At 43.4% G+C, this 72,089-nt stretch overlaps 1 protein-coding gene across 1 annotated transcript; it reads right to left on the reverse strand.

Moving 5' to 3' along the window:
* Positions 1–15,248: 15,248 nt before the first annotated feature.
* On the reverse strand, positions 15,249–42,643 carry LOC146808552 (vomeronasal type-2 receptor 26-like). Its single transcript, XM_085624000.1, has 4 exons — positions 42,566–42,643; positions 34,423–34,597; positions 31,622–31,624; positions 15,249–16,186 (listed from the first exon to the last, which is right to left on the reverse strand). Exons 1-4 carry the CDS (start codon positions 42,641–42,643, stop codon positions 15,249–15,251), a joined length of 1,194 nt encoding a protein of 397 aa, XP_085480126.1.
* Between the last annotated feature and the right edge of the window lie 29,446 nt (positions 42,644–72,089).

The following is a 72,089-nucleotide window of genomic DNA, read 5'->3' on the forward strand; positions in this document are numbered from 1 at the left end:
GGCCAGCTGGTGTGGGTCATGGCCCCCGTGAAACCCTGCGCTCTCCAGGATAAATGGACCGGGCCCTTCAAAGTAGTTGAGCGGAAGAGCCCGGTCACGTACTTGGTAGACGTCCAGTCACCCCGGGACCCCCTCTGGGTCCTCCACGTGAACCGCCTCAAGCCCCACTTTGTGTGGACGGAGCTGAGCCTCCTACTGGCCACTGATGACGGGTCCGAAGAAGAGTCAGATCCTCTCCCTGATCTTCTGTGCACCAAGGAGAAGGACGGCTCCGTAGAGGGAGTGAACCTCTCCCCGTCTCTCACTCCCCAGCACCGCGAGGATTGCCGCCAGCTCCTAGGGCAGTTTCCGGACCTTTTCTGCCTGGTCCCCAAGGTCACCGACTGGTGTCTCCATGATGTGGATACCGGGGACAGCCCGCCAGTGAGACACCGAGCCTACCGAGTCCCTGATCGGGTCCGGTCCTGTATCCAAGCCGAAGTCTCGAAAATGTTGACCCTAGGCGTGATCGAACCCTCAGACAGCCCCTGGGCCAGCCCCGTGGTCCTGGTCCCAAAAGCAGTTGCCCCCGGTGTCGCTCCAGAACTCCGCTTCTGCGTGGACTACCGGGGACTCAATGAAGTCACCCGAGCCGATGCCCACCCCATTCCCCGAGCCGACGAGCTCATTGACCGGCTCGGAGCTGCTCGGTTCCTCAGCACCTTCGATCTCACCTGCGGCTACTGGCAAATTGCGCTCACAGAGGGAGCCAAGGAGCGGTCCGCCTTCTCCACCCCGGATGGGCACTATCGCTTTCGCGTGATGCCCTTCGGGATGAAAAATGCCCCGGCCACCTTCCAGCGACTGGTAAATAGAGTCCTGGCCGGGCTGGAAAAATTCAGCGCTGCATATCTCGACGATATTGCAGTTTTTAGTTCCGAATGGAGTGAGCACCTCCAGCACCTCCGGAGGGTGCTGACCGCCCTACGCCAGGCGGGCCTCACCGTGAAAGCCAGCAAATGCCAGATTGGGCAAGGTTCGGTAACCTACCTGGGGCACCAGGTCGGAAGCAGGCAGGTCGCCCCCCTACAGCCCAAAATCGACGCCATCCTAGCCTGGGAACCCCCCCTACCCAAACAGAGGTCCAAGCCTTTCTGGGCCTCACGGGCTACTACCGGAGATTCATCCGGAATTACGGCAGCCTGGTCGGTCCCCTCACGGGACTCACGTCCAAGAAGCAGCCCAAGAAGGTGCAGTGGTCCCCCGCCTGCCAAGAGGCGTTCAATGCCCTGAAAACGGCCATGTGTACGGCCCCCGTCCTCCAGGCCCCCGATTACTCCAAAGAGTTTGTGGTACAAACTGATGCCTCCGAGCATGGCATCGGGGCAGTCCTCTCCCAGGTAAATGACCAGGGTCTAGACCAGCCCGTGGCCTTCCTCAGCCGAAGGCTGTTGCCCCGGGAAAAGAGATGGAGTACCATCGAGCGCGAGGCGTTTGCCGTAGTCTGGGCCCTCAAGAAACTACGCCCTTACCTGTTCTGCACCCATTTCAGGGTCCAAACCGACCATCGCCCCTTGCGATGGCTCATGCAGATGCGAGGAGAAAACCCCAAGCTTCTGCGGTGGTCAATCTCCCTTCAGGGGATGGATTTCACCGTAGAACATCGCCCTGGTACGGACCACGCCAACGCCGATGGCCTCTCCCGGTTCTTCCGCCTCAGCGGAGAGAACCCCCAAGAAGATGGGTAGTTCTCTCCGGCTTTCAGCTGGGGGGGACGCGTGTTAGACCCGGCCCTCGTAACATAGACAGACCTGACCCCTGCACCTCACACCAGCCCCGAGCCCACGGCCTAGCCGATCCTTCCCACCAGAACACACACACCCGACCCGGACTTCCCCCGTCCGTGGCCTTCGTCCTTCGGCCACCCCGGGCCCGCGTGCCCACTTCATGCACCAAGATGGCCGCCCGGCCCCAGCGCGACCCTAGCCATAGGCGCCACTCCGGCTGGAGGACATCGCGCTCCCCTTGGGATGAAAAGGGAGGAGCAGTTTCCATCACACCTCTCCGCCGGCCTCCACGAGGGCTGGCTCCACGCCTGCTGGGTGTCTGGGGCTCCTCCCGACCCGGCCCTGAAAGGATCAAAGGACAATGGCAGGAAACCCCCAACAAGCGACCCCCAGGTGACAAGACCCCTGCCTGCACAGACTCCGGACATCAAAGAGGAGTCGCCCTATAACAAGGGGTGCTCTGGGACTGTCCGGCAGATTCGCCTTGGAAACACCTGAGCCCTGCTGAGTGACTCGCGGCTCCCTGAAGATCGTCAAACCTCCGAACGTGTACCTAAGCCCTGCTGAGTGACTCGCGGCTCCCTGAAGATCGTAAGACCCCCGACTTGTGCTTGAGCCCTGTTGAGTGACTCGCGGCTCCCTGAAGATCGTAAGACCTCCGAACTCGTGCTTGAGCCCTGCTGAGTGACTCGCGGCTCCCCGAAGATCGTAAGACCTCCGAACTTATACTCGAGCCTGCTGAGTATCTCGCAGCGCCCCCAGACTCTCTTGGTCCCGCCGGACCCCACGACGACAAGCGTACCCCCCAGCTCGAGGATTGTGAGCTGTGCGCCGGGTACGCTCCTGCATTTGATCCATATCCCCAAAGACTGTCCCGCTACCTCCTAACCCCCCCTCCAAGACTTTGTGAGCCCGCGCTCTACTTGTATATATTTTGCCTTGCTGATCATAAAGATCCTACCACTCCGATCTGATAAAGATTTGCTCTTAAGAACTCCTCGTGTGGTGTCTCTCTGTCGTGTGGTGCCGAGTGTGCGATCCTAGATACGAGTTTCCTCCCCTGAGGAGTCTCCCGCCAGTGCCCGGCTACGATACCTCGAGGGTGGGTCTCAGGGCAGTCAGGGTCCCCTCCGGGCCCCTCTGAGGTCGCCTGCTAACAACATGTATGTAGCCGCATGGGACATGTTGACATTCAGACAGCATGGCAGTGTACATTGTGACAGTCTATGGATCTGGGCGATGACCCAGAGTCATTTAGGGTGTGCACTGTGCTCTGCTTGATTGTGCATGTGTGCCATCGTGGCCATCTCCACCCGTCCCCCCAGTACCTGGTGGTCACTCACCTTGCTGCGGCTGTGTTGTGTCCTGTCGAGCAGTGTCCGGTCCCCCGGCTCTGGCCACAGTATTCGCACTGATGACTGTCGACACCAGCTCCTCCATGTCATCCAGCTTGAGCTGTGGCGCTGGGCCTCCACCTCCAGTCTGCATTGCTGCCTTCTGGTTGGCAGCAAGTTTCTCCTTGGTCTTCTGCTTGATGTCATTCCATCGCCACTTGACCTCGTCCATTGTCCTCTTGTGCTCTCTGACGGCATTCACCTTGTCCACAATGTCCCGCCATATTCCAGTTTTGGTGCCCAATGACACGTTGGAGGTGATGAACAGTTGTTGATGGTGTTCCATCACCTCTGTGACTATGATTCTATTCGCCTGTGGACTGAACTTCGTCTTCCTCTTCTTCTTGTCCTTGCCCATCCCTGTCCCCGAGGTCCCGGGCTGGTCATCCAGGGTGCTTTTGGGGTTGCGCTCATCCTCTGTGCCTGCTCCGGCTGCCTCCATGGTGCTTGGGTGTCGGTCAGTTTGTGTTTGGGTGTATTTTCTACTTTTATGGTGATTTTTCCCGCCGGCCAGGTGTGTGTTGCGGGCCTGGCGCTGCTTTTCACTGTTTTCCTCATCGCGCTTTGGCCCATTCCAGGTTTTTTGGTGTTGCGGTTTGTGTTTTTATCTCCATCGAGGTGGTTGTATCGCGGACATTGTCCGCGGTTTTGGCAGACTATCTCATGGTACCGCCTTGTTGTGAATTCCACGTTGAAAGGGGGTTATTTTCCCACTATAGGCTGCGATGTGTAAAGTTGAGTTAACAATTTTTGGTGATGTTTAGTACACGTTCTTGTGAGTATACCCTCTGCCTGTTCGCGGAACTCTGGGTAACGAGGCAGAGTTTTTTTGCAGCTCTGCGGAGTTCCACGTTGCAGCGCTACGCGAACTCCACCCAGGCTTATCGCCCAACTAAGAAATGTCTAAGACATGACGTGAAATGAAACGATGAAATGGGAAGTAAAATCGACCCATGAATGAGACAGATGGCTGATGATGTTTCAGGCACAGTAAAAGGAAACTGTTTTATTTATTTAAAACATTTTATAAAGCGTGAACAAGACCCAGACAGGTATCAGAACGCAGTACAATGAGAAAAACTAACGTTGACATGAAGAAAACAGTATAAGTACAATACAATAAGGCTGGTAACAATAAATTTTGGGGGAGGGCCGAAGGGAAATATTTTTAATGACCCACGGGTTACTAATCCCTAAACCTACATGTTATAACAACCAGAAGTAACCTGGGTCAGAAAATCACAGCCTGATAGTGTGGTGAACAACATATAAAGAGAGAAAAAGCACAGGTGAGTGATACCATCGATGTTGAATCCCATCAGCCACTGTGAATAGCGGTTATCATCATGTAGGATTCGTCCATACACACTACTCTTGTGTTAAAGATATGTGTAGTGTGTGGAACCAGGGAAAAGCAGACAGATTCATAAGATTCTCTTGCCCTGGTATATTATGATATCTCTGCCAATCAGTTGAAGGTGGCTAATGGTTTATTAGCAGTGCAAAAACAAACAAAAGTGAGTGCAAATGTTAAAAACAACTACTGAGTCAGTCCCACAATTTTATTCATGACTGACCGAGTGATGTGGTTAAAAACAGTGCAGGAAGCAGTTTGAAAAAATAACTGCTATTGTCCCAAAGGTGGTCTACATGTTTCAGCCATCGTGATTGAATGTCAATCTGGCTTTCGTCAGGACCGATATTATATGCTACTGCTAAATAATGTAGTAATCCAAACAGTGAAAAGGAAAAGGAAAAGATACGACCTACTTGCGTGGTAGTATTGAAACACTCCCGACTATACGTGGAGTAAGTGTCAAATCCTGAAAACAGAAAAAGGATTATCAGCACCAGAAAGTTACTGGAAAAATGAAGATCAACAACGTGGTTCTCAGCCTTTCGCTCAATATTGATATGCAGATACTATATACATACTTAAGGCTCTCGTTGTCAGTTAAACTAACTGTGATATGACAGACATTTGTGATAAAACAACTTAATTGTCGAAATCATAGGCACCAATTAGAACATTTAATCGGTGTTGCAGCTTACCCCTCAATGTAGGGGGTCACGCCTCACCCCACCTGGCATCCGCTCAGATGAACGAGGCCCCGCTCTGTATTAGGACAAACAGATGCAGTGATATAAATGCCTAGCAATAGTTGCTGGTTTCAATCAGTACACTGTAATCTCCATACTTTTATCTAAACGATAGGAACATGGCCAGTAACAAACCGACTAGTAAAGGACTATAGTTGTCTGAACTGTGAGTATTTAAAAAGCCTAGTAGCGGGGGTGTTCGTGTGAATATCACAGCTTATGGATATGTCTCGAGGGCAAGCTGAGACGAGTTATCACATACGAGGCAGCATACTGAGGCGGTATTCAAATGTCATGAATAAAGTTTCAACAAAATAATTTAGAAAAAGGGAGACGGCGCGTCTATGGAGCGCTTACCTGTCCGTCGGTATCTCCGGCTAAAGAGAGCTGGACGGGGAGGCACCGATGTTTGTGTGTGGCGCTCATAAATAGATGCGCGTCTGGATGACGCAATCGTCAGCGTCTGCAAAGACTTCTGGTATATGAAGTGTCATGTCAGTTAAGAGAACCGTCTAAATCTCGTGTCGGATGAAGAGTCATCCAGAGTCATGCACATATTAGAATGCTCTGTGCTGTGTCTAAAGTGATTGTTGATGTTTAATATCAGCAATCTAAGTGAAAGTTCCTGGATGTTCGTAATCGCGTCTCTATACAAGTTATTGTCTAGTGTAGAGAGATGTGTTTTGCTGGCTCTCAGTAAGTAGACACAGTCGTTCTTGGCTCTCTGTTGAATGTATGTGTTCCCTCCACCCCCCCCTGACAAATTTCGAGGGAACACGTACATTCAACATAGAGCCAAGAATAACTACTGTGTCTACTTCCTGAGAGCCAGCCAAACACATCTCTCTACACTAGACAATTACTTGTATAGAGACGCGATTACGAACATCCAGGAACTTTCACTTAGATTGCTGATATTAAAAATCAACAATCACTTTAGACACAGCACAGAGCATTCTAATATGTGCATGACTCTGGATGACTCTTCATCCGACACGAGATTTAGACGGTTCTCGTAACTGACACGACACTTCATATACCAGAAGCCTTTGCAGACGCTGACGATTGCGTCATCCAGACGCGCATCTATTTATGAGCGCCACACACAAACATCGGTGCCTCCCCGTCCAGCTCTCTTTAGCCGGAGGTACCGACGGACAGGTAAGGCTCCATAGACGCGCCGTCTCCCTTTTTCTAAATTCTTTTGTTGAAACTTTATTCATGACATTTGAATACCGCCTCAGTATGCTGCCTCGTATGTGATAACTCGTCTCAGCTTGCCCTCGAGACATATCCATAAGCTGTGATATTCACACGAACACCCCCGCTACTAGGCTTTTTACATACTCACAGTTCAGACAACTATAGTCCTTTACTAGTCGGTTTGTTACTGGCCATGTTCCTATCGTTTAGATAAAAGTATGGAGATTACAGTGTACTGATTGAAACCAGCAACTATTGCTAGGCATTTATATCACCGCATCTGTTTGTCCTAATACAGAGCGGGGCCTCGTTCATCTGAGCGGATGCCAGGTGGGGTGAGGCGTGACCCCCTACATTGAGGGGTAAGCTGCAACACCGATTAAATGTTCTAATTGGTGCCTATGATTTCGACAATTAAGTTGTTTTATCACAAATGTCTGTCATATCACAGTTAGTTTAACTGACAACGAGAGCCTTAAGTATGTATATAGTATCTGCATATCAATATTGAGCGAAAGGCTGAGAACCACGTTGTTGATCTTCATTTTTCCAGTAACTTTCTGGTGCTGATAATCCTTTTTCTGTTTTCAGGATTTGATACTTACTCCACGTATAGTCGGGAGTGTTTCAATACTACCACGCAAGTAGGTCGTATCTTTTCCTTTTCCTTTTCACTGTTTGGATTACTACATTATTTAGCAGTAGCATATAATATCGGTCCTGACGAAAGCCAGATTGACATTCAATCACGATGGCTGAAACATGTAGACCACCTTTGGGACAATAGCAGTTATTTTTTCAAACTGCTTCCTGCACTGTTTTTAACCACATCACTCGGTCAGTCATGAATAAAATTGTGGGACTGACTCAGTAGTTGTTTTTAACATTTGCACTCACTTTTGTTTGTTTTTGCACTGCTAATAAACCATTAGCCACCTTTAACTGATTGGCAGAGATATCATAATATACCAGGGCAAGAGAATCTTATGAATCTGTCTGCTTTTCCCTGGTTCCACACACTACACATATCTTTAACACAAGAGTAGTGTGTATGGACGAATCCTACATGATGATAACCGCTATTCACAGTGGCTGATGGGATTCAACATCGATGGTATTACTCACCTGTGCTTTTTCTCTTTTTTTCTCTCTTTATATGTTGTTCACCACACTATCAGGCTCTGATTTTCTGACCCAGGTTACTTCTGGTTGTTATAACAATACAATAAGGCAACATAAAAGGAACCTGGAACATAAAAGTAAATGTGGGTGCTAGGGGAAGATGAGGTAGCAAGTGATCAAACAGGTAAAAGCCCTACTAGACACGGTTGTGCAGTTTTAGGATCGCATTACTTTCAAAGAACGACAAAATACATTTCAAACCCAAGTAAAAATGATTGGCAAGCACAAATTTCAAAACACAAAGTGAAACAGATTTTCAAGCATACATTTCAACACACAAAGTAAAAATTATTGTCAAGCACGAGAGGGAAGTGTTTAGCAAATGACATAGAGGCTATGGATGATGAAGTTCTTCCAAAAGTAGCCATTTTACCTGTTTTTTTAATGAAGCAGTTGAGGGGTTGGCTCTGATCTCCGTCGGAAGGGCATTCCAAATTCTTGGAGCCAGCCCTGAGAAGGTGCGATTGTAAGTTCTTTTTTGTTGAATTTAGGAGGTTTCAGTAGTAGAGTATTGGAGCTTCTTAGTTTTCGACTGGAACCGGAGAGCTCAAGTTTTTTTGCCAGGTAAACAGGGCTATTGAAGTGTATAGCTTTATGTGTCAGGCAGGCTATCTTGAAGCGGATCCTTGCTTCAATGGGAAGCCAGTTAAGTTGATTTAAGTCAGGTGTAATATGATCATGCTTTCTGGACCCTCTGATTAGTCTGACAGAAGCGTTCAGATTAGCTCTTAGCGGAGCTAACATGGATTTAGGAAGTCCAGCTGGGGTCACCAAGTCATATTCTACTCGTGAGATAACTAGTGATTGGACTACTGACTGGATGTCCTCGGGAGGTAGGAACGTGTTGAGCTGATGATTGGCACTCTTAATGGTGGCACTGATGTGACTTTGCAAGTTTAAAAATTTGTCCAGGGTGACACCTAAAGAACAAGCGGAATCCACCATATGCGAGGTGCAGTTGAGTGCAGAGAGTTTTTTTGATCCAGTTTTGCATAGGGTAATCAGGAGAAATTCTGTTTGAGGGAATTTAGTAACAGATGGTTACGTGTTAGCCATTTTAAGTGTTCTATAATTAATCATAGTGTAAGTTGATTCATTTCCACCCATGATTTCCTGCATGCATGTCAAATTGTAAGGCAAAATCAATTCAGTTGCATTCAAATCTGTCAATGGTAGTCGATTTGATTTGAAAACCTGCAATGTCCAATTTAATTGTAAAATTGATCTCAACTGACTTTGACATTGTGAAGCATATGCATGCCATTTTGCATGATAACAAATGCAGATAAAATAATGTGTTGACATTTTGGTAATGCCATTATCGACAACTGTCAATGCTTTTTCTAAATTTTCATAAGCAATTTGTCTTAACCGTTCTGCAGCTTCTAGTTGAGAGGTCTTCCAAATGTAATTATAGATGGCATCTAAAAGAATTTTAGACTGAGGAGCTCTGGTACGTAGTAACAGATCTTGTAAATCCAGTCCATGAGAAAGCAGGACAAGTTGTCTTTAACTACATACAAGGTGGAATGTTCTAACCATTGTTGGTATACATTTCCTATGCCATAGGTAGTAACTACTTCAGTTTTGCTTCTGTGTCATTATAATGAACTACAAATCCCATAATGAAAAGCACAACGTGGAACTGGGTGAGTTACTCACACCAGATGTAGGATAACATCATTTCATTGGGCATATTAAACCCATTTGTTTATAATGATTTGTATTCAGGGTCAGATATAAAGATGAGCTAACGCTGTCTGCTCGGTCCGTCATCACACAAGGGTCAAATATCTTGCCTCTAGGAGGTTTCTTGAATGCATTCAGTGCTTAGAAAGCCTCAGGCGGGCTTGTAAAATAACCAACCCTTGAAAATGTAGAGAGGGAATTTCTGCAAAGACCAGTGGTTTCCGTCTGCGTCAGTCAGGAAAAAATAATTTGTTTCACAGTCTTCCAGCCCATACCTGTGTGGCTGTGTTCCACAAACACGCCAAACTGTGCGTTCACCTTTAATCACTTTTCATTATGCATCTGTATGTCACAGTAATGATTGAGGAACTTCATGCCCCCCCGGGGTCTTGAGTTTTGTGATTGTAGTGTGCTGGTAAGCCCTTGAAATAGGAGCATTAAATCACAGAATGGCAGCGTTTGCTAGAAGAGGCACCCAGCTGTACCATTCCATAGTAAACAGCTCACAGACATGGCTTTGTGCAGCTGTTGGGTGTGCTGTTTGCTGCATCATCCTGCAGAGGGTGCTGCACATGCTCTGGTGGATTGTACAGTAACCATATGCCCCTTCTTGTTACTCTTGCGCTACTCAAAGCGTCACGTGGTCAGGTTGTAATGCAGTCATAAGAGCAAAAAGAAAAACAAACAAGAAACAAATCCCTAGAGGCCGTGCGACTGTTGCGTGGACCATCAGCATCCCATGCCAGTTTTAGGATTTTCCACTTCAGGGCACCACGCAAAATAATATTCAGGAGCAGTTTGATTGCCACTCATCAACCAAATGTAGCTTACTCCTCTGATATAAAAGTGAGTCTGTTTTAATGCCTTCTATAGACAAATAGCACCAGTATTTGTTATCCACTCCAGTGGTGAGGATGCATATTCAAATACATGTTTTACTAGTACAGATAATGGGTACACCCGGGGAATGGGGGCTGGGAAGGTGCAAGCCAGGCTTCTGCCAGCCCGATCACAGGGAACAAGCAATGTGCCAGGGAAATGGTTCCCAAATGTGTTTCCACTAGGCTCAGCCCACTCCCCGCCCATTTTATTAATTGGTTTGTGTCATTGTCCATTGTAAACTATGGCATTTCATTGGTCGATAAGCTTAGTAGTCACTCCTTAGTGCCACCTTATCCCATTTTGTAACCTCCCATGAGGACACCCCCAGGTTAAGAGTGCTGTTGTCGGTAGGCTTTAATTATAGCCTCTGAGCACTATTTCCTCAAATAACTTTGTACTGCCTGCTCTTGCAGGCAGGACACAGTCTCTCCTAATGTCGAACGCATTTGCAATGCAATAGGTCTTGCATTTGCGAGCATTTAAGCTATTGGCATAGTAAATGCGTATGCTTTTTTAGCTGTTTTAAAAACAACACATCAATAAAAAGGCATAGTCAATTACAATGCCACTAGCTCAAACACTCGTAAGTGCGAGACCTTATTGCATTGCAAATGCTTGTTGATCCTGTTATGAGCCTGGCAGTAGCATTGAGCAAAGCCTTTAGACTTGCCAACTTGGATTTAGAAAGACCACAGTGGGTTCCACTTCCATAGTCCAATATGGGAATAGCTGGGTCCTGTAACTCTGATTTGAAGTCGTCCAGAGAAACTAAGAGTTTTAGTTTCCTTAAAATGTTCAAATGGTAGTTCTCTCCTTTGACAGCAGTCGGATGTCCTCCTGCATGTTCAGGTTCCTGTCCCGTATTATTCCCAGAGATTTTGTGAGTTCTATAATGCATCAAGAGCAATTAAGTGCAGTTAGCTAATTCACCCAAATAAATATTTTGGGCGAGTGAGAGGGTAGTACGATTAGTAGGAATTCCGCTTTTATGGCATTAGGTTTGAGGTGGTTGGAGGTTAGCCAGTTTTGAATTTTGATTAGAGTTATTATGAAGGAAGTAATATCTTCTGGAGAAGTACAATTGGGTGTCATCAGCAAACAAGTGATAATGGGTGTTGGAAGAATTCAAGATTTCGGCTAGAGGCTCCATGAAAAGGTAGAATAGCGTGGGTGAGAGAGATGACCCTTGTTGGACCCATAATGTGATTGGGGTGGCATTGGACAGGGACTTGTTTACCTTAACTCTATAAGATCTGTTATGGAGATATGTGGTAAACCATTTGAGTATGGATCCAGAAAGCTCCATTCTCCGTTCAAGTAAGTCTGGAAGACAGTCATGTTTAACCATATCGAAAGCAGATGATAAGTCTAGGAGAATTAGGAGGCAAGATTCGTTCTGATCCAACATTTTGAGTTCTTCGTCCACTATGTGTGTCATGGCCTGCCTATTCAGTGCTGTGGCCTCGATGGAAGCCAGAATAGAATTGGTCGAGAAGTTTGTGGACAACATAAACTTTGGGAATGGTGCCAGACTGGTTCCGTGCACCCCCACATGATATGTTGTCCCTGGGAACAGCTATCTCACAGTGCACCCATAAGCACCTCTAGACAGGGAGCAAACAGTCCTGGAAACCACTGAACATGATAACCCTGCGCCCTCAGGGATCATGGTGATAGATCTATAACCTTTCACTCATTCACTCATGCTCTTGTTTGCTCAATGAAATATACAAGGAGACTTTTTCAATATTTATTGAACAGAAGTGATTCTTGTATAGAATAGATGTGCTGCGATGATCAACAGACAGCAACAGATGGAAGGTATTATAAGCATCAAGACAGTGAATAGAAGGAACAATTCCACCTTCTTGCTAATGCAGTAGATATATATAGGCGTATAGAACTAACATAACAATCTAGAAAATCCTAACCTCTGTGGCTACAGTGTAGATGTCTTTTTTGTCAAGAAATCCCTTCACTGGATGATACCCCATTACCTGGTGGGTAAGAATGTAGGACCCCATTTTGGTCATGAACTAAATACCCCTCACAGAGATGTCAGTCAGCTGCTGGGAGAAACCTTCAGCATGTAGGGACCTCTCGAAGTCAGCAGAAGTGCCTACTCTTCTAAATATTCATAATGCCTATTTGCAGATGGAACTGCAGCCGTAGTGTATGTGTAAAATGTGCATGTAGTGGCATCCAATGCAGGAAAATCAACCCAGGAATAAAATAATTCACAGGTTGGTGTGCCTCAGCCAAGAAGGTAACTTCTCTAATGCCATTGGTGAGCCCATGTCCAGATAAGTGAGCAATTACAGCTTGTCTGCAATGAATAGCAATAACTAATGGTTGCACCCTTATTTAAAGAATGGAATTTGAAGAACGGAAAACATTATAAGGAAAAATCCTTTTAAACATTCAAGTTTGATTGATCTACAGACCTAAATTGGTCTAACCTGAATGAGGAACAACCCTTATCACCATGGATGTCTCTGTACGGAGATAACAAGCAACCTTGGACACACACAAGTAAACTATTCAGGGGCCCCATTAACCCCTTCGATGCTGCGCAGATTCCGCTGCTGTGCTGACGGAATCTTGCGCGGGTGTGGTCATGACGGAATGGTTCCGTCATGAGCACAGCTCAACCGTGGGTCATGACGGAACCATTCCGTCATGAGCACCGAAGGGGTTAAATAGGCACCAAACCTAAAAAGGGCTGTGTATTTAGAACAATAAAACGTTATAATACAGAGGCTGAGTCCTCCTATATAATCAGCAAATGTTGGGTGTTTGGCTAGCTCACAGTACAACTGCCAAACACCATGTTGTCGGTAAACTCAAATATGACTTGTGGAAACAGATCAAACTCTTTCATTTGTCACTTTTGCATGCCCAAGATGCCACAAAGAACAGACATGAGCATGCAGTTTCAAACGTTTATTGAAAAGCTCTAAGCGTTGTAAATAAAACATAAACTGCATCTATCACAAAGATGGGACACATCATTGTTAGAAGCATTATTAGAATGGTGAAAAACAAAACAATTCAACCATGTTAATTGCTTATAATAAAACTAAGATTACTCCTATCTATCACTAATTTCTCTATCCTACAGGGAGCGGGTCAGGAGCACCCATCTGCCAGTCTTATTGGAATGACCTAACCCCAGACCTTGGTATTGTATGTCAGGATGCTGGTCTCAGTGAATTAACAAACACACCACCATCTGAGTGTGCAGGCCTGCAAACTTCTCTCGCACAGCTATCTTCCTTCTCACCATGAAGGCTGGGGACTGTGGAGCTACATCTCAGTCATAGCTGACAGCAGCCTTCCATGATGACTCCTTGCAGGAAGTGAACCTCTCATTGACCTTAGCATGGATACTGTTTAAATAATAAAGTGTCAAGATTATCACACTATTCCAGAGGTGCAGCCCAGCATCTACAATGAGTTTGGACAAAAAAATGTTGTCTGCTGCAACCAAAACTAAAAAGATAAAATATGGCATCATGTTCTCAGTTATGCGACCCTGGAACTATAGAGACATATTTACAAGTGGATATCGCCAGCAAAATGTCACTTTTAGTGACGTTTTGGTGGTGATATGACCTTCTCCAAATTTACAAAGTGGCGTTGTGGCTTAACACAGCCTTATAAATAAGGCTCCTTTACACACATCACGCATCAGAAAGACCTGCAAAGGTGGGACGGCAATGAAAAGCAGCATCTGCGACATTACCTCCTCGGAAGAGGTGGCTTACCCATTGGCCTGGGTGGATCCTCCTGGCAGTGGGGACAGTTTCCACTGCTAGGAAGAGCATACAATTTTCCGAGTTTTTTTAAATTCACAATCGTTGCAAAGTGAGAAGTTCACACATTTGTTACTCCACTAGTTGTGGTGCTTCACATCATTGCACAATCCTTGTTTATATATATTTAATGTTGAAAGAAGTGCTGGATGCTCTGTGTATATTAAAAACAGTCACAAAAAATAAATGTGCTATGGTATACATTTGTGTGACTTGGTGTTAGGCGCAGTCATCAATATCCGTCTGCCTTCTTTTAGATTGTTAATAGACTAGTCAATTTGTTGCGGAACCTAGAACTAATTACAATACAATTTCTGTGAGTGGATTGTTATTGAAATTTTTCCGTAGAAAACGATGGTGAAAAGTCTACCACTCTATCATGACGCGATAATCCAATATGGCAGATTTTTCAAATGGCTGCCCAACACAAACGTGAAACTTAAATATTTTTCTCTCCTTGCATGTTTTTTTAATTCCAGTCACTCCTCTTTCAGTGAGTACAGATACATCGTCATCTTCTTGAAACACCACATCACAAATGAAACACTTTTCTACGTCCATTTTCACTGTATCTCACAGCAACTCGAAAGAACCTGTAACACATAAATGAAACATTGTTGATTAACAAAAAAACAAACAATAACAACAAAGTTACAAAACAAAACACAAACAATAGCAAACTTTATATTTCAAAAGTTAATTGTAATATTTACGTTCCTTCACACTTTGTCATATAAGTCAACGAAAATATTATACAAACTTTGTCTATCTGACATATTCCGTGATTATTTGATATTATGGTCATCAGAAACTATTTTGATGTTATTTTTGACTTTCCCGTCCCTAAAAACATATAAAATGATACCACACATGGGCATATAAACAGTTATACCCTATATCTCAAATAATGGGCCCATTTTGAAAAATCCTCCATATTGGATTAACGCGCCATGATAGAGTGGTAGACTTTTCACCATCGTTTTCTACGGAAAAATTTCAATAACAATCCACTCACAGAAATTGCATTGCAATTAGTTCTAGGTTAGCCCATTTTTTGAACTAATTTGACTAGACTGTAAAGGCCCACTCAGCGGTGGAATTGCTGGATTCTAGTCTATGGATAGACCTTCTGTGAATTCTGTAGTCACAACCCCTCATGCAGCAATGTTATTAGCATATAATTTTGACTTATTCTGTCCATGCCTTCACCAGCTAACTCATTCTTCTTTTGTGATATTAATGATTTCTGTAGTACCAAAATGTGTTCTTCCAATGACATGATGTCTGTTGTTCCTATCAGGCCTGAACAGAATGATATAACACTTAGGAAAGAATATACAGCCAAGCAGTCCAGCACTGGAGCACAGGATGGCAAACACCTCCACTGCCACCATGTATTTCCCCTGTGTGCTCAGGTACGCGGGGATGAAGGAGACCCACACACTGACAAACACCAGCATACTGAAGGTGATCAGCTTGGCCTCGTTGAAGCTTCCAGGCAGATTCCTTGAGAGAAAGGCAACTATAAAGCTGACTGTAGCAAGGAGACCCAAGTATCCCAGCATGAAGTAGAAGAACTGTTTGTCTTCATTACATTTAACAATTATCTTTTCATTATACAACATGAGGTCAGGCTCTGGAAATGGAGGAGACTTCACCAACCAAAGAGCACAAATAAGAACTTGTATCAGGGAGCAAAGAGAGACTATACAACTTGGAGTCTTTCCTCCCAACCACTTCCTCGCCGGGCTGTTGGGAAGTTTGGCTTTGAAGGCAATAACAGTAAGTATAGTCTTTGCGAGGACCATGGAGACACTGATGGAAAAAACAATTCCAAAGATAGTTTGACGCAGCATGCAGGAGAGTTTTGTGGGTCGACCGATGAATATGAAGGAACAGAGGAACCCGAGCATTAAAAAAAGGAGGAGCAGGTAACTGAGCTTGCGGTTGTTGGCTTTGACGATAGGAGTGGAGCCATATTTAAGAAAGATTCGTAGTATACTAGCAGCTATGAGAACCAAGAATATAGCAGCAAAGGAGAGTGTAAGTCCAAGGGGCTCATCAAAAGAAAGGAATTCTATCACTTTTGGAATGCATTGATCATGATCACTACTGGGCCATTGGTCATCTGGACATTTCATACATTCATCTGTATCTGAAGAAGAACAAATATTACAAGTTATATGATTCCTTTCAAAAGTGAAGTAAACTTTAATCTTTTTATTGATTTATCCCCATTTATTCATTTTAGAAATACGTTTGATATAGGAAGCTCTTTTACTTTTTTCGTCTCACAAATTTGATATTAAGGATATCATTAGAAAATCACATGTTGATGTGCACATACTTTGGAAACATTGGGTTTATTACTTTTCCAGATTCTTGATTTTGTGTCTTTTGAAGCCTGGCCAAATCTAGTATTTTGGGAATAGGTGTGTTAGCACTATGTTTGACAGTGACTCACTTTGTCAGGATAGAATCAAGTAACAGGGGACCCTTACGTTTTTATTGCTAGAGAAGTGGTGAGTGAGGGTGGATAGTCAGATGGAGGTGAGTGGGTAAAAAGAACAAATGCAGTTTGGATTTGGGTACAGCACATTTGGCTACACACTGATATAAAATAATAATAAAGATGTTGTGAATACCTTTTCATAATGCTTGAGACCATTGTATAATTTAAGATGAGCTATTGGCACTGTCAGGCGGAAAGTATTATATTTTCATCTCACCAGCAAAACGTTAAGTCTAATAAGAGCAATGATAATCATTACCTACGTTTCTGGATGTATGACAGAACACTGCATTCCATTGTAGCACATGCCCTTACAACTCTGCTGTTACAATGTGAACGCCATTACCACACATAACCTTTACCATGCATATTTTTCCAACAATAATTCCTTTTCCATGCACAAATTTCATTGTAAAAGCATGAAAGTTAAAGACATATGCATGGTGAAGGTTTTCACTGATCCCAGCCCTGAGTCCTAACACCGCCCCTTGCTCAATCCCCCCTGGCCTCAGCCCCCCCCAAAAAAGAAATGGTGCCAGCCCTGAGCCCTAAAACTGGACCCCTGGCACAACCCCTCCAGCCCCCAGCCCTTAAAAAAACCAACATCCAGCCCAAAGCACAAAACCCGGACCCCGCTTTGAACCCCCCATGCACTCCTGTGCAATCCCCCTTACCTCACAACAAGGCAGCTCTTCAAGGCTGACGCCCAGGTTGTTTTTGCCCTAAAGTGGAAGTGAAAGAGTCTCTTCGCTCCTCTAATTACACTGATTGCCACACATAACCCTTATCACCTGTACCACGCATATGCCCTTACCGTTCATACCTTTACAACATAATTTGTTGTAAAGGCATGTGTTTTTAAGGCATATGCATTGTAAAATAACAGGTAGTAAAGGCTATGCGTGGTTATGGTGCGTTATATTAACTGCCTCATAAAGGGTATTCATGGTAACAGACGTGTGCTGATGTATGTTTTCCGTGAGCTGCCTTATGTCCTATTTTCTTCTGTCATTATCCTTTTCTACTTGATGGAAAACATAGGACATTGACTGGCAAGAGTAAAGGAGCCCTGTTTGGAAGGTAATACCTGGGACTCTGGGAAGTGTTAGTAGCATCTACTTCTAAAATATTCACCCCATGCTTCTCTAAATAATAATCTGTCTTTTGTTCCTATCAGGTCTGAACAGAATATTGTAACAGGTAAGGATACGCAGCCCAGCCCTTGTGCGCAGGATGGCAAATGCCTCCACGCCACCAGCCACCATGTACTACTCCTGTGTGCTCAGGTGTGCCAGGATGGAGGAGATCCTCTCATTGATAAACACCAGTGTACTAGTCTCTAACTCATGTGCTTGTGGTAGTTTCTTTCAGATACCCTGCATCTGACTACACCAGGAAAGGTGCAGGATTTTCATGACTTCAATAGTAAGATCCTTTATGGGGTACTCCCAATAAAATGATACTAAGGCGATATGCGAAGAATTTTGCTGTCATTTGTTGACAAGGTGAGAAGGTCTCCTGATGTTGCTGTTGGAAGTGTTGAAGGTACCCATCCTAAGAGACATTTCAGCCACACAATCATCAGGAGTTTCATAGAGGTGTTGGGGTTGATTTGCTTCAAGGGATTTTCTAATCAGTCTTTTAAGACATCAAATATCATGGAAATAGTAACATTTTGCAAAGACATAATTATCTATTGGGGAATACGTGCAACTCAGAATATCCTAACTTTAACAGTATTTTTAGAATCAAACATTGGCAAAGTCAACAGACTTGCTAAATCGGAAAAGGGAACAAGAAGTAAAAGAAGAATCTGTACTTGGAAACAGGAGATCCACCCAAAAACAAGGACCACACTCCACTAAACATGATGCATATATTCATAGCAAACCCTCAAGATAGAAGAGAAGAAAAGATCACTGCAAGGTATAGTGCATGGTGTGAGAGCATCGGGTCGCAGAAAAAAGGAACAGTGTAACAGGGCACAGAGCTTTCACTATGGGGGTACTGTCATACTCAGAAGGAAGCAAGCGCTGATTGGGAATAAGATTGCCATGAAAGTACTAAAATAGAATATCTAGGTTATGTGAGAGGTACGAATGAGCATGATTTAGAGGATAAGAGAGAACACGTGGCAGGAGAGCACAGGATGAGAGAAGACACTGGATTGCATTGAATGCAGCAGCTCAGCATTGAAGAGTACTTGATGTGAAGGCACAGCCTGGAGATAGAGAGAGAGAGAGAGAGAGAGAGCACAGCATGATCTAAAGCAAAGGTTAGTAATAAAGATGAGAACACATGCATTCACTGCACTAAATGAGCCTTTAAGTCCTGACCTTCTGTGAATTCAGGGGCTTTAGAGTACACAAGTGGAGGAGAGGAATCACCCTTTCAGCAGGGACTCCACCTGGTAGCTCACAGACCTAGGACTCACCTACACACCCAGTTACATACAAGAAATCTCAGGTTTATCATAGCCCACAAACTTGACGTGGCCACTCAAGTCAATGCAGTAGACTCATCCGGCTTCATCACCTATAGCATGCTAAAGATAATCTTCAAGTGGCTACCGGATAATGCCAGCAAAATGATCACTCAAGCCTTCATTACCAGCAGAATTGACTAAGCAAACATCCTGCATGCTCGGATACGCCCCCAGTTCACAAGAAGACTGCAGACCGTACAAAATGCAGCAGCCAGTCTCCTCCTCATCATCCAACACCAAGGCAACTTGAAACACTGAATGCTGCCCCTTTATGCCTCTTTCAAGAAATATATGATGGCACATCCATGACCTGGCAAAAGGACCGCAACAGGACGGGACTGCAAGAAAGCTCCCTGGTCTTGAGCAACACATGGAGAAAGAGATACTAGAGATGAAAAATGAAAGCAAAAGAAACACACGATCGACAGAATCCCAAAAAATGCAAACATTCACCTCCAGGCAAAAATATATGGGATTAATCCATTTTTCTTTTGCTCACCACACCACCCTGGTTTGGGCCCAGCCATATGCAAATCAGGCTTGACCCTGCTTCTCATGGGAACAGTCCAGCCTGAAGGGCCAAGCCATTTCCTCCCTGGATCGGAAACAAGCATCCTGAGACCAGTTATGGGGCATCAACTCTCATCAGCCAGTCCAACTTGAATCCAGTTGAGCAGTGAGTGCAGGACCCATGTCTAGGCAAACCCTTCCCACTTAGGATGACAAAAAGAAAAGGAACAAATACTGGATGGAATGCTGAACAATGCAAATATTCACCCCAGTCACAAAGATCTGGGTTTGATCCATCGTCCTTTTGCTCACCACACCAGCCAGTTTGGACCCAGCCATGTATTCAAATTAGTCTTGACCCTGCTCCTCATGGGGACAGTCCATCCCGAACTGCCAAGCCAGGTCCTCCCTGGCTTGGAAACAAGCTTCCTGAGACCGGTTTCAGGAAATCACCCCTCATCAGCCCGACTAGCTTGAATCCAGTGGCGCAGTGAGCTTGGGACCCAAGTCTAGGAATACCCTTCCCACTTAGGGTAACAACAGCAAAAGGAACAAATTATGGATGGGATGCTGAAAAATTCAAACATTCACCCCAGTCATGGAGATCTGGGTTTAATCCATCGTTCTTTTTCTCACAACACCACCCCAGTTTGGACCCAGCCATATGCAAATCAGTGTTGACCCTGTTCCTCATGGGAACAGTCTAGCCCGAACTGCTAATCCAGGTCCTCCCTGGACCGGAAACAAGCACCCTGTGACAATTTTTGGGGCATAACTTTCCATCAGCCATGCTAGCTTGAATACAGTGGCACTGTGAGCACGGGACCCACCTCTGGGCATACCCTTGCCAAGTAGGGCGACAGAACAAATGATGGACGAAAAGCTGAACAATTCAAACATTCAGCCCCAGTTATGGAGATCTGGGTTTAATCCATCGTTCTTTTGCTCACCACACCACCCTAGTTCGCGCCCAGCCATAAGCCCAGCACATAGACACCAACAATCTCTTGGACTCTCACCAATCAGGCTTTAGAAAGGGCTGCAGCACAGAAACAGCCTTACTAAATATAACAGATGACATCCATAAATGTGTGGATGCAGGTCGCTGTTGCCTGCTCACTCTCCTAGACCTGTCTGCGGCCTTCAACACAGTGGACCATAAACTTCTTCTCAACACCCCTAAACAGTGGATCGGAGCAGATGGCATGGTGCTGAAATGGTTCACTTCTTCCTTTCACAACCGTTTTCAAAATAAACAATGCAACTTCTGATACCTCCACTATAACCAGAGGTGTCCCTTAGGGCTCAGTCCTTCACCTACTGTAGTCAATATGTACATGGAGCCACTCACTACCATAATCAATCAATCCAACCTCACCTACCCCCTCTACGCAGACGACATCCAGCTCTACCGGTAAGTCTCCTTCCCAAACGGCATACTCTGTCTTAATGATGCTCTAAAAATAATCCAAAACTGGCTATCACACAACCACTTAAAACTCAACCAAGGCAAGACGGAAATCCTTTTCCTCTCAAACAACAGGCAGACCCACCAGGCCCAAGAATGGATCAAGCTTATGGACTCCCTAAACTTCGACCTAACCCCGGCCTGCTCCGCCAAGTCATTGGGTGTCTTACTGGACCCTAACCTAAACAAGAGCTCACACACTAAGGCTACCGCAAGGAGTGTACTCACTTGTTTGTAGCTGTTCCTAAAAGAGAGATAGGTAACCTATTGGGTTACATAGAACAGAAGTTATGAAAAAATGGTCTCTATATGTGTTATCCGTCTGATGAAGAAGAGACCATTTTTTTAAACTACTGTTCGATATAACTTAGTAGGTTACTTATCTCTCTTTTAGGAACAGCACAACTATTCCTCTAACAACAGAACAGTGTGAATTCCTTTGTATAATCCGGCATTCTTAATGCTGGGGCTTCAAATAGACATTTTCGTAATTTCACAAATGCTTCCATACTTACATCATCCCATTCTATTAGGTCTGCTCGTTTCTTGGTCATTTGTATTAGGGGTTTGGCCAATAAGGAAAACCTAAAATCCACTGCCTACAGTATCCTACAACTCCAAGGAACATTCTGATTTCTATCTGGGTTTGCGGCAATTTCATTTGTCTTATTATTTCTATTCTTTCAGACGTCACTCTCCTCATTCCACGTTCTATTTGGTGTCCAAGATATTTGACACTCTTTTGACAAAACTGTAATTTTTCTGGGGAAACTCTATGCCCACCTTCAGCCAAATGTTTCAATAAGGCAATTGAATCAGTAAAACAGTCATCTCTTGTTTTGGATGCGACTAGAAAGTCGTCAATATACTGCACTAATACTGACTCTCTGGGTAACACTAAGGTTTCTAGGCACTTTTTCAGTATCTGATTGAAAATTGAAGGGCTTTCAGTGTACCCTTCAGGAACGCGATTCCAAACTAAAATATGATCCTCAAACTTAAATGAGAAAATATATTTGCTGTCTGGGTGTAGTGGGATAGAGAAAAAGGCGTGGCATAGATCAATTACAGTGAACCATCCTGCCTTCCAGGGTATCTGGTACAGAATCACAGCTGGGTTGGGCACCACGGGGCAACAAGGCAAAACAATTTTATTAATCTTTCTCAGGTCCTGAACTATCCTATATTTTCCGCTAGGTTTCTTTATGCCAATTATAGGTGAATTACAGGGACTGCTCATTATTTCTTCTAAAATGCCTTATTCGATCATTCAATCTATTTTTGCTGCAACACCAGCCTTAACTTCAGGACTCATCTTGTATTGTCGAGTATTTGGGTAATCTGCACCTTCCATTACAGTTACTTTTACAGGGTCTACATTTGCCATTAGCCCTACATATTTGCCTGAAAAATCCCATACATTTAGATTTACCGTTGTTTTAACCTCATCTGGTAAGTGATCTTTCGTCATTATAGAATACATCTCCTCTATCTCTATACCTTGTTTAGCGGTACAAAAGGGGGTGGTGATGGACGGAGCATCAGAACCAATGAAACACTCACACCCAGTCAACAGATCTGGGTTTGATCCATCACCGTTCTTTAGCCCTCTCTGCCACCCCAGTTCAGACATGGCCATATGCAAATCAGTCTGACCCTGCGCCTCATGGGAACAGTCCAGCCGGAACTGCCAAGCCATGCCTTCCCTGGACCGGAAACAAGCTTCCTAGGACCGGTTTCTGGCATTTCAGCCATCTTCAGCCAGGCTTGCTTGAATCCAGTGGCAAAGTGAGCAAGGGACTCACGTGTGAGCATACCCTGCCAACTTATGGCGAACAAAGCGGTACAAAATGGGGTGGTGATGGATGGAGCATCAGAACCAATCAAACACTCACACCCAGTCAACAGATCTGGGTTTGATCCATCACCGTTCTTTAGCCCACTCTGCCACCCCAGTTCAGACATGGCCATATGCAAATCAGTCTGACCCTGTGCCTCATGGGAACAGTCCAGCCCGAACTGCCAAGCCATGCCTTCCCTGGACCGGAAACAAGCTTCCTAGGACCGGTTTCTGACATTTCAGCCGTCTTCAGCCAGGCTTGCTTGAATCCAGTGGCAAAGTGAGCAAGGGACTCACGTCTGGGCATACCCTGCCAACTTATGGCAAACAAAGCGGTACAAAAGGGGGTGGTGATGGACGGAGCATCAAAACCAATCAAACACTCACACCCAGTCAACAGATCTGGGTTTGATCCATCACTGTTCTATAGCCCACTCTGCCACCCCAGTTCAGACATGGCCATATGCAAATCAGTCTGACCCTGTGCCTCATGAGAACAGTCCAGCCCGAACTGCCAAGCCATGCCTTCCCTTGACCGGAAACAAGCTTCCTAGGACCGGTTTCTGGCATTTCAGCCGTCTTCAGCCAGGCTTGCTTGAATCCAGTGGCAAAGTGAGCAAAGGACTCACGTCCTATCATACCCTGCCAACTTATGGCGAACAAAGTGGTACAAAAGGGGGTGGTGATGGACAGAGCATCAGAACCAATCAAACACTCACACCCAGTCAACAGATCTGGGTTGATCCATCACCGTTCTTTAGCCCACTCTGCCACCCCAGTTCAGACATGGCCATGGTTTAGCAACATAAATATATAGACTCCGGGCCTTATTATCAAGAATGGGTGTAACATTATCGCCACTTTAGCGGCAGGAAACTGCCGCTAAAGCGGCGGTAGCGGGCTTGATAATATGCCTTAGAGAATTCCAATACAAGCCCAGGTTTGATGTCCTTCCCACCAGAACCTGGGCTTCTATTGGAATTCTCTAGCGCATATTATCAAGCCCCTTATCGCCCGTTCTTGGTAATATGGCCCCCGTCTTCATCTGGAGTTTGAATTGCAACACCGTCCGGTGTGCAGAATATTGTGCAGTTCATTTTGCACAGTAAATCTCTTCCTAATACATTTACAGGACTGGAGTCACACACTACGAATTTGTGCATTTCCCGAAAATTACCAATGCGTACCTCAATGGGTTCTGTAATAGGGGTCCTAATCTGTTTATTGGAAATGCCCACTACTTGGATCGCTTCTCCCGAGAGGGGCAGGTTTAGAAGGTCTGCTGTTCTCACAGTAGAACGGGTAGCACCAGTGTCTAATAAGAAAGTAATATCCTTCCCTTCTACTTTACCATTGACATATGGACCTGACTGATCTACCGGTAAGGATGCGCCAAGTACGCACTCCTTTTCCTCCCGTCTCAGGCACCGTCATTGGTCGCTGTCATCATAATAAGAGTCCTGTAAAAGAAATTGCGAGGTTACAGAATTTTTCTTACCACTTCCTCCTTGAAATCCGGTGTCCGCACTGTACTTTGGCATAGGGGCAGTTGGCAACTGACTCTGTAGATTTACAACCTGCTGCGGTTGATTCATTATCCCCTCATTCTGCGTCGGTGGATTTAAATTTTGATTTGGGCCATTATTGTTCTGTATATTTTTACACTCGTGTTTCCAATGCCCCAATGTTCCTCACCCATTACAAGGAAACTTTTTTTTTGCTTCCTCTCTACTCATTCGTCCCTTCTGTTTACCCCCATTATTTTCATTTTGGCCTTGCCCTTTTCCTTGATTTCCTGTCTGGTTATTTAGTTGGACTTCCTGCTGTTCTGCTAATTTTACTTGTGCCCACGTTACTTTTTCTTTTAATTTCTTTCGTTTATTGTCAATCTCATCTCCGCAATACTTTATGTATTTGAGAATATCATCTATGGGCCTTGCTTGCCAACACAACATGTGTTGCCAAATCCTGTCTCCTATTTCTGGTGTTAATCCTGTCACAAATTGGTACACAAAATGTCCCATGTCTTTATCTCCAATGTTCTCAAACTCACTATACTGCTTAAATATTTGTAGTAAGTGTTCATAATAGGTATGTACGGACTCATTTCTGTCTTGGGTTGTTTTGTCTATTTTTAACCAATCTGTTTCTTTCGGAGGAATTTTCCCTTTCAAGAACGTGATCACCTGGTAATATTTCTTCATTACCTCTTCTGAAGGATCTCATGTCTCTCGGATATTCATCACTAGGCCAATCAACAGTAATCTTACACTCTGTCCATAAATCAATAGGCACCACAATATCAAACAAACCATCCAAATCCTTCAACAATACTTTAGAAACTTTCACAAATCTTTCAACTTGCCGATACCACTCAACTGGCTTTTCTCTTAACTTCTGAAAATCATTTGTAAAGGATAAAATATTCTGTCTAGTTCATGGTACATGTACATATCCTCCTCCTGGTACCTCCCCCATAAGACATATTCTTTCTACCCTTCGTGTTTCTTCCATTACAAATTCAGAAGTGGTTGGATTAGCACGTGCTTCTTCTCTTTTTCGCATCCATCTAGCTTTCCATTTGTCTAAATCACCCCATTTTTGTAAAATGGTCATCCTCTCTTTAACCTGTAACTTTCTTCCAGACATATTCACATTTTCTAGGTCTTTATCACTGAATTCTGCTCTGTATGGTTTTTGTAGTACTTTGGATTTGCTTTTTTCAACTCCCATTTCAGAAGCTAAGTCTGTCAATTTCTCATGCAATATTTTTGTATTTCGGGTGGTACTTCTGCAGATAAACAATAATTCTTCTTCACTGTAAGTGTTCAACCTGTCTAACCCTACATTCCCAGCTATCATTTCCTCTAGTTCCACTTTCAATTTGTAGATATCTATGATTTTCATTGGAAGTTTTGCCTTGTCTCTTCCCTGTGCCCATCTCTCTATTTCTTCTGGGGTTACCACTGTGGCATTCTTAACTCCTGTGGCTGATTCTATTTGTACCTCCTTCGAACAACTAGGTGTAACTCTTCTCGGGGTTTCATTTATCTGCCCTCTTATCAGTAAATCCATTAATGATATTACCGACTCACATTCACTACCTTTATCATCAATGATTAGGTTCTCTTTCCTGTGTTCAATAGTAGGTGTGGACATTACTGAGGGTTTGTGAGTAATTGCCTTATCACCATATGACGGAACGACTGGACGTATAGTTGGGGCTTCAGGGTGAGTACTCAGTTGGGTTATTTTCTGTATCAACTCCTCTCTATTCTTGCTTATTGCCGCTCTTTCTTTTTCTTGCAGCACTCTTCCGTTTGTTGTGTCATGCATAATATGGGGATCTAATGGTGTTCCTAAGACCGGAGCACTAGGAGTAGTTCTGCTCTGTTCCTCTTGGTAAGGCGGAGGGTTTCTCATTAAAATGTCCTCCAAGAAATCATCTTCTGATTCTCCACTATCTGTCATCGTTAAATGTTTGATCTTCTCTGTGCATTTACCTCCTGAATGGCCCTCAGACATTAGTACAGGATATGATCCTTCAGCTACCACTGCTTGTCTCCACTGTTTCATCTGACTATCTCGAGTTTCATGCTTCAACCTGGGATAATATCCACTAAGGTTCCTGCTACTTCTGGATCTGTCATGCACAAATGTTTCAGTCTCCCATTCCTTTAAAGCTTCATATTTGGTTAATCTTGGTCAGGGCTCTAATTCATTCATTTTTAATCTCAGGTGATGCAGAATCCTCCCATTAAATGTACCATGTTCTGGTAAAGCTAGCACTCCATCTTCCTTTGTATATTCTATCCAATTTTCCAACCATACAACCGTATGATAGTCTCGCTCCATCATCATGTATGATGCGGGCATTTTCAGAGGAGTAATAAGAATTCCCTCTCTAGTCTTAACAGAGTAATCCTTTTTAAAATAATTTTCTGCATAAACGTCATCTTTATCTTCTCTCCGTACATTTTTGGTATTGATCCTTTTATATATTTTGCTCTCGGGCAAAACCCAAATACCTACTATCAGGTCGATTCCCTATCAATGTTGGATTGTGCTTCCACATACAAATACCACTGTCTATTATTATTGTAGAGTCTATTTTGCTAGCCAATAAAATCTTTGCTTTTACTCTACTGACCAACCAATACTAGAGCGTCTTTTATTCTTTTAAACAATCAGATTCTATTTTATACTATGCGCTTAGCCAATACTAGCACGGCTTTCCAGCAACATCAGTTTCACTCCTTACTACTGACCACTCCTTTACAATTTCGTGTCAGTCACACGCCCGCTGTTACAACCAATCCCAGCGCGGCCCTTTGTGACATCAGTGTAGCAGTGTACTAATTTTCTTTTCAATTTTCATACAAATTCATTAGTTGACAACGTAAAAACATTCGCTACTCTGTTTGCTTAACTTAAATCAGAAAATCGTTTCACATTTACTGCAAGTAAACTATTCCGCTTACTCTTCACACACTATGAGTGAAACCTTTCCGCTTACTCCTCACTCAAGCACCAATTAGCCTGCTACTCCCTCAGTACTACCCTTTCTAGGTGATATAGGACCAAAGATTCACCAGCGAACGTCTTTGCTATCAATCATTCTCACTTTTATGCTAAAATAGTCCCTAATTTAACACTGTCAGCCTTGGAAAGCGCTTCAGTGCTATCTTCTGCAAATGAGCAACCTCACTGCAGTGTGGTTTCCATTCACCACCCGCTATTCAATATTCCAGGGAATTTCCAGACAACATAAAACAAGTACAAAGGGGTAAGTTAATACATAACCAATAATTCGAATTCGACTTTTCACCTAACTATCTAATAAATTAAACCATCCTCCGCTACCAAGAAAAACTGATCCAACAGGTTACCAACCTCAGGTGCTCACTTACTATACATTCACATGGGTCCATAGACACACTCATTCCTGTAGGCTAGTAAAATACCGCTGGGGTTGATTTATTATGCTAATACCTGTAGGATGAATTTTATCTGTTTATCTCTTATGGAACCCCTTGATCCAATGTAATTTTCCTCTGGTCAATGGACCATTTAGTTAGCTGAATAGGTGAAACATTACATATAATAACCATTATTAAATAACCACAGACTCAGGAGAGTTTAAAATGTGTATCTAATAAAGTTCATGTGAGCCAAGAATCATAATACAGTTAGAACTTGTCTTCAACAAGGAGAGGAAGAGAAATAAATTAAATCAGTCATAGTTAAACAAATTATTAAGATGACAGAACCTGTGTAGGGGAAAAAGAGAGAGCAATACATTGACATACTGCACAGAGTTCTATTTACCTAGTATGGTGTGGAAACCATCCCTTGGCCAAGGAATTGGGAAGGGCCCCTGGGACAGATCAGGTGACCAAAGCTCAGGACAGGATTCAGGACAAGACTGATGACCTCTTCTAGATACGGCGCCTGTGCCGCACCTCTCTCTGACGCTATTTCCTCCTCGATTCTTCCATGAATTACATACTGTGGCAGGAGTTTCATCTATCTTGGGATCATTAGGTCGGGCACCCGGCAGGGCCGGCTGGCTCAATATTGCGGGCCCAGACCTTGACCCCTCAGAGTCTCAATGACGAAGCTCCACCAACAAGGGTGGGCTGATGGACTCTTAACTCCTGGCACAGTGATGTACTAACTATTTTGAGAGGCTTTCACTTTGTTTACAGCATCGAGTGATTTTCTGTTCATTGTGTTTGGACTTAATACCTTCTGGTAGTTTTTTCTGAGTTTTCTGGGGATTGAAGGTGCTATAGTCCTTAAACTAGTTCCCCTAGGACCCTCATATATATTGTGTGTTTAGTTCTCTAATATATGCCTCCTCATTTCTTCCATGATGTTCTCTAATTAATTTGGCTCAAAAGTTCTAAGTCTAGATTTGGAAATTCTTCAGTATTTTCTCAAATTTCGGACAGCAGCTCAGTCTCTCAGCATTCTCCGTCTCTCTGTGGTGTCTAATCTAACTAAACTACCTCTATTATACCTTTCTAATGGCATGTACCAACCCTGAAAGTTTTGAATTTACGAAACTCCTAACTCTGATTGGACAAGGAAAGGTGAGATGATCATCACACCATGCTAAGTTTAATACTTTTCTTTAAGCTCGTTGTTCTATGTTCCCTCGCCTTAATTCACTTTCCCATGCTTTATTTCCCACCTGTGTTCAAAAATTATTCAATACAAAGTATACAGTTTTATCAAAATTTCTTCTGTTCTCAGGACATTATGCTTGTTCCCAGGATATGTTTCTTTTCTCTAATTTTGGATGACGTTCAAGGCTTTGCACCATGGCTCCTGGGTCATTTTGACTGCGCATGCGGAGTGGTCATGTGATGCGCTAGTTCAGTCCTGCACGGAGGCCCAAATACGAACTAGTAGAGAGGTCAAAGACAAAGAATATTAAAATCCAAAATAAATGTTTTCACTGTATACCACTTATCTGAACTCTTTTCCCATTTACTTATATAAATCTTGCGCATTAGCAAGTTAGTAAACTTACATGGTTTTAGTTTCAGCAAAGCATGCGTATTATCATGTGAGTTCCAAGCGGACATTTTAAGAGCAACTGCGCAGCTGTAAAGTTTTCCCTCCAAGCGATAGTACGTCATACTGCGTAGATGCGGTAGACGCATGCACAATGCAGAATGCCGCATTTGGCGGACATTTTAGAGACACACAGGTTACTTTTTAGTAATACACATATACAAGCTTCCCCGAGATTTTGTGTGTGGATTTTCTGGTGCGTTATTAGTTTTTAGGGACACAATTATTACCATATTATGTTATTTGAGAGGATTGCTTCCGAGCAAGTCTCTTTTATACGAGATCCTTCTCCTACCTGGCTGCCAAGACATGGAACTCCCTCCCCATCCACCTCCGGACAACCCAGGACCACCTCACCTTCAGGAAGCAACTCAAGACCTGGCTGTTCGAGCAGTAACGTTCCCCCCCTCCCCCCCAGCACCTTGAGACCCTACGGGTGAGTAGTGCGCTTTACAAATTCCATGATTGATTGATTGATTGATTGATCCATCAGTTGTAGATAGTTAATCATGAAGCAGCTTGAAGAGCTGGCCTGGCTTCGCTGACAGTCATCGCTGTAGTATGAAGATCCAGTAGAGTGTCACAGATGGTGGTTCATGGGGAGTTGCATTGGGTTTCACAGTGGGCTCCTATTCCTGGAGTGCGAAGTGGAGATCTTGTGTTGGCTGTCATCATGGGCAGTAGAGTCTCAGTATGAACGGGCCCGTTCACAGTTATGGTGACCCCCAAATAAATTCAGCATTTTACCTTTATGTCCAGTTGGAGCTTATATGATGCTAGGCAAGGGTCCAGAACATGGGAAGACATCTCGTTTGGGATCAGGAATTCCCTCCAGCAGAGGCTAAAAGAGCTCAGGCAGATCCAGATGCAGATATGGGCAGATCCAGTTGAAGCAGGTCAGCCGGGCAGTCCAAGGAGGCCTCTGGAGCTTGTTGTGTCCCTGAGCTCAGAACAGGAGGTCAGACAACTGCCCTTGAAGTCACTCAGATGAAGGGAGCAGATCAAGTCTTTCTTCTCAGAAAGCAGGACAGGTTTCGAGCAACATGACAGTCCTTTGGGGAAAATAGCAGGCCTCAAGCAGCAGGGCAGTCCTCTGGTAGCAGTAGGACAGTCTTCTGGGAAACATGGCAGTCCTTCTTCTTTTCTCCACATGTCCAGGAGTGCACTGATGAGTGGCTCAGGAGTGGCTGAAGAGGTCTTATGGCCTGGTGCCATTATTTGAAGAGGGGCTTCGCTACACTCCGCCCACATCTAGTTCTGAAAAGTTCTTCTCTTGTCCTGGCATGGTTCCAAGAAGTCTGGAGTGACAAATTACTAGTGTCAGGTTCCTTTGTTTGTGTGCTAATGGCAGCCCTTTGAAGTGTAAGTGGTGCACGAATCATCTCCCCCAACCATCCTGTCAACATCTAGTGCCCTTTGTCACACTGTCTGGGAGGAATCCACAAAGCTCCACAGCAGAGCCATTAACAGTCATGTGAGTCATTCATGACACTGGCAACAGGCACTAAATGGTTAGGGCAGGGAAATTCCAACTTTCTAAGGGGCATATCAACAACAACCGGCAATAATTATCTCTCAGCGCACTTAGCGCTAGGATAATTATCGCCGGCTAGCGTGAATTTTTATCGCTGAGATAGCGTGCTATTAGCAACGCTTATCTCAATAGCGATAAAAATCCTCACGCTACCAGGCTAACGTGAGATTATCGCTGGAAACCCAGCGATAATCTCACGTTACCTTGTTGATAGGGACAGGCAAACTTAGCCATGATATCCTCCTTCCATAGGATATCATGGCTAAGTCTGAAAAATACCAGACATAAAAAGCACCGTTAACCGCGGTTAGCGCTGCTTTTTTTGTCTCTAACAGGGTTAGCGACATTCTTGATAATAGGAGAAATGTCGCTTAGCGACATTTCTCCTATTATTTTACTCTGGAACGCCCCCTTTGCATCCCATTAGAGATGCAAGGGGAAGCGTAGAGTAAAAGGGTGCTAACATGCAAATTTGCATGTTAGCACCCTGTTGTTGATAGGGTGCTAGTTTTATCTCTCCTTTTTTGGCTTTTGCAGCCAAAAAAGCAGAGATAAAGCCCTTGTTGATATGCCCCTAAAAGTGTCATTTTCAGAATTTTCAAATTGTAACTTAAATGGCATTTTAAATTAAAATTCAAGTCGAAACATCATATTCCTACCTGCTCCTAGACTCTGTAAAAATTAAACCCACATGTATTACTTTTTGTATAAAATAGACCCTGCCCTATCTGCTTTTAGGGCCTTCCTTAGGGGTGACCCATGTTCTGGGTGATTTACATCATTTAAAAAGGAAGTTTTAGGTCAGGCAAAAGGTTTATTTTGCCAGGTCAAACTGGCAGCTTAAAACTGTGCTGGTGGCTGCAATTGAAGGCATACATTTGAAAGGGCTACTTTAGTGAGAGGCACAATAAGTGCTGCAGGCCCACTAGCTGCATTTAATTTACAGTCCTTGGGTACATGTAGAAACATATAGAAGGAACTTATAATTACATTTAATATATCAATCAGATGTAAGCCAGTTTTACCATTGGAGAGAACGCAAGCACCTTAGCACTGGTTGGCAGAGGTAAAATGCAGATTCCTAATGCCAACAAAAATACATTTCACAAAACAGGATGGGCGAAGGCAAAACTGAGGAGGGCCATACTACACCTTGGCTTTTGCTCTAGATTCAGATCATACCCCCAGGAATGAAGAGTGAGGACATACTGTATATTGTATTTTCCTTCACTGTGGGATTGCCTCTAGAGCATTCTTTAATAATACAATGTTAAGGCCAAGGTACACATATTTAGACAAAACCAACAATACGTTTCTGTAAATATGTTCTACATCAAGATTGCCTAGTAAGACTCAAACATTGTTTTTAGTATAAAACAGACTAGTCCTAAAACTCAGGTATTGTTCAAAATGAATTGTTGGTCTACTTCAGGATTTGCTTCTTCATTGACCATATGTTTTTGTTCCTTAGGTTTTGTACATTTTGGAATATTGTTTGGCACACAAACTACTGCAGTATGAATATTAAAATTCCTTTAACTTGTTAACACATCTTTCAAAGAACTTTCTCACAAGATTTGAGTTAATCTTGTACTAAAAGAAAAAAGTTTGATTTCCTCAATAGGGCTCTCCCAGGTAGTTATTGACCAGGGTGTAGTTAGAGAACCCAAATTGAAAACAGGGGCTCTTTTATACCCCAGTCAATTACTACCTGTGTGTGCCTCACTTGGGTGATATTGCTATTGTGTAGCATACCTTTAAAATATGGGCTGAATTCACAAACGTGTGTTATGTGTTGAGCTTTTCATGGTACTGTTTAGGTAGAAGTTTACATGAAGTACATACGCTGGATTTCATTTTGGTGATAAGAATCCAAGATGTTGGGTGGGGTGTGGCGACCCAGCCAAGAGGGCGTACGCACTGTAGAGAGGCTCTGCATCTCTGCCCTGTTATCTACCCTAATAGATTATCCCACTGTGCCATCCACACGTTTAACTGAGCCCGTCAGATAGCAGCAGATGGCTGTTGAGCTTATCAACAGTGGAAAAGCGGCAAACTAATGGCTGTGCGGCAAATGGCTCCTGGGCCCGCATGGTAGACTGGTCTTGACCCCGCTGAAGACCACTTGGGGCAGGTGTCCCACTAGCCAGACACAGCACCCCGCCAGTGGTAATTGTTACTTCTCACTGTACAGATGGTGGGATTCCGGGTCCCAACACAGACAGCTGGTCACAAGGCAACTTGGGCACAGCAGAGATGTAGATCCGGGGTCGAGGCCTTAAGTTACAGGGCCAAGACCTGAGAAGCGTGACCGAGACATACTTCGGGATCCTGCACCGACTGACCCCTCCTGTCAGCGATGAGAAAGTAGAAGCCAGCCCAGGAATCAGGTCCGGGTTGAGACAGCTCTTGGGCCCTAACTGTGGTGAGAGGCATGCCCTGTGGTGAGACCTGTGCAGCGGGCACCGAAATTGTGCAAGGCCTGCGGTAGTCGATGAACCGGAGTGATCGCGCAGTGACCCATGAGCCCGGGGAGCCTGAGTTAAAGCCAGAGACCACCAGGCAGACCCCTGAAAGGGACACCTGAAGCACCCTCCTCACCTCATAAAATATCACAGCATGGTCCAGTACGCCGTATGCAGAAGTAGACCTGGGGTTCTGGCTGGCCTGACCCGGAGGCCCAACACTAACAGAGAATCAGCGCTGTGCTAGATGTTACCTTAGAATATAAGTGGGAGACAGGCGGCGGAGCATTGTGGTTGCCCGGGGGCCCTATCAGGCCTAGGCCCACTGCCTCTCTGACACACATGAGGCAACTAAACAGGCAACACCGCTGCTCAAGCCATCATGACATATAACGCACACCGAGGACCAACTAGAAATAATGCTATTTTGCAACCCCCTCCTGCCAATGTTGGCACAAGAAAATAGGGAGTTTGGGGGCCATGTTGGGCTCAGTCCTCTCCTTGCCTGTTTAGACTCCAGCCTCTTATTACTCATAGAGCCACTGACTGTAGGAAGCACTCAGCAACCCTTCTGCCTCTCAACATTTGGAAAAGAAGACTATCCCAATGAAATTGAATGACATTTAATGCCACTCAGAAGCTGACAGTAAGCCTGGGCCTGGTTCCAGTCTGCTGAACACGGGACATTACCAAATAGGTGAGAAGGGCACAGACAGGCTGGCACTGGCAATCAGGGAGGCTGCAGGGGGAAGCGCAAATGAAAAAGATGCAGCTCCCACAGCTGCGATCTGTCCCCTGCTTGCTCAGCCTTCTCCCTTACAAAAGATCCTGACACAGATGACATGGATTAGTGTGTTCATTACTGCGCTCGTATCATAATGCCATGGTGATTTTTTTCACATTCGAATAGCATTGTGAGCCAAATAGATCCAGATATACTGCTGACCAGGTAGATCTGAAGAGCTTTCATGAATTAAACCTGTGGTAAAACTTACATTGGTCTGTGATCTCTTCTGGAGGACAGGGAATACATTCAAAGCAGCAAACAGGCTTTCCTTCTGTGGCTGCCTGTCTGTAGCCAGGAGGGCATTCTTCACTACAGACAGACCGTGGGAGCTGCAGGAAGGACAAGGTGACAGTGTTAGTGGAATGCACCAGAGAGCTTGTGAGCTGAAAGATAAGGACAAAGAGACTGGTAGAAGAAAGAAGGGAAGATGGCATGGGACCTAAACATGTGACTAATAGGATGTTACAAACAGATTTATTTTAATACACTTAAAGTAAACTTTGTTTGTCAGCTTTGTAAAATCTATGCACATATTCAGCTCCTTTTTAGGTCTCGCCTAGCGTTGCAGAGCAAATGCGCTGCAATCGCTTTGCGAGGCATGGAGTATACACTATAGTGTGGAAGCTTTGTGGAAGCTCCGCCCACTCTCCGGCCCGTCTTCTTCATTGGCTTAGGTTAAAAATGCTGCCTTCAGATTGGCTTTAAGCTTGTTAGTCCCTCCCCATAACAGCAATGTCAGCCATTTGTGTCCTTCCATGGCTACTTGCCCCTTCATAGCACAGACTAATTTCTTCTTCTTAGGTCTCGCCTAGCGTTGCAGCGCGAATGCGTTGCCTTCGCATTGCGAGGCATGCAGTATACACAATAATGTGTACAAGCTTTGTAGAAGCACCGCCCACTCTCCGGCCCATCTTCTTCACTGGCTTAGGTTCTAAATGCTGCCTTCTGATTGGTTTTAAGCTTGTTAGTCCCTCCCCATAACAGCCATGTCAGTCATTTGTGTCCTTCCACAGCTACTGGCCCCTTCACAGCAAAGACTACTTTCTTCCTGTGCCCCCCTCCTACAATCCGATGCCTTCTTGCCACCACCCCCCTCGTGCCTCGTTGCCCGCATGCATTGCTATTTGCAATGCAATAGGTCTCGTGTAAATGCAAGTCCTATTGCATTGCCAATGCTTGTTGGTATTACTCTAATTTGTTTCACGCAGTGCTTTAGGGTCACGACATTATATAACCTACACTGCTGATGAGACAATATCCGTGGTTCAGCAATTAGACAAAAGAAAATGTATGCTCTCCGGCTTTCCCTTATTCGCCGCGCCAATGTCAGTGCCAATAGAGCCCACAAGAGGGCAGATGAGCTCCAAACAAAATGACTTTGCAGCAATTAATTTTCAAGATAATCAAACTGTCCATCTCAAAACCATCATTTCAATGTACGCTGCAGAATATGAAAATTCACGATTTCCATACATTAAGGCTAAGTAAAATTCAGCAATCCAACACACTCAGACATATTCAATTGTGCGCCCCAGGGAGTATTGCCCTCTTGTTCTGATCACAATATTGCTTCAAGAGGAAAGGTTTATCCATTTGTTAAAAAGAGTGGCCTAAGTGTTTTTTACACTGGAAAATAAACATCCGGGATTTAATTAAAAAAATTCTGAGATTTAAGTACTCGACCATTCCTTGCTGAGTACAAAAGTGTCCCCTACCTCTCCTGGCCCGACCAGTCTCCTGTATGTGACAATCTCTTGGGGCTCCCAGACATTTCCCAGGTCACAGCGTGGGCAAGAAGATGTACTCTGCAGGAGGAAGAGAGGCTCTGCTGCAGGGTGAACCGTGCACAGCTTGTTCTAAAACCCACAGCATAGCAAATATGCAGTAAGTATACTTAAAAAGGTTTCTCTTTGCTACAGAGTAAATGCAGTTCTCTTAGTTTATTGACCCGTTTAAGTAAGTGAATTGTGTAGCTGTGGTGCACCAGACCCCTGGACTGCTCACTTCACTGGTGGTACATTTTGAAATAATACAGCTTGCTGTGACCGCTGTGTGTATCTCCCAGCCTCTCCTGAGGGTTGACCAGCACCATGCTGTAATAACACTGCTAACTGCACCAGCCGGAGTCCGCGAGTCAGCTTACTCTAATTAGTGTATGCTATAGGCCCCGAGGCAGCTGGACTCTGTGTTAGGGCCTCTCACACCCTGTTAGGTGGTTCTGCAGTATAAAAGCAAGTCCTTGCTCCTTTTAGTGTTAATTCTTAGCGGAACCATGTGACCTGCTTTCTAGCTGTCTGCTTTTTTTTTCCTAGTGGTGACATCTGAGGCTCATATTGGTAGTTACTTCACAAGTCTTACTTTCCTGCTTACAGCATTCGCTTATGAATAAGGTGGCCCCTGCAGTGACAGCTTTACCGACTTAGTTCACCCCACTCCAAGAGAAAAACCGTTTCCCATCACATTCATTTTTTGCGTGGCATCGTCTTGGACGACAAACACCACCTGGTAAAAGTGATTTGTTTTATCCTCCTTGTTTTACCATGCTCCTTTTCTTTTCTTTTTGTCTAATTGGCATTGCTTCTGCCTTTTTATTCTTGTTAGTCAATACATTATGCAACCAAAATTCACAAGTTTATTATATGATCAGCATTGTACAAGAGAAGCAATAAAATAGCAATAGAATAAAACACATACTTCCTATCACTTTTATGAAATATTTAAGTAAACAAGACTCGGTGTCAAGAACAGAAGTATGGGCATGGACTTCAATGCTAGGTCATGTGAAGCGATGCTCGCCCTCGTTCATATCTGCCAAGGTTTCAGATTGCTATGTATGATATTTTGATAATTTCGTGTAATTATGACTCAGCCACCTCATGATTTAGCAGCAGTTTTAGGATGTTAGAGTGTCTCGTTGCTCAAATGGGTCAAATTTCTGATATTTATGTTTCCCTCATCTTTTATTGGTTGATTTTGCTGGCGAGAAAGGTGTCACTCATAGTGATTCTAATGGCCCTCATAATTACACAGAAATTATGAAGATGTCACACATAGCAACCTAAAACCTTGTCAGCTATGCTCTCGGGTAATTTTCATGTTTCCTGCCTCGTGCTTCAGCCGCTCAGTGTTTCTCCCACAGGGACACCAGAGCAGTAAACCCCGAGCCCTGCAGCACACAAGGAGCTTCACTTCCATTACAGTCCATTAAAGGAGCAAGTTCGTTAGAGCACGAGCCCGAAGCACTTCCACATGCGGGGTGCGGGAGACTGCGAGTGGAATGTGAAAAGGAAAGCACTGCGCCACAGTGTGATGAGTGCTGTATGCATCGTCGAAGGAAAAGTATTTTTCAGATGCGTCAGTGCTTAGTTTGTCAAATAATGAGTACCGTGCCCAAAGCTCTGCTCGGAAGCCCTATTAAATAAATGGCGGCGGGCCGAATACAAGGGCTCTCTAGAATTGAAACCACCCCAGGCCTCTTTAATCCAGTACCTGACCCCCTTGGCTTGGTTATTCCTCTTGCTGGTTCCTGCTGTCTCCCTTTGTGACGGTACTTAAGTCTTTCTCATCCTCCTTCTTTCCCCTCTGTGTGTTTAGGTCGAGCATTCGAGACCTCTTGTATATACTTTAGTGTATATTTATTATATACTTAATGTGTATGTACTATGTGGGCTCTGGAGATCAGCCCTAGGACTTCTCTGCTTTCACTTAAGGACTTTTTTTATGTGTTCAACTGCCTCTATTTGTCTTGATAGAAAACGACCAGCAGAGGTCAGTAAAATGCCAGAATCACTTTAGCATGCTCTAGATTCCAGTCCATGGAAATTGTCTTCCACGAGCACCCGTAGACAATAATATTTTTTTCAAATCTTGTATTTTGAGTGATATGACCACCGAAGGCCCTGATTTTATATTGAAAACAGAGCTTTACACTATACCAGTTCCTGCTGAAAGGCAATATTTCTCATGTGTTCCCATACCTGGCGTGTCACACAGTTTGGTGCTTACTCTCCCTCCATTTTAAAGAACAGTAGATGTTCAGGACCCAGGCTAATGTGCTGCATAGCTAAATACATATAGGGTGAGACCGATTGCATTGCAAATGCCTGTTGTTAGTGAATGACCAATCAACAGGCAACGACATAGGTCCATAATATGTGAGGTGCACAGGGAGAAAACATGTCTTCATTCAAGTCTTTAGAATGGCCATCTTATCAATAGCAGAACAAAATATTTCCCAGAAAAGCTTTGGCTTGCAAAATACATGGACAACATTTACTGACATCTATTTAAATGTTGAGCAGCTGGGAGCATCATCCTCTTCAATTTTAAAAGTAGAAGAACTCACAGGGACTAAAAGACCCCTCAAATTAGAACTCATGGCTGCCTTTGATGAAACCCACAAAGTAAAATGTAGCAGCCACTCAGGGTTTAATATCAGGCAGATTGTAAATAGATCTCTTTTCAGTCAGCTGGGCACTTCTCTATTCAAGCAGCAGAAAAGACTCAGGTTATATTCAAGTTTCATCCCCTTCACACTGGGGAATCGAATCCATCATCTTGCGGTTCAATGTGACCGCCAGGTGGCAGGGTAGAGCACCCATGGCACTGACATTGTAATCTCAGGGACTTTTGAGATGTCTACAGTTACTTTGCACTTGCTTATCCACACTCCTTTGGACTGGTTGACATTTTCAAAAATAATTCTTTTTAACCAATTCTTCTCCATGGGCTACTAGAATGTTGAAGGTAATGAATCTTTGCTAAGTGGGTGCCATGTAAAGAAAATGCCTACTTGGCAAATTATTTTGTGTCACTTTTGAAAATATGGATCATTCAAACCTGAAACGTCCCAGGAAGTGATGTCACTGGCCTTAACCCTGAAATCGAGGCTTAAGTCACCTTGTAACTGCATTATTAGTATAACAATACACCACAGATAAGTGTCAATTTTAGATACCACTAATGTTTTAAATACGATGCTGGCATGATATGTCAATGGAACATTACTAATTTTTCTTTGTGCTACATGAAAGATTGTTTGCTCATTTCAAGAAGGAGATGCGGTGCCACAGAACATAGAACAATTCTGAGAATCTAAATAAATGATACCAAAATTGTCATGATGTCATTGTTTTCCTAAAAAATACTTCAATTAAAAATGTAATGATGAATGGTAGAGAGAAACAAAATAGAGACTTAAATATTTAGTTAGGTACAATCATGTGTTTGTGATCAAATGTCCCTCATCTGTGTCTGACAGAAATTAAAAAGGTATTGCCACCACAAGCTAGGAGTTCTCGGAAATACTAAGCCCAATTCAGGGAGAAGGAGTGAGGCCTCTGCTGGGTGTTCCAAGGCATTCATTACTTTGGTTGTTTGTGAATTAGGTTTGGGTAGTCAGAAAGTCCTAGACAGGAAAGAGTTGTATTATTTCTTCGGTTAAGTGTCTGTGTAGATTCTTTACCACAACCACATTTTGTGGGAGTTTCAGGAAAGGACAATCTCTATGAGGAAAATAATTTCCCACAGTGAAAAAGATAAACCAAAAATGTGCCTGTGTAGATTTCTCTGCCGGGGACCAGAGCCAGGGTAGGAACACGGCTAGCACCCCCTTCAGTTTTTAGCAACAAGGTGCTCTGCCGCAACGCCCCCGTCAGCCCAGACCTACTAATCCAGGGGTCTCAGATCACTAGGCTTATTGGACCTGGTGCTCAACAGCAAAAGCAAGGACGGCTACTACTGCATCACGCCAATGACCCAGCATTGCAGTAGTGCTAGAGTTTAGACTCATTTCTCTAATCAAACACGGTCCTGATGAATTGCCACTAGACCCATTAGGGGATACCTAAGGCTAGAAACATGTTGACCTAACGCACCACACAGGCCCTTTAGGACCATTGCATCCAGATAGGGCTTCCTGCTTTTAGTTAGGCTAGTGCTCCCTAGGAATATAGTTGATGTAATGGGCTGCCCTAGACCTAATTCAAACAACACTGCACCTTCACTGCACTACCCAGTCCACAAACCCACATGCACCCAACGGCTTCATCAACAAAACATCCCCTTTGCGGGTGCCGTCGGGCATTGCACTGCCAGCTCGACAAGGGGCAGGCCCAATGATGAAGCATGACATCCTCTGGGGTGTGTGAGGGCACTTCTTAACAGACCTGAACACTCTCACTTACACTTAGGAACTGCACACCAGCTTATTCTGTACCATGGAAATAAATTCTGAGCTGGGATATAACGCGAATTCCCAATGAAACTGTTGGAAACATGCTCTAGGCGCAGCTTCCCATGCAAACTCCAATCGGCATTTGTGATTGTCAAAAAGAATTTAAACTACTCCACTGATAAAGATTTAAAAATGTGAGTATATTTTGTTGTACATACATACATTATGAAAGTTGCTATTGCCTTTAATTAATCCTACTTGTTAATACATTTCGACTTATTATCACATGTAATGCGATATCACTAATGAGAAGCACAGAGGGGGGATTGTGGTTAAACATTTTTTTCTGAGGACAGCGATAGCAAAGGTAGTGCACGGGTCACAGGGAACAAACCTCGGGGCATACCAGCAAGGCGAGGCAATAGAATTATCGCCGCTTTTGCGGCCGTTATCGGCCGTTATCGTCCGAAAAGCGGCAATAATTTTATCGCCTAATTAGCAAGCTCACGCTAACGCGTGAAAACTTGCATTAGCGTATGAATTCCTAACGCCCAGCTTTGCATCTCTAATGAGATGCAAAGTGGGCGTTCCTGACCTGATATGACAGGAGAAATGTCGCTAAGCGACAATTCTCCTATCATCAAGCCCCACACTATGAAGCATAGCGGCAGGAAAAGTAGCGATAACCCCTGTTATCGCTACTTTCCTTACGCCTGCTTCAGGACTGACTTAGCCATGATGTCCTATGGAAGGTGGATATCATGACTAAGTTTGTGGGGCCCTATCAACAAGCTAACGTCACATTGCGTGAGATTATCGCTGGGTTTCCAGCGATAATCTCACGTTAGCCTGTTTGCGTGAGGATTTTTATCGCTATTGAGATAAGCGTTGCTAATAGCACGCTATCTCAGCGATAAAAATTGCTAGCCAGCGATAACTATCCTAGCGCTAAGTGCGCTTAGCGATATTTATCGCCCGTTGTTGCTGGTATGCCCCCAAGTGTTGCAGCTGCAAAGTGATCTTTATAATAAACTGTTTAACAGCTAATTAACCAACAACGTTTCCTGTTACTGTCACAAAACTAAATACACATTGTAGTGGGCTTCTCTTCTTCCTTTATTTTCATTTGAATCTCCAAACTTCTTGTTATTCATAACATTCTTCCACTCCCAACGCGTTTCGTCGATAGGGATTAACCCATGCGACTTCCTCAGGGCTGGAAGCAATAAATAATATACATTGGAGTATAGAAACTCACTTGTTTCATATCCCATAGCCCACATTACTACATGTGCAAAGGAAAAACATGCTGTGTGACAACACACTAATATTAGAATCACAAAATATATATAAAATTAATTCATTAAGGAATTAAACCTATCAATTGAATATTCACTCTAAAAGATCATCCACCATTGTAACAGTGAAACAATAAACACATTCGTGATGGCACCATTCTCCCAACAGTAAACCACACCACATATTCATGCCTCCAAATAAAGCCAATAGGTACCTTAATCTTGTGTGACTGTCTCCTAAATTCCAAAAACGTACAAAAAGGTACAAAAAACACCTAGTCAAACACACTGCGGAATACATGAGGCAAGGATGGCGAGGATAAACACCAAATATTCTTATTATTATCACATACCTTAAAGCACTTTGAATTCAAATATATCCGTATCTCCTTCCTAATGGTCGTTTTTGTTATCCACCAACACCTAAAATACAAATTTAACTCTAATTGACCCTGCACTAAAAATTATTATGTCAGCCAGGCCACATGTCTTACATAGACTCAAATATAGTCTCACCTGATTTCAGTGCACACTGTATGTGACCATTAGCGCATTTGTTTGGGCAGTATTCCTCCAATATGTAAACCAAGTCTCTGAAGTACGGAGACCTATGAATAACGATAAACACCAGAATTTAATAAGAAGCCTAACCTTACTACATGGCATCCCCCCATAATCATTTATAAATCTCTCATCTTACTTACTTATTGCAATAACACCGTCCCCGGATAAGGAACCGTCTTCGTGTCTAATCGCGTCGCGTTACCTAACCCTGTTTATCCCTACAAGCAACATAAATGAGGTGACTACTTCGTAATTTAATGAGCGCCATTTTGGATAGGTTTCATTATTACCAAGGGACACCAGACATGCATTACTCGGGCGCCATTTAGGAAATGTTTATCCCTAAGAGCAACATAAACTAGGTGACTAATCCGTGATTTACTGAGCGCCATTATGGATAGGTTTCAATATTATCAAGGGAGACCAGAACGCATTACTCGGGCGCCATTTAGGAAATGTATCGAACATATAATTGAAACAAATTCAGAACTCTTTTGTAATTCGGATAAATATTATTTTAAGTTATACCCCGCCATACCTATAATTTAAGTTTCTAAATTCCCCATAAACGCATACCATAATATGGTCTGAAAAATAAGGCCTGTCTTAACTAAGCAATCTTAAAACATTACCGCAGTAGATAGTTTCTGTTGTTATAGCAACAGATAAATAAAGTGGTGTCTCCAAATACTAAATGAAATCAATCCATTTTTCCAGACTATCATACATTGAGTGCCAACTCCACCGACATCACAGATTAAATATAACAAGAGCATCTTACTTTTTTTAAAATTCTTATTTACCAAATTCCTAATACAGTATAACATCGAATATGTGCCTATGCAGAAAACACTAGGAACTGCATGACACATACAGACGGAGATGTCAAAATGGTGGGATGGCACCACACTCAGACAGTACTTGAAACTGAATAGGATTCCAAGGGGTCTCCGTTCCCAAATCATCCCAACATATGATGATTTGGACGAGGATCTTTTGGGTTTATGGGAGAAAGAGCTGACATCTAGCTCTATTAAGATAATGGAAATTCTAATTGAAAATTCTGAAAGGAAAGTGAAGAGTCTACAGCTAGAAATTGCACAATTAGAGGAGGAGATCGCATCTCTTAACAAGCCGGAAGTAGCAGCAAAAAATTATGAAATTCTAAAGGAGGTTCTAGTAAATCATCAAAATGATGTGAAACAAAGGAAAGCACGTAAGCTTAAAAGGGACGAAGTTGATTACAAGAATGGGAGGGTCTTTACATTCTCTAAAAAATACGATCATTTGATTGTAATAGACAAAAACAAAAAATCAGCAGAGATGCCTTCCACTAGTTCAAGTAACACATCACTAAGCACAATACCAACGAGTGGTAGTGATGTGGAGGGTGAATCTAGTGGTATAGAGAGACAACAGGGCCCTTTGGGAAATTCCTCCTTTCTACAGGAGGTGAATCGTATCAAGAGAGGGAACAGGGAGCAAGTCAAAAGAGTAGACAATACAAGAAAACAAGGAGAGGCAAAGGAAGGAGTAAGGGAGGGGGACAAAGTAGGAATGAAGACGCGCTCGTGGAACAAGAAGGATTGAGCAGTTTAGGAACTGGAGAGGTAGAGGTCATTAATCTATCGGATCGAATACTGACTAATGAGATGATTACTTTATTGAAAAAAGGTTTGAGTTATTGTCCTTTTTATAAAGGAGACATTTGTGACACAAAGATAGACCTATTTCGGTTCATTAGGAAACTAAAATTGAAGAAACACTTTGCTTTGAACCCTATGCCTAATAAAGATTGTATTTCACAGATTTGTGATTCAGTGTCTGATACATTAACGATAAGAGATATACAAGATACAGTGACTCTACTCTCTATAACCGAATTGGAAGATGATCCGGTTACTATTGGGAAAGTTTTGGAGGATTTGGATGTAAGACCAGATTTATCTTTGACGAGTGGTTTGAAAGAGAAGTCTAGATGGTCCCCAAACCTTACTAGTGGGAATAATGTTGAAATTTTTGATACCTTGGTTTCTAATGATCTTGAGAATGGTGTAGATAAATTGGGTCACTCTTTTAAACATCGGGGTGAGAACTTGACGACAAGTGAACGTCAGGCACTTAAGATACTAGCAGAAGACCCTATGATTATCATTAGAAAGGCGGATAAAGGGGGTAACATTGTTATAATGAACAAAACGGATTATGATCATGAGGTTTACTCCCAATTAGATAAAGTGGATAACTATCAAAAAGTCTCATATAATCCCATGTTCTCTCTGATCACTAAAATTAATGGATTGTTACAGGATTGGCATTATCAAGGTCTTTTAGATGAAGATGAATTGCTGTATTTAAAAGTGAATCGTCCACGCTATCCCTGTCTATATACTTTGCCAAAGATTCATAAGGACCTCCCTTTTCCACCAGGGAGGCCTATTGTGGCAGGGATAGGTGGTCCTACAGAACGAATTTCACAGTATGTCGACGTGTTCCTACAGCCGATGGTTGTGAATCTGCCATCATATATTAGGGACACGAAGCATATTTTAAACATATTGAGTGATATTACGTGGGAATCAGGAATGAAACTAGTGTCGTTGGATGTTGTATCACTGTATACGAGTATACCCAACGATCTAGGTCTGAAAGCTATTGAATACTTCCTGATGAAAAAACCAGCTAGCCAATGGGGACATACTCAAATGTTATTAACAATGACGGATCTTATATTGTCTAATAAATATTTTCTATTCAATGGGGAATGGTTTAGGCAAACCCAGGGAGTGGCTATGGGTTCAAGATTTTCGCCTGCTTTCGCGAATCTATTCATGGGCTGGATGGAAGAATCAGTGATATGGGGCCCAGCAGGTATTCACTGGAATGATGACATCTTATATTGGGGACGATATATAGATGACTGTCTTTTAATATGGACAGGAACAGTAGAAAAATTAAGTGGATTCATTGACTATCTGAATAGTAATACTATGAATATCAAATTTACTTCCTGTGTGAGTTCAACTAATTTGGTATTTTTAGATGTGGAACTGTTTATAGACAATGATAAAATCTGTAGTAGGATGTATCGTAAGCCGACGTCCTGCAATGCTATTTTACATGCGGGCAGTGCGCATCCCAAACATCAGATCAGGGCAATTCCATATGGAGAAATGTTACGGGCACGGCGCAACTGTAGTGAGGACAACCAATTCAGAGAATGTATAAAGGACATGGAAAGGAGGTTCACCCAAAGGGGCTATGACAAAAGAGACCTTGAGGTGGCGACACAGAGGGCTCTCAAGATAAAACGCGCATCCACCTTAAACCCCAAAAAAACTACAGACAAGTCTAATATGATTAGGATGATGACGGATTTTAATCCCATAAATTCAATTCTCTATAAGAGTATGCACAAGCACTGGCATATCCTGAAGGCGGATAGGACGCTACGGGAATTTCTGCCAGATAAACCACAAATTACATACAGAAGAGGGAGAACATTGGGTACAATTTTGAGTCCAAGTTACCCAAGAGAGGCAGAGAAGGAACAATGGCTTACCCAAATGAGTAAGGTTTTTTTTTAATGTGGTCACTGTGGTATGTGTAAACATGCGAAAGACAAAACTAAACAATTTCAGTATAATGGTAAACAAGTATATGACATTGTGACTAATATTAATTGCAGTACTAAATATGTTGTATATGTAATTAATTGTATGTGTGAGCAAATATATGTGGGAAGCACAATAAGGGCTCTTAAAGACAGGATTGCTGAACATTGGAGAGCTGTAAAGAATAACGATCAAAGATATCCAATTGCGGAACATATACAAAACTGCACATCACAAGGTTTACACAAGTCATTTAAATTTTGTGGCATTGAGCATGTTAAGAGGGCAGCGCGTGGAGGAGACAGAGAACTCGCACTGCGGAGGCATGAGGCAAGATGGATCATGCGCTTGAGGGCCGTGGAGGATGGTCTTAATTATGACCGTGAGTTACAGTATTTCCTAGGAGAATGAGAACTCAATGGAGGGGTCAGTTGGTGAAAAAGAATGATTGATAAGTGGATTAATTTGCTGGCTTGTTGGAGTTGCGATGTTTCCTTAGGTTGGTAGCTATTTTCTAGCTGTATGTGTCATGCAGTTCCTAGTGTTTTCTGCATAGGCACATATTCGATGTTATACTGTATTAGGAATTTGGAAAATAAGAATTTTAAAAAAAGTAAGATGCTCTTGTTATATTTAATCTGTGATGACGGTGGAGTTGGCACTCAATGTATGATAGTCTGGAAAAATGGATTGATTTCATTTAGTATTTGGAGACACCACTTTATTTATCTGTTGCTATAACAACAGAAACTATCTACTGCGGTAATGTTTTAAGATTGCTTAGTTAAGACAGGCCTTATTTTTCAGACCATATTATGGTATGCGTTTATGGGGAATTTAGAAACTTAAATTATAGGTATGGCGGGGTATAACTTAAAATAATATTTATCCGAATTACAAAAGAGTTCTGAATTTGTTTCAATTATATGTTCGATACATTTCCTAAATGGCGCCCGAGTAATGCGTTCTGGTCTCCCTTGATAATATTGAAACCTATCCATAATGGCGCTCAGTAAATCACGGATTAGTCACCTCGTTTATGTTGCTCTTAGGGATAAACATTTCCTAAATGGCGCACGAGTAATGCATGTCTGGTGTCCCTTGGTAATAATGAAACCTATCCAAAATGGCGCTCTTTAAATTACGAAGTAGTCACCTCATTTATGTTGCTTGTAGGGATAAACAGGGTTAGGTAACGCGACGCGATTAGACACGAAGACGGTTCCTTATCCTGGGACGGTGTTATTGCAATAAGTAAGTAAGATGAGAGATTTATAAATGATTATGGGGGGATGCCATGTAGTAAGGTTAGGCTTCTTATTAAATTCTGGTGTTTATCGTTATTCATAGGTCTCCGTACTTCAGAGACTTGGTTTACATATTGGAGGAATACTGCCCAAACAAATGCGCTAATGGTCACATACAGTGTGCACTGAAATCAGGTGAGACTATATTTGAGTCTATGTAAGACATGTGGCCTGGCTGACATAATAATTTTTAGTGCAGGGTCAATTAGAGTTAAATTTGTATTTTAGGTGTTGGTGGATAACAAAAACGACCATTAGGAAGGAGATACGGATATATTTGAATTCAAAGTGCTTTAAGGTATGTGATAATAATAAGAATATTTGGTGTTTATCCTCGCCATCCTTGCCTCATGTATTCCGCAGTGTGTTTGACTAGGTGTTTTTTGTACCTTTTTGTACGTTTTTGGAATTTAGGAGACAGTCACACAAGATTAAGGTACCTATTGGCTTTATTTGGAGGCATGAATATGTGGTGTGGTTTACTGTTGGGAGAATGGTGCCATCACGAATGTGTTTATTGTTTCACTGTTACAATGGTGGATGATCTTTTAGAGTGAATATTCAATTGATAGGTTTAATTCCTTAAAGAATTAATTTTATATATATTTTGTGATTCTAATATTAGTGTGTTGTCACACAGCATGTTTTTACCTTTGCACATGTAGTAATGTGGGCTATGGGATATGAAACAAGTGAGTTTCTATACTCCAATGTATATTATTTATTGCTTCCAGCCCTGAGGAAGTCGCATGGGTTAATCCCTATCGACGAAACGCGTTGGGAGTGGAAGAATGTTATGAATAATAAGAAGTTTGGAGATTCAAATGAAAATAAAGGAAGAAGAGAAGCCCACTACAATGTGTTTTTAGTTTTGTGACAGTAACAGGAAACGTTGTTGGTTAATTTGCGAGTGCTTCGACACGAGAAAATACATGAATCAATTTTTGGATTGTTGTTTTGAGGATTAGGGTGCCTATCCTCAAGTTGAAAGCACCGCATTAAGATAATTGTGGATTAACATTATTATTGGTGTGAAATTTTGCTGGTTGCGCGTTCTTTCCCTTGACACCCATTCTTTTGTTTTTTGTTTAACAGCTAAGACCACGCGGCTAGATGCATATTATGTTAGCTGTGGCAAAGGACTGAGTGTGGAGACTGTGACAGCCCATGTGTCATGTCTTTTAGGATAGTCCCATAGATATATACCCCATTTTTACATACATTGTCCAGTCCACACGACAATAGCGATTCTAAGCAGGTGACCTTTTACCTCGTAGCTTGCTCCAGTCTCTGAAACACCAGGCTCCAAGTATTCTATCATAATCCCTGTACCTGATGTGCATAATCATGTCCTCAGGCACAGTAGATTCCGGGTCACCACTTTTTTCATCCTTGGCCAACAGCCAGCTGTGCATGATCACACTTGTTTAGAAAAGAATCGGTGAGTGAATGAATGAGTTTTATTTTTATTGCACAGTTACTTAAAACCATTTGCAATATAACTTTCATACATTTTTAAAAGTAATGAAAAAAGTTTGGATCACAATTGGTTAAAAAACTTTCATACAAAATTAGTTCAGGCACGGCATTATATGAACCAACTAAAAAAAAAATGTGTTATATACATTAAAAAAAGGTGAGAGATTACCAGTACAACCTCATTGCAAATTTGATGTATCTACTAAAATTGGTATTTAAAACGGCATCGTCACAAAATAATTGCTGGAGACTGATTATTTAACAGACTAGATGGTCTTTTATATTGCCTGGCTCCTCTTCTTCAATAAGCCTAAGACGCAGCTCGGCCATGTATCTCCTAAATCTGGCCAAGTCTGATGGTAAAGTGCAGGAAAAAAGAACCCAAGTTGCTTCTTTCACTGTCCGGACCCCGCTACGCAGCCATATTTGTTTTAGAAGCTTCTGACGGGGCTGAAGCATGCCGGGACAACAACAAATCAAGTGTAGCAGAGATTCAGATTTAAAGTTGCATATTCTACATCCAATTTTGAGTTCAAGGAACTTCCACCCTGGGTTTAATTCTCTAATTGGGAGCGGCACTAGTCTGGCCCTTAAAATGTTTTTTAGTGCTTTCCTTCCCAGTGCTTGGCTAAGATAGGGCTGGGTTTTATGGCCTGCATATGATGTTATCAGCCCGGGTTGACATCTTCCTGTTACAAAGTCCGCTATGTCGTTTTTATGTGACAGTTGGTAGCTTTGTTTATTGATTGAATTTTTAATTGCCAGATAGTGTATTGCTCCTTGATCCCAGTTTTGAATGACTAAACCTAACTTTCCCACTGCTTCCTCCATATAACATTGACATGGGTTGGTTGGCCCCCATAGATCGACTTCAGCATGCTCTTTAAGCTTCCGGATGGGGCTGTGAGTACTTGATAGTAGTATTTCGCATGCGTTCCAAAACATTCTTTGTTTTGTTGTCTCAGTCCAAATTCCAAGCAAATTAGGCTATTGCGAGTGTATTTTGGCAATTTAAAAATGTGTTTATCGGCCTGGCATTGTGGTTTGTCTAGCATTGATTCAATTTTTCCCGGGAATGCCTGCTGAGCATACCCTGCAGTTGCCCTGATTTTAGCTTGTATTACTTTTCAGATGGGGACTGTCGTCGGACTTTGCATTAGCTCATGTAGTTTGCATAGGGCACACGTTGTTGACTGTGCTTTGGCCTTCATTCTATGCAGATGTAATGTTGCTTTGTCCGTTTCACTTAGCCAGCACCGGAGGTAATTGAAGGATTTCGCGGCCGAGATGATCTCTTTGCCCACATGCCATTTCAATAGTGCCTTTTTTTGGAAATTGACCAAAAATTACTACTGTGGTCTTTTAAGCACTTATTATTAGGTCATTTCTTTTGTTGTAATTGTTGAGGGCGTCTAGACCCCTTTGTAATCCGATTTTCGTGTGGGCCATTATCACTATATCATCTGCATATTGCAATATTTGGAGTTTGTTAGTTCCGATTTTGGGAGTTACAAGACTGGCATTGTGGAGCTTCTTCCCCAGGTCAGCGTTATATCGATTAAACAATGTAGGCGCAAGTACACATCCCTGTTTTAATCCACTGTTTTTCAAGCACTTCTTCGTTGTGGTGTTATCTACTAGCTTTACTTTGATCCAATTGTTACTGTACAAAGAGATAATGGCGTTGAGAAGACCTACTGGAATATGCCAGTTGCGCAGTTTTGCCCAGAGCCTGTATCGAGGCACCCCATTGAATACAGCTGAGTAGGCCACAAAGCATGCAAAAACTGGTTTATTGTTTTTCCCATTAGCTTGCTGAATAACGACATGACCACGATGTTGTCAATTGTGGAACAGCCTTTACGAAACCCGGTTTGATAGGGGGGGGATTTTGTTCTCTTTGATCCATCTATTTAGGTCATTCAATAGGGTGGTTGCGTAGGCTTTTCCTTCAATGTCCAAGAGGGCAATTAATCTATAATTTTTTGGATCTGTATTGTCTCCTCTCGTGAAAATTGGATGTAAGAATGACCCTCACCATGAATTTGGCACCTTTGCTGACAATAAACATTCGATAAACAGTTTAGATAAGATTTTTCCCCAATATGCGGGATATTCTCTAAAGACTGCTCCTGGAACACCATTGGGCCTGGGTGCCCCATCCTTTCTTATCTTTTTTATTACTTTTTCAATTGCGGTGCTATCTTGTTCTTTGCCCATAGATTCTATTGAGACCTCCTCATTTGTGTTTGAGCTCACCGTGGGGTGAACCCCTGTGCTTCCCAGGTCAATGCGGCCTTCCTTTTCAATATAGATTGTAGAAACTTGTCTCAGCCATGCATGTGCATGTACAGAGTTGCGCCTGTCTACTTCACCCTTTTCCATGCTGGCTATAAATTGCCACAGCTGATGTTGTTTGTCAGGTTTTGAGAGCTCGTGTATCGTTATCCAGTCTTTCTCTATTTTATTTTGTTTAAGAGACCATAGCAGATGTCTACGCTTTTTAGATAGATCTTTACACTTTTCCCCCTATTTCTTGGCTTCCTGTAATCCGATGCACTCTTTTAGCCCTATTCAGGTCACGTATTATTGTGCTTAGTTTTGTATTGTTGTATTTTAGTTGTGTGGTGTGTGTCTTCATTCCTTGTAGTCTATCTTTATTGTTGTTGATAAGTGTAGTTCTTCAATCCCTGTTGAATGGGATACTATAACCGCTTGTTTCCTCTGTGTGATGCCAATATATAGTTCAACATGCAGCAATGTGTGGTCACTGGTTTCATGTGGTTTAACTTCAAAGTTAACTATTTTCTGGGAAGAAGGTTACATAGAAAGATGTAGTCGATTGTGGAACAGTTCATGTTAAGTGTGGCCCTTCCTGAGTGTGTGGGATCCAAACTTATCCCAGGATTCGTTGGCGGACTTTAAGTCATAATTTTGCAAGAAAGAATTAAAAATTCTTTCAGAGCTATTTGGACACGACCTGTCCTTCATATTTGTTCCCAGATGGTGCAGATTGAAGTCTCCTACAATCACTTTAGCTGGTAGCAAGTGAGTGTGTAGGATTTCCTGTATTAAAGTTATAATGTTTTTTGTAGTTTCCAATTTTGACGGGCCATGTGGTTTTAAATATACGTTTATAACTAAGATTGAGAAACTATCACCTCTGTCCCCTTTTGCCTCAATTACGAGTGCCTGTAACATCTCTGACTCAGTATTTACCTTCTTTACTGTCAACTGTTTTAAATGTTTTACGTAAATCGAGATTCCGCCTGATGGTCTACCATATCGATTATATATAAATGCCAGTTTATGAATACCGGCGTAACCTTCAAGGTGTACATGGCCCTTGGCCCAGGTCTCTTGTAGGCATATGATGTGTCCTTCCTGTAATATACTTGATGATATTACATTTTTAAGAGCTTTGTGTATGCCTGCCACATTCCAAGAGATGATTTTAAGATTGGAAAAAGATTTTTGGTTAGGGCACGATGTACTGGACTTTTCTGATATTAAGAAGTTTACGGTAGACAAAACTTGTTGATTTCATGAGATGTTGGGGATGTCCACTTGATCATCAGGAGTAAGGAGTGCCGCATTGTAACTTTCTGCTTGTCCTACTGACTTGATAATTCCTTTGAGTTTGCCGTGGTCCATCCTCTTTTACTGACCTACTTATGGCCATGTCCTCCTGTCTCTTTACTGATATGGTGAGTTTCTTGTAGTTTTGATCTAGATCTTTTTTTGATGTGCCTCTCAATATCCCTTGTGAGTACTCTTTAATTTTTGTTGTATGATTTCATGTGTTTGCCGACCTCAGCAAAATTAATGGATACTTTTCTTGTTCTGGTGTGGTTACGGCGATAACCCAGTTTTTAAAAGTATCTTTTTCTCTGAGCACTGCTTCAGGCTTGTGATGGTTTGCCCAGGTCACTATAGTATCTTCTTTGAGGATGTCTTCGTCTTTTGGTTCAAACTGAACGCTGGCTATATCTTTGCTTTTTATGTAAGACAGTGAAGGTATGTGTTGAAGAAGCCTTAAGAAATTCCTCCTGTTTAGTGTATTGCATCTCCCCTTTGTACTGTGGTTGAAAAATGGTTTTCCACGTGTGTCTAATGTGGGCAGAGATTGGTGCTGTGCCTGACCCGCGTTGAGAATGTGTTGTACCTTTACTCTGTGTCTCTCCAGGTCCATTGGCAGTATTAGTGTGCACGGGTTGTTGATTTTTTGATCCACCTCCCATTTGCTATTTAAACAATCCAAATTCAGTTTTGTCCTTCAAAGTTTCATTTTTTGTTTGAATGACTTTCTTTACTTCTCCGCCGTTTTCGGTGGAATTTGATTCCCAGAATGCTGGTGGGTTCGATGTATTGTTTACTGTTTGAGAACCTTCGCCCGGGGAGTTGTTTTGTTTTTGGGTCTTAATGAATATCGGATATAGTTTATTAGACAAATGCTTTTCCTGGTTTTGGGGAGAATTTGTTGCAGACTCATTCGAGACATGCATAGGCTGACCCCAGCTCCTTCTAGTTTGTGTAATCTTTTTTTAGTTTTTTCTTCATAAGTCGTGACAGGTTTGATCAATAGTGCTGGTTGGATTTTCCTGTTTGTCTTATCAGGCTTTCCGCCAGTTACTGTTGGTTTAGTAATGAAGAATGGGTCCGCAATTCTGTTTATGTTTGTATTTGTAAGGCCATTTTTTGGAGTTTTTTCTTTGGTGATTTGCTCGGTTGTCACAGGTATTCTATCACTAACTGTTTGAGCTGATTGTATCTTTAGATCTTTGATAAGGGTAGAAAGCACTTCCGGGATTGATGCCAGTTTGTCGATTGTTGTCCCACAGGAGCAATGTTTGTTTAATGTAGTTGCATATGCTTGAGCAAGTCCACTTGGACATCCATCTTACATGATTGATAGTTCAGTGCCTCAATTGTGAGTAGAGATGTTTTAAAGAAAATATCCCATATTGTTCCTGAGTCTGTTCTTACTACTGGGTGGTTGATATCAGGGTTTTGGCAAAGCTTGTCCTTTACCGAGGTGTTAATGAGGATTTTGCTTTCTACTATTGGGTGATTTTGTGTGTTGTCTTTACTATGTGGGAACCTGTGTTCCGGTGTCTGAACCAGCATAATATGAGCTTTGGCTACCTCACCGTCTTGGTTTTGTCCTCTCAGAACCTCATTTATTGTGATATTCTGCAAGCTAGGCGACCGTATTGTACAATCGGTGTTTGAATTTTACTTTCGATTTTACTTATTTCCACATGTTGAGTGAGGTTTGAGGGATGCTTGTTGATTTTGACTTGTACCTCAATTGGTTGGTGAGCCCCAGTGTTCTGGGGTTGCTCTCGAGATTTTTTCGATGTTTGTTTAGCAGGTGACTCAATAGAGTATTTATCCTGTTGTAATGGGTGTTCTCCATTTGTCAGGAGTTCCTGGTCCATAATAGACCCCCATGATTGGTCCATTTGTTCTTTGCGTTCTTGATCCGACTGGGACCCAGTTAGAATTATGGGCCCTGTATTGGTGTGACCGTTCTTTGAATTTGTGTTCCCAGTGGGAATAGATGGTGAGATAGGTTATGGTAGATGATGATCCCATCCCTCTTGTTTCTCGTGCTGGGATAACATTGCCTCCGCTGGATCTTTTAGGAAATTGAACTTATTTGGTATACTGATAGATTTAGCACACATTCTATACACTGGTGAGATTAAAGGCTGCGCCACTCCATCCGATTTTACTTTATTGTTCTCTGCAGTTGAACCTTGAGATTTTTTTGTCCTTTTTATTGATGGAAAAATGGCTCTCTCTCTCCCTGACCTCACAGTTTATTCAGGATGCATTTTATTTTTGGGGGGATAAAAATTGATTGTGCCTTGGTTGTAAATATTGTAGATATTACCAGCACCACTGTCCTGATATTAGCCACACGCCCTGTGCAGCGATGATTGAAGTTGTCAATTGCCTCCCTAAAAGTACAAGTTGTTTGTCAAGATGTTTATCAGGTTCTCCCAAATTTCAAAGTTGCCTGGTTTTCTTTTCACACCGCTTCAGGCCACCAATGTGGCCTCCGTATACTACCGGGCAGTCCACACCCCACTCTCCCTATACAGTGGACTGACCGCGTGCCTGCGCACCTGTACCCCTCAGAGGCCACAGCTACCTATGCTGCGTGCTGCGTGTGGTGGGCAATGGGCTGTAGACTGTAGGATGAGCTGTAAACTGTGGGCATTAAACTGTTACAGCCACCCGATGCCAGCTCCAGGGACGAAACACAGGACACACAGACTCACCACTCACTGGCTGCTGGCTCACTGGTCACTCGCTGGTCGCTGGTCTTTTCTATTCAACTGAGTCCTCCAAGCGCCCTCCGAGCGCTGCCCGACCTGGGCGTGTTCTCTGCTACGCTGGCCCCCTCCTGGGAATTGCCACTGCGTTCTGCTCCCAGCTTCCTGCGTGTAGATGGAGTCAGCTGCAGTCAATTTCAATCGCGGCAGATCGAGGGATCAAAGAGCTCGACCGCCGCCGCCACAGCATCGGTGAGTCTTTTCAAAACATTCATGGTTATTTTAAAAACATATTGATTCTAGAAAAAACCGTGGAGCGACCACTTTAATATCAAAGACCCTCACTCCCCCATACAAATTAGAGGATAGTTCTTTCCAAGCTGAGACGGGGTCCTGCATGCTGAATCTTGTACACATAGCAGTCTGACATCCCTTGCGGGTTGTCATCCTCAACGCAGAGACGGGTCCTTCATTCTAAACCATCAGGTGAGGGGGCTGATTCATACCTAGGGGTTTCTTGGCTACAGAAACATATAGCTATACGCATATACACCTACACATCATTATTTAGAGGTTGCCTCATACCGTTACTGATAATATTCCTGAATAGAACAGTGCAACAAACTTCCTGCTACTGGTTTGCGAAAATAAAGACCTGAAAACTAGGCCTGGGCAAAAATTCCGTTCCGCTCGCGGAAATTGCGATAATTTGGCATTTTTGCGTTCCGCGGAAAGCGCGAAAATGTCAAAATTTCCACATTCCTCAGCTTAGCGATAATTTGTTTCTCGCTCGCGCAGTAAAAAAATACATTCTCGCGTGCGCGCGATCGCCTTACCTGAATCCCCGCGTTCGCTGACAAGTTTTCCCAACCCGGTCGCGATCTCCACGAGATATTGGATTGTTGGTAGCCATTTTGCGCTGTCTCGCACCAGTTCGCGCTCGCATTGTCGCGCGATCACGTCATTCTTCTCGGAATCATGCACCACGCGAGTATGAGAAGATTGAGATCTCGAACATGTCATTCTACACCGCGAGCGAGAGCGTGAGGACGCGGCACGTCTAATCTAACGCGAAAAGGAGAAAGATACCCCGAATACCAACGCCACAGGGAGCGAGAGAACGCGATCATGTCATTTTTGACACGCCATCGACATCCAGCGGAAGTAATGTGAAGCTCGAGAACTCGAACATGTAAAATTTTCAATTTGCAGAAGAATATCAGCTCTAGCAGCATGAAACCTTCTGCAAATGATGATTTTGGATGAAAACAACTCCTCAGATTGTAATTTGGCTGTCCTTTTTTGTGCAAGGAGTCCATTTTTAAAAAGATGGGGAGAGGGAGGAAGTGACACAATCTCCAACTTCCTGTTCCTGTCCAGCAGGCACCTCCCAGTGCTTTGTCCATCTCCTGCTCATTCTGCCTTTGGATTTTGAGCAGGAAAGATCACTCTTTTTGTCTGCTCCATCACTGCAATTGGATTTGAGAATTTTTTTAATAGGATATTTTACAAGTAAGTGGTTGTTGTGTCTGTTTGATTGTGGGTATTGCAGTTGTTGTAACTACAATTTATTTTTGGTAACTATCATCATTCCTTTTTTTTTAAATGTTGTGGGTAGTAGTAGTCAGTAGTAGGCCCGAGCTAGTCATGGCCTCATGGGTGTGTGTGCATGATGAAGCAACTGTTCCTTTGGTGTTTTTTTAATGTATTTCATTTTCAAGCATCATTTAGGGCATGGATTGAGTTGGGGAAGTGTGTTTTTTTGGGGTGGGCTTTCTGATGTTGGGCCTGGCCATGTGGCTGGTGGCCATTTTGAAGCCTAGGCCTGCAAGCTTGCCTGACCTTGTCTGCCAACAGGCCTGCTTTCATCCACTAGGATCAGAGCAGGTAGCCACAGCTTTATTAATCAAGTGTTTTCTGTGTGGTCTGTTGAATTTAGACATCATTTAGGGCATGGATGGTATTAGATTGAGTTGGGGAAGTGTTTTTTTTTGGGGGTGGGCTTTCTGATGTTGTTGGGCCTGGCCATGTGGCTGGTGGCCATTTTGAAGCCTAGGCCTGCAAGCTTGCCTGACCTTGTCTACCAACAGGCCTGCTTTCATCCATTAGGATCAGAGCAGGTAGCCACAACTTTATTAATCAAGTGTTTTCTGTGTGGTCTGTTGAATTTAGACATCATTTAGGGCATGGATGGCATTGGATTGAGTTGGGGAAGTGTGTTTTTTTAGGGTGGCCTTTCTGATGTTGTTGGGCCTGGCCATGTGGCTGGTGGCCATTTTGAAGCCTAAGCCTGCAAGCTTGCCTGGCCTTGTCTGCCAACAGGCCTGCTTTTTCATCCACTAGGATCAGAGCAGGTAGCCACAGCTTTATTAATCGAGTGTTTTATGTGTGGTTTGTTGAATTTAGACATCATTTAGGGCATGGATGGCATTGGATTGAGTTGGGGAAGTGTGTTTTTTTGGGGTGGCCTTTCTGATGTTGTTGGGCCTGGCCATGTGGCTGGTGGCCATTTTGAAGCCTAGGCCTGCAAGCTTGCCTGGCCTTGTCTGCCAACAGGCCTGCTTTATCATCCACTAGGATCAGAGCAGGTAGCCACAGCTTTATTAATCAAGTGTTTTCTGTGTGGCCTGTTGAATTTTTAGACATCATTTAGGGCATGGATGGCATTGGATTGAGTTGGGGAAGTGTGTTTTTTGTGGTGGCCTTTCTGATGTTGTTGGGCCTGACCATGTGGCTGGTGGCCATTTTGAAGCCTAGGCCTGCAAGCTTGCCTGGCCTTGTCTTCCAACAGGCCTGCTTTTTCATCCACTAGGATCAGAGCAGGTAGCCACAGCTTTATTAATCAAGTGTTTTCTGTGTGGTCTATTGAATTTAGACATCATTTAGGGCATGGATGACATTGGATTGAGTTGGGGAAGTGTGTTTTTTTGGGGTGGCCTTTCTGATATTGTTGGGCCTGGCCATGTGGCTGGTGGCCATTTTGAAGCCTAGGCCTGCAAGCTTGCCTGGGCTTGTCTGCCAACAGGCCTGCTTTTTCATCCACTAGGATCAGAGCAGGTAGCCACAGCTTTATTAATCAAGTGTTTTCTGTGTGGTCTGTTGAATTTTTAGACATCATTTAGGGCATGGATGGCATTGGATTGAGTTGGGGGAGTGTGTTTTTTTGGGGTGGCCTTTCTGAGGTTGGTTGTCTTAAAGACATGCTTTTGTTTTATGTGCCTGGTGTGTTGGTGTGCAATGCATGCACCCTGCAGACCTTTTTGGGGCCTGTGAATGTTCGTATTTCCATTTTGTTTCATTAAAAAGGCAGAGCAGTGTGCTTTAGCATGCATCCTTTACCTGGCTTTTATAGGCCTTTTGTCAGCTCCTGGTGTTTCCCAGGCCCCCGGCTTGTTTGTGATTTGTGAGTGTCCATGTGGGTGGTGGCCTTTTTTGTGTTTGGACTGGGAGTTATGTGTCCTGCTTTTGCCATAGGCCTGCATGGTTTTCCTATTGGCTATTTGGCTAATTGCTTCCATCTATCCACCCCCTTTGCCAGCAGCAGCTCCATGGATGCTGAGATGCTCAAACAATTTAATGGCAAATAGGGTCCACCCTACTTCCATTACATTTTTATTTTGGTGGTTATTATTAACTTTCCTATCCTTCCTGAGAGTGTAGTGTGTGACTGAACACAGTAGTCTAGCATAGCCCTAGTTAAAAAAAAAGTCATAAATGGCTAGACTATCTTTTGTTTGCACGAGTACAGTACTAAGTAACTGAACCACAACAACAAATGCAACATTTCACTGATGTTTTTCTCCTGGCTTATTTGCTTTTAGGTGCACAAAAGACAGAGGAGGAGGTGTCATCAGCATCACCCGGCTACCCGTTGTACTGCCAGCCAGACAGAAGTCCTGCTGCGCATCACGTCCACGTGTGACCAGAACTTGTTGTGCATCTGCATCCTGCCTGACATCTGAAGAAGATGGCCACAAAGAAAGGTACCAGGTCCAGTACCAAGAAAGTTGCCGGTGAGAAGAAGGAACAGAAAAAGGAAGTGCCATTAACCACGACTGGTGGTGTGCCGGCCAATGTATTTTTTGGCACCAAAAAAGTTACGCCTGCAGCAGCGTTGTCCGGGAACCAAGCTGGGAGCAGCACAGCGGTCCAACCCCACCAACCTAGTCCCAAGGGCTTTAGTGTTGCAGAGGTAGCCAGTCTACTAACGAGCAGCGATGTTGAAGAAATGTCATTACCGCAAAGTAGTACACAATCAAGTTCAACGCAGGTGCAAACTCAGCAGATCAGTGTGCAGCCGCAACAAGAACAGCAGCAGCCGCAACAAGAACAGCAGCAGCCGCAACAAGAACAGCAGCAGCCGCAGCAAGAACAGCAGCAGCCACATCAAGAACAGCAGCAGCCGCAACAAGAACAGCAGCCGCCGCATCAGCCCACCATAGTAGTTGTTGCTCCTGACGTAGGGGCATTTCAGGAAATCGAGCTTCCTGCAGACAAAGTGGAGCAAAGTCAAACCACTGTTTCAGAAGATCTATTGTCTTCCAGACCACCAGCAAGGAAAAGGAGACTTAGTCCATCATCTTCTTCTTCAAGCCCCGCTTCTGATGATCGTGATGCCACTTGGCTCCCACAAGCTCAGTCTGAGAGTGATATACGCCACAAGACAATTCTTCTGAAAAGGAAGGTCCCAGAAAAACTTAGAGTTATGGAGGGAGATGTAGAAGAGGGGGGTGATGATGATGTTGATGAAGACCAGCCAGTCATCACGCACATTACTCCCGCCCCAAAGGGTTTGGAGACCAACATTCTCACCCTATCCAGAAAGGCTGCTACTGAGCGGGATATAGCACGGATATCACCAACACAGGTTACACCACCACAACCTCCAGCTGCCATATTTTCCAAGGCCCGGAAGGGTCCATCCAGCTCAACCATCTCAGTAGGTAGTGCTAGTAAAAGTCACAGTCTAGGTGCACCGGGTCACATTTCAAGCACACTCTCCAGTTCATCTGGTATTGAAAGTGGCACATCCAGCAGTGCCAGAAAGTTCTCCTCCCCAGTTTGGGAATTCTTTTCTGTTAGCGCCAAGGAGGAGAACGTTGCTATATGCTCAATTTGTCGGCAAGGTGTTCGGCATGGCATGGCAAGCTTGGTACAAACTATGATACCGGAGGACAAGCAAGTCATCTCAGAATACACCACACTTTCGTGTGGGAGGATCACCTACTTAAGTTAAAAGAAAGTAGAAAAACTCAACCCATTGAAGTTGGTCAGGATGAATCAGGGAGCGATATTATTGCGGTGGTAGGTGAAGAAGAGGGAGGCATTTCTAGCCCTGTCCCCAGTAGTGCAGTGGGAACGCCCACATCCTCCTCAGTAACATCAGAGTAGCACCGCAGTAAGAGCCATACTCTGAGTCAGGCTGAGAGTGAGACACCAAAGCGACCGAGTACCGCAATGAGACAATCTGTGTTGTTGAGCCTTAGTGGGTTAATGAAAACAGCACCATAAAGGAAAGTAATCCAGCCTACCATTGAGAGCATGTTTAGGTTGGAAGGGCAGTTCCAGCGCAACCACCCAACGGCACGATTGTACAATGCGAAGCTGGCTAAAATGTTAGCGCTGGACCTTCTTCCTTTTTCATTTGTGGAAGGGGTGGGTTTCCTTGAATTTGTGTCTGCCATCTGCCCTAAATGGAAGGTTCCCAGCCAGTCCTATTTCTCAAGAATTGCTGTTCCAGCACTACATCATGATGTGCTGGAAGTGGTTGGACAAGCTTTGCAGCAGAGTGCTGTTCACAATATTCACCTGACAACAGACATGTGGACCAGTTGCCAAGCCACAGATTACATGTGCATCACTGCACACAGGATCTCTTTTGTGGGGGTTAGTGATAAGCTATCTGCACGAGGTGCTGTTGACACAGCTGCGATTTTTGAAGGTACTCGGAAACATGCAACTGTAGCCATGTTCGCCATGGAGAAATCTCATATGGCTGAAAACATTTTACATGAGTTTCGCAGCAAGGTTTTGGAATGGCTGCGGCCAAGAGGGCTTGGTATTGGTTTTGTTGCCACAGACAATGGCAGTAATGTACTTAAGGCCATGGAACTTGGTTCCTATTTCAGGGTTCCGTGTTTGGCACACTGCATAAACATTATAGTTCAAGACTTTCTGAAAGTCAGCAATTTACTAGCCACCTGCCGAAGAATATGCACTCATTTCAGCCATTCTTTTAAAGCTCGGAAGCAGCTGAGGATCATCCAACGTGAACATAGGATGCCAGTCAATGCACTCATCCAGGAGGTGGCAACACGTTGGAACTCAACGTATTACATGCTTGATCGTCTGTATGAGCAGTACAGGTCACTCCATGAATATGTCTGGAGCAGAAGCGGGGATGCTACTGTTAAAGGCATGAACCTTGAGATGGATCAATGGAGCCTAATTAAATGCCTGACTGAGATGCGGTGTCCTTTTGAGGTCTTCACACGTGAAGTCAGCAAGGAGGACTGTACCAAGCTATCCCATTATTGCAAATGCTAGAGCATCAGCTGAATAATGTGTCTGAATCATACAAAGATGTAGAGGACAAAAGGCAAGCCCATGACTTGGTGGAGAGCTTATCCCGGCGCTTAGCTGAAAATGTAAGGATACAAAATAAAATTTTGTCACAAGAACATTACATTTGTGCCACAATTCTGGATCCACGTGCAAAACTTGGACTGAAGACATTCTTTGCTTTTTCCGAGATTGATTGAAGCAGCCAGTAAGTTGGAAAAAGAAAGGCTGCTAATTAAAAGCCCGCAAGATCAACCCACAAGAAGTACTGAAGCAGGCCATGCAGGATCAAGTGCAACTTCGTCGGCTGAGGGCAATGCGTTTGGATCACAACACTCACCATCACTATCGACCACAGAAACAATAACTGGATCATTAGGCCGAGTACAATCATTACACGATTGGTTTGTAAAGTTAGGCATTAATAAGCACAGTGCTGATGGACATAAAAAACAGCACGAAAGCTTACCAGCAGCAACCCTGAACATTGAGCGGATTTGCCAGGCCTATCTGGACGACCCAACAGAGGTGCACATTGATCAAAACCCATTGCAGTATTGGTATAGGAAAATGTCTGAATGGCCACAGCTCAGCAGGCTGGCGATAAGCTATCTGGCTTGCCCTGTCGCAAGTGTCTCTTTCGAACGTGTTTTCAGTGCTGCTGGTTCCATTGTAACATTGAGAAGGACCAGTCTCTCGCCCAAAAACGTGGAGAGGTTAACAATGATCAAAATGAATCAGCCCTTCATACCACCGAATTACACAATACATGAAGCAATTGAGGAAGATGAGGACAGCGGCTCAGGTGACGGAAGTAGTGTGTCACATGATGATTACCTACTACTGGCTGACCTTCCAGAGTTTGAGGACGAGCTATACTTCCCTGAAAATTAGGCTTGCATACTGTCTTCCTCCCTTTTTTCCCACCGTTGTTTGTGTGTCTGTCGTTCCGGTTACAAACTTGTGAATCACAACAAATCCATTACCACCGTCTTCTACTCTTCTTATTTAATATACAATTTTCAGGTGTCTGCAATTTGACAGTACAGTCCTCCGAATCCAGCTCCTCCGCTCCATCATACTGAATCTCCCACCCAAATCCATTGCCCTCATGAATGATGATTGGATGATGGTAAAATAGTACTACAAGAAAAAAATCTAACTTTCATAGTCCTGCCAAAAGAAGTGGAGCATGAATCAGATGACTACTATAGCTATCCTCTTTTTAAGAGCCAAGAGAGACTGGCCATTAACTGAAAATAAGATGGTAATGATTGATGCCATGCATTGGACGCAGAGTCGCAGACTGAATAATTTTGTTGTGTTTGTTGTGAATGAATTTATGCCATTGTGCACTGCCACTAATCAACTTTCTACAGAACACACTAAACTTAACTCAAGGTGAATTAAATTTTCCACTTCTTGCAAATAAGAAATTGCTTTTAATGCAATACAGGAAGGGGACTCACTATTTCTGCGCAATGAGTATGATGACACAACAGCACCGCCCATCATGATGATGGCGAAATAGACGGCCCGTTAACTTAAAATGAGAAGGAACAGGTAATGACAATTAATAGCATGCATTAGACACCTGACTCTGAGCGATTGGTCTTTGTGTTTTCATTGTTTGTTTTTTGTGCACAAAGTGAAGTTAAAGTGTACTAGTAATCTATCTTTCTGTACACACTAAAGACTGACTCAAGTCAATAATATTTCTACTCTTGTTGTGTAATAACAATTTTACTTCTACTGCAGGCAGATCTTCACAATCAGTCAGTAAAAGTATCGGAGATGACGATAAAGTCAGGAGGACGTTTCATGAGTGGCATAAACTTAAAAGCCTAAAGGTAAACACGTCAACAATAACCACAGCAGACCCAAATGTCTGTAGAAGTGGAATAGAGTGTAGCGGTTGGATGACTGCGGTGCATTGATTTACTAACTTAAACTGTAAAATGCTATGTTTGGAATGGATAATCTGCTTTGCCTTTGTCCAACTCTTTAAAAAAAAAAGTACTCTAAAGTCTTAACATAGGATGTGCTACTGCTAAGCACTGTGGGCCTGCTCTCTCCTGTTATTGTTGAAGGTCAATGCTGGAAACAGACTGGAGTAGAGATGATGCATACATGCCACCTCGGAAAGTGTTCTTGTTGCACTACACCATAACTTGTGCATTTGTTTCAACTTTGTTTCTCAATATCCCCTTTGGTTTTCCATCTACAATTACAGGCCGGGCCTTGCCCTATACTTTGGAAAACATTACAATGCACACTTACCTTACCAATAAATCGACATTTTTGTTTCCAGCAGGGCAGTGGCGAATGGCGAGGCGACACACCCAAGATTGATGGACGAGAGGAGGACCAAGAGGAATGCTGAGATGCAAATCCAGTCCACATTTTTTACCAGGATAACACAGTAACAGTATCCACTTTTATCTTCTTTTAAATAATTTGATTAATATTTTGTATACAATCTTTACAAAAGTGTGGTCTTGAAGTTGTTATTATCATCATTAGGTTTGCTCTCTGTCTACGATTCTTCCCTACCAATATTTAAAATTTCTATTTGCTATCTGTAAAAGTATTAAGGCCGGAACAACAGAACAAGAACTAGAAGTTTATGTAATCCGGGACTCTCATCATCATGCATGCATTTCCTTTTTCTCCCTTAACATATGGATATGGTAGTCTTCAATTATTGTCGTTTGTTTGTCCATGCATACTGTTTTTCTATGTCAAACCTTTCCCAAAAACCCCCTTCCTATCCATTCAACAAACCCTAACCCTCTTTCCCCGGGCTGTGTGACTTATTGTCGAGGTGTGACTAAATTAAATGTACACCAATACTTAATCACACATTTGCTGGGGCGGATGTGGCGAAAGCAACAGTACTTCAATTTCAAGGCAGAGCGATGATCTTCTTCTGCTTGCCCACCCATGAGTAGGATATTTTAGGTTATTTTATTTAACAAAGGAACATATACCTCAGCATGAATTGGATTTGTTTGTTGTCATTCCTCATATACAGCACTAACTTTTAGGCTGTAGGCCTAGTCAAGTGACTCGACACAACTATAGTTTGTAACTCTGTCTAGTAGGCTATCCCAACCACCATTATGTTTTGTTGTCTAATATTTGAGCATATTATTGTTGCTATGTAAGTTCTGTACTGTACTTCATTCTACTACTCCTCTAACAGTCTCTCAAAGGCGATTGACTGTCTCATTTTCTTTTTTTGCAAATGCTGCCGCCCTGCCAGTGTCTACTACTACTACTACTATACTACCACCACCACCACCCCAATCATGGCATGTTAGAAAAAGGAAACCATCTTCACCATGCAGCCATTGCTGTGCCACAGTTGGACATAAACATCAAGCACAGGTAAGGGAGAAGTTTGGGGGAGGCAGAATTAATAATGGACATGTTGTCAATGATTTCATTTTCACACACCAGTCCAGATAAAGAATGCATAGACTAGAGGACAGACTGAAAGTACTAGAAGGACAAGTCAATCAGTGAGGTGTGTTGCATCTATCTGTTTGTGTCTTACACAGTCAGCCAATTATTTAAATCAAACACAGGCTATGGGCGGCCATGCACCAGCAAGGAAACAGTGTGATGTAAAACAGTTACCCCACCTACAAAACATTAACGACATTGCATGTAACATAGAAAAATATATTTAATTTTCCCTAACAAAAATAAACTAAACCCACAAAAGCTGAGCCACCACTCTCCCTAACCCCAACCAATGTCCAATTGTCCATAGGAGAAAAAGTCCGTAAAGAAAAAATCCCAAACTCAACGCCCAAACAAGTTCCCACCCACCCAAACAAGAATTAAAAAAGGGGCAGAACTTAATGACAGGTGCTAAGGTGTGGGGCGGGACTCACGGAGGACACGCATTTGGTGCTCTAGACGAGCGACGCGGCGTCTTAGGGTGCGGCAGTTGCAGCCACAGTGGAGGGGCACCGGAGATGGCACTACGGTGGCGGTGGGCAGCCGCCAGACAGTGGCGCCGTACCGCTGGAGGGCGGTAGCTGGGGCCCGGGGTACTGGAGGAGGCTTGAATTGCTGCCGCAGTCTCCTCCTCCGCCTCGGCTAAGACCACCAGCCGCCGGTATTCCCACTGGATTGCCTCCAGCTTCCGGCGCCGTGCCTTGGCGGCGAACTCCTTGTGGTTTAGTTTAGAAGTAGCTGTGTATCAAAAAGAAAAAAACAAGACAATTGTGAAATATACTCTTAGAAAAACAGTAAGACAAGTTAATTATTTATACACATAGTGGCATGGTAGAGTAGCACTATAAAGCACAGTAGTACATAACATTTTAAATCTCGCCCGTCCTTCTTAATTCCACACGTCTTTCACTTTTTAGTTGAACAGTGCACCAGGTGCTCTTCTCCATAAAACTTTCAAAGCGGAGTTGAAATCAGATAGATGAGGCCATTGGTTACTCAATACTCCCGCTCCTATGCAAATTAAAGGGATTGTAGTCTTCTAGTTCACTCTTCAAACGTCCCCAACAACTCATACTTACATACAACATCGCATGGCGGCCGGACTTTGTCGGCCCACCATGCTAAAAAGGGTGGGGGTCCCGTGGGGACAATTAATTAGGATGATGCGCCCGGCACAGTGGCGGGCGCATCCAGTTTTTTTTACATTCTGGTTTGCGGTGCCGAAAGCAATGCTAAAAATACATGTTGTGCTGCTTTTCCAAGCACAACATGATGGGCCCCACACGGAGCCTGTCACGTTTTGCTTTGAAAGGCAGGGCGGGTACCATAGCATAGGTAGGTACCCTCCATGGGGGCCCCCAAGCATACTCTGCAATGTCTGCATGCCTTTCCGTGGCGGACGGCAATGCCGCCACGCAAAGTTATTCCAAAATGCAGATTATATGGCTGGCGGTGTGTTCAGAGAGACACCACCGCCATATTGAACCCTTTTCCGCCTGGTCGACATATGGGGGGGGGTCTGACTCTGTTCTACAGGGATGGCGGTAGGTTTGCCTCTGTGGTGTCGGCAGTGAATACCGCCGGCCCGGCGGGGGCAATACGCCCGTCATCCTAATGGGGCCCTAATTCTCAACAGTGCAGTATACATATACATACAGTACACCCTTGCAGTGAGTGTACTGTCAAGTTCAACAACAGTTAAGGATTATGAATCTAATTTACCACTGCCCCCCACTGTTGCTGCCACTCCCCCTACCGCTCCGTTGCTATCTGCAGCAACTGCCGCATCCTCGCCCTCCACGTCGCCTTCGCTGGCCCCGGCAATGGTGGTCGGTAGTGCGCCTAGAAAACATTACACATTGATTATGCGTCATATACACCTCCCCCCTATTGATCAGTACCAAGGTTGAAAAATGAGTTAATACTAACATACATCACTAGTACAAATCAGGTAGTAGTAGAGTAGACACTAATAGTTATATATGGTCATTAACTAGCACAAGCCATGCTCCCATTTTACCTTTGTGTCTTTTAGTTTTGCACATATGACGTTACCTTGCAGCCTCTTGTATAAGACACCTTTGAGCCCACATGACCTGCCTCACACTGCTACTGTCTAGTCTACGCGCTGCGTACAAGCGGTCAACAAAAACATTAACAAGCCACTTTTTTAAGAAGTACTGGTGTACTGTTACTAGTCCATATTGCTTATCCATAAATGCTACACTTTTTGGCACGGCTGAGAAATGCTTGCAAGTTGCAATATACTGACGTACACCATTTCATTTTTCGCATTACAGACGGAAGATTCCCTTCTACTAACCAGAGCTTTGCAGAGGTTCTGACTGATGCAACAACTACCAGTACTAGGTTCTCCTAAGGTGAGGGGTCCCTTCACTCACATCTTCATTTATAAATTTATATAAACTAAATTCCTAGGGGATGGTGGTGCTGCCTTCCACCACTGTTCAGTTATCATGATTTCATTTCCAACTGTATAAGTGTAACAATGTTTATCGTTTTAATGTTATTGATTTTCCGGTTGGTGCTGCATTTTATAATAAAACAATGTACAGAGCTTCTCAATTCAAAATAAACATTTTGAACTTACATAGACTTGGTGGTTTTTGGTGTGGACTAACTTACACGAGTGAGCAAATTAAAGTAAGGGTGTGAATGTGCATTGCTTCCACGACTGAGGTTGGGGGTGTTATGTTCTGGGTTGTCTACTTGTTGGGTATCTTGGGGGGAGGGTTCGGAGACATAATAGTTATGACAAGACAGTACTATAGTCGAGCAGTGGAATTGTGGTGGGTGTTGAATTTCTGATTGAGGTGTGTGAGGAAGGTCCAACCTACCATCACCAACATCCTCTTTTCTGTTGCAGAGGTCTGTGTATGTGCAAGATCCCTACAACAGTAGTAGTATGTCCTATAGGCTATCATATCAAAATAGTAATAAATCTGGTTGGGCTTTTGTTGCTGTGAATTTTCAAAGCCTCAAGATTAACAAAGACTCAAGATCAATAAGACTAGATGTAGTAGTACAAGACGACGAACCAAAGGATTGGACTCAATGGCTAGAGCTACTGATGAATATGAGTTTTATATTGCAACCTTTCACATAAAGAGTGGCACTGGGCAACTGGGCAAGACTAGCTACTACAGTACAGACAGACTGATAGTATTAGTAGAAGTACTGAGAGTCATCATAGCAGAGGCAGGGATAAGATTTTTGAAACCGTACAGATCAAAGGATAATTGTTGGAAAAAAAACAGCATTTGGAAACTGAAACAATAGTTCGTGAAAAATATGGTGCAGTAAAAGTTATGGAATAAGAAATATTATTAAAAACAAGAAGACTTACTGGGGCCAGCAGAGGAGCCCTCATTGGTGTCCTCCTGGTGCTGTTCGGACTGTTGTCCCGCCGAACCCCAACTCCCTGTCTGTCTGCCCCTGGGTGCTGATGAACAGGAAATATATAAGAAAGAGACAAACATTGATGGATGGTGTCAAACAAATACAATATTTTTCAACAACGGTCAAAAAACACTTATGTAAACAACAATTGCAATAACTAAATTGACCGATCTCATCTGGTCAACAAGTAGTATTGGGGGATTCGCGGATCGACTACTTAAGTTACTATTTATCACCAGTAATCCTGTCTTCCATTCTGATTCCAGAATACTAAATTACAACTAAGCCTAAGTACGACGTACCACCCAACTTAGCCCACCTAATCCAGGTATGCCAATTGTACATTAAGTATGCATTTCCACTTCTTTTATTCCTCAACAATGCATATGGTCAAATGGAGGACACATGACTACATTTTTTGTATACACCAAATTTTGGGTTGATTGATTGATGCTGATGTTCTGCTAGTGCTAAGCCAATTACCACCACTGTAGGTTCTTGAGGGGCTGCCACCTACGGATACGATGGTCAGTGATGTTGAGTCTCCAGTGCAGGATTCTAATAAAGACTGCCGTACTAGCAGCACGTCACGTAACTGAAGGGGCATCGCGCATACCACTAACAAATTAGAAACTCATACTTACAAAGTACCTAAACCTAAGTATCAATCCGCCCCTATCTATTAGTGACAGGACAAAGTAAGGAGTGGACTAGAGTCACTGTAGCATTACGTAACTTAATTGCTCTAAAATAAACTTGTACAGAATCACGCTAAGCGAGCACAAACGCAAAGTTGTAAACAAGTAAGATTAGTAGTAGCGCAGAAGAGCACCTGTGTCATAAAAAATCACAGAAGACTTTTAAACGTAATTAACCTGGAATGGAAGCAGCAACATTCTAGCTGGTTGGAAGAAAAAAAAGATATTCGCAATATATAACACAGAGCAGAAGAACAGACACAAAGTAGTAATAATTAAATAGGTACTCACCAAGCCCCGGGACCTCCACTCCTAACATGTCCAGCAGGTCCAGGATGTCGGAACACCGGTGCATCAGCTGTGCCTGGGTGCGCTGGACCCCAGAGCAGCGCGACATTGCCCGGCGCACCTTCCCCCACTGCTGCCGACGCTCCCGGAGGCCGTACCCGGACCCAGGCCTGCCACCTGCTGCCAGGGTTGAGGGGAGGTGGAGCTGCACAAAGAAAATTAGTGCAGCCAACTCCACCTCCCCAAATAAGGCCCGTGCCTGCACCCCTTGTGGGCGCCGCCTTCCGCAAGGAAGGCGGTCGCGGCTCTGGCTGCAACGGCGACCAGCCCTACCCTTAGATATGGTTCTGGGGTAAGAAAAGGTAATAAAATTAAAGGAGTAAACGAAATAAATAATAGCAGGCAATAGAAAGAGAAAAAGTAGCTAAAAAACAAAAAAAAGGAGACAAAAACCAAAAATATAGAAGCTGGAAAATAGTAAGAGAAATAATAAATAAGAAAGATCAAAAAAAGTGGGTTGAAACAAAGGATTGAAAAGATTTGGAGAGGATTGAAAATCAGTCCCCAGAACCATGCAATAGAGTGAAAAACAAGATGGCCGTGCCCATTGCGACCACGTGCACAAGTTCGCGCAAAATTTTCTCCCCGAGCAAGCAAAAAGCAACGCGATCAAGTAAAAGCGGTCGCAAACTTGAAATATCTACCGCGAACGGGTGCGAACATGCATTGCGCGACCCGGAACAGGAAGTAAGCATCGCGAGAGGGCGGGACAAGTGAAAAAAAGATGGCCACGCCCGGGAGCAACCGCATGGGTAAGTTGGCGACCCGCGATCACTCAAAAAATACCACGAACAGGCGGGAAAAAAACTTCCGCGTCTTCGCGATATTTCCGGCGTGTTTGCTGAGATTTTTAGCATTTTCACGATAATTTGCAAAAGTTAATTTCGCAAATTCCGCCCACCCCTACTGAAAACACCACGCATCCCCTTATCCATACCTATTGTAGGTATATCAAATGACACACTGATTAGTGAGGGGGTACTAGGTGCAATGATACAGAATGGTACATACAATTCCTCAGCTCCCAAATGGAAGGGATGGGTGGTTTGGCCTATCAACATAAATAGGTGTCAATCAAGATTCATGGGTACCACCAGAGGGTTGAGTATCCATAGGCCTGACCCATGCTATGTACACACAGACTGCCCAGGGGTGGTGACTTCTTATAGAGTTGGGAAGTTGTGCCTAGAATGGCAAGAAACCTCAACACTACAACAGGTAAAACAACACTTGTCCCTTCTAGCTGACAACATGGATATCAGGGATTTCTTGCTAGGGCCCAAAAAAATGTGTAAGAACGCTTCTTGTATGCCATCTACAATAAAATATAGAAAGTCTCCCAACAGGATGCTGCTGAGAGATTACGTAAAATTGACCTAGAAAAGGCATTCGCTGTGGGAGACAATGATATGACCAAACTTCCTTCACGTCAATAGACATTATGGAACACGATTTGTCTATTCTAAAACATGGGCAATCTCAATTGCGCTCCTTTATGCTTTCAAACTGGATGCTGCAATCATTATGTTCAGGCCACGTGCCATGGCTATATATTACTTGCACAAATTTGTTCTCGGTTTACAACTTGACCGACAGACAGTTGACTATCGCATGAAGAGATGCAAAGTACACCATGCTGCTTATTGAAAAATAAGAGATGTTACCTTTCACAGTAGCTGAGTCACCGTCTACTTAATGGCTATATCACACTGACAATCACAACATTTCAGTTCCAATACTGCCTTAGATACATCCAAGCAGGCAGATATGCAGCATTAGGTGAAGGGTTCATACAGGAAACTTGGGAGTTACCGTATAGCTATAGTTGCAGAAGTAAGGACACAGAAGTTATCTTAAGTTGTACTGACTGCGGGAAGGCTTTAACTGGGTCTTTAGTGTGCAAAGAAGTGCTGCTTTATGGAACGTGTAATACGTCGAAAGCCAACTTATCATGGTACTTGAAAGGCTCCCCAGTTGCCGTGATTCTCCTGTTTTTTATAGTACTTTCAAATGGAAGTTATTTAGTGCTGAATGATCAAGGCTGTTGTGGAATGACACCAGGCATCACATATCTGGTCACAGTAAACTTCAGGGTTGTTTGCTCTAAGCAAGTATTGTTTTCCCCGGCTCGCAACGTTAGGGAGGCACCACTGTAGCTTTCATTGAATGTTTCCAGTATACGGTCTGATTAGCTGAGCTGACTGAAAGCCATGATGTTTCAACAAAATGTGGCCTAAACTTCAGCCCAAGAGACTTTTGATCTCCAGGTTGCAAGGTCTTCAGCAGAGATACAGGCTCTTGTCCGTTCGAAATTCCTGATCCATTTCAGAGAAATGGGTTCATCGTATCATTAACATGTCTGATACGAGTGGGATCGTACACTTATTTAAGTGACATGGATCATGTCTCTTAACCACCTTTCAGACCATCTTCGGAGTAATTCCAGCATTCATACACTCCGTACTTGGAACGGTTTTTGGAGGACTACCTTTGATCCTGCTTTCAGTAGCGGGCATCCTGATTTTAATACACTTGCTTCACAATGGATGTCACAGTCCCTCAAGAAATGGAGAGAACACTGCTGCAACGACTTTGTCGTGAGTGCATGGTGTTCCACCTGACTACACCTTGGCAGCAGGAGCTGAGTGTTTATTGGTTC

Source organism: Triturus cristatus, chromosome 8, assembly GCF_964204655.1.
Source record: "Triturus cristatus chromosome 8, aTriCri1.1, whole genome shotgun sequence".
NCBI lineage: Eukaryota > Metazoa > Chordata > Amphibia > Caudata > Salamandridae > Triturus > Triturus cristatus.

Excerpts from the sequence above, each read along its gene's own strand:
- LOC146808552 (XM_085624000.1), bottom strand. The coding sequence starts at position 42,643 with ATGGCGCTCAGTAAATCACGGATTAGTCACCTAGTTTATGTTGCTCTT. Across the intron at positions 34,598-42,565 it reads ATTTCCTAAATGGCGCCCGA|CTCACAAGCTCTCTGGTGCA; the intron begins GTAATGCATGTC and ends CTTATCTTTCAG.